The 72,089-nt window shown below is 40.6% G+C and overlaps 2 protein-coding genes and 6 non-coding genes across 8 annotated transcripts; all 8 read left to right on the forward strand.

Annotated features, from left to right (window-relative positions):
* The first annotated feature begins 7,187 nt into the window (after positions 1-7,187).
* LOC134825662 (uncharacterized) lies at positions 7,188-9,040 on the forward strand. The gene is made up of 3 exons (XM_063837869.1): positions 7,188-7,250; positions 8,326-8,766; positions 8,964-9,040. Exons 1-3 carry the CDS (start codon positions 7,196-7,198, stop codon positions 9,038-9,040), a joined length of 573 nt encoding a protein of 190 aa, XP_063693939.1. The 5' UTR covers positions 7,188-7,195.
* Positions 9,041-47,693: 38,653 nt separating this feature from the next.
* LOC134825663 (uncharacterized) lies at positions 47,694-51,266 on the forward strand. Its single transcript, XM_063837870.1, has 2 exons — positions 47,694-47,714; positions 49,638-51,266. The coding sequence occupies exons 1-2, from the start codon at positions 47,694-47,696 to the stop codon at positions 51,264-51,266; spliced, it is 1,650 nt and encodes a 549-aa protein (XP_063693940.1).
* Positions 47,794-47,875, forward strand: Trnas-gcu (transfer RNA serine (anticodon GCU)). Its single transcript has one exon. It is a non-coding gene; the product is annotated as a tRNA-Ser (tRNA).
* Trnas-gcu (transfer RNA serine (anticodon GCU)) lies at positions 47,951-48,037 on the forward strand. Its single transcript has one exon. It is a non-coding gene; the product is annotated as a tRNA-Ser (tRNA).
* Positions 48,113-48,194, forward strand: Trnas-gcu (transfer RNA serine (anticodon GCU)). Its single transcript has one exon. It is a non-coding gene; the product is annotated as a tRNA-Ser (tRNA).
* Trnas-gcu (transfer RNA serine (anticodon GCU)) lies at positions 48,270-48,351 on the forward strand. The gene has a single exon. It is a non-coding gene; the product is annotated as a tRNA-Ser (tRNA).
* On the forward strand, positions 48,427-48,507 carry Trnas-gcu (transfer RNA serine (anticodon GCU)). Its single transcript has one exon. It is a non-coding gene; the product is annotated as a tRNA-Ser (tRNA).
* Positions 48,583-48,664, forward strand: Trnas-gcu (transfer RNA serine (anticodon GCU)). The gene has a single exon. It is a non-coding gene; the product is annotated as a tRNA-Ser (tRNA).
* Positions 51,267-72,089: the final 20,823 nt, after the last annotated feature.

Below are 72,089 nucleotides of genomic sequence, written 5' to 3' on the forward strand. Positions count from 1 at the left end.
TGGGGGCACAACAGTACAAACACAAGGGGCAGATCACTTCTACAGTCAATCAGCTCCAACAACCTTGCTATCTGCAATACAGGTAAAACCCCAACTTTTGTAGGTAAACAAGGCCATTCTGTTATAGATCTCACACTTTGTAATCAACTAGCACTTAACCTTATTAGAGATTGGAAAGTGGACAAAGGTAAATCCCTTTCCGATCACGAGGCGATTTCTTTTAAGCTAGGATTAGGGGACCGTGTTAGCTTTGCCACCAGATCCACATCCAAATGCGACTGGGTACTATACAACCAGCTTGTTGCATCAGAGTTGGACAGACATCCTTTCTGGTTCTCATCAGTCAGCACAGCAACTGACCTCAACTCTCGGCAACATTTTCTCTCGGATATACTGCGAAGAAGCTTCGACTCCGCCTGCCCCATCACACGGGGAACCCTGCGATCTTCAGTACCCTGGTGGACAGCTGAACTCACCACAGCCAAGCAGACTGCTAAAGCACTGAGACGCAAAGCTAACCGAACCAGGAATAATCAAAACTGGGAACTTTCCAGGGAGGCAAACAGGACATATAAAAAACTTCTAACCCAGGCTAAACGTACAAACTGGAAACAATTCTGCGACAACCTAAAAGGGACCTCAACCCTAGCTAGGGTACACAAAATTCTCAGCTTTAACAAATCATCACAGGGCAACCTCAACAGCGTAAGGAAACCGGACGGTACACTAACGGAGACGCCACAGGAAACACTAACAGTACTTAGTGACACACTCATCCCTAGCGACGGAGCAGTGATAGATCAAACTCCGTATCATGGAGGAGATCCACTAACCATTATCCAGATTACAGCTCCCAACAGGGTTGATAGAGCAGTACGCGAACTACAGCTCAAGAAAGCAGCTGGTCCTGACCAAATTAGGAACGAGATGATAATCAATGCCTGGGATCTCATCAAAGATCCGGTCCGCATGATATTTCACAACTCATTGGCACTAGGAATCACGCCAGAACCATGGCACCACACCACAGGTTGTATTATTCCAAAACCTCTCAAGTCAGATTACACTAACCCTAGAGCCTTCAGGATTATTTCTCTAACCTCTAGCTTTCAAAAACTGCTAGAAAGGCTTATACTCTGGCACCTCGAACTGGACCTCAAAATACCAGCTAAACTCACCAAAAACCAACATGGATTCAGGAAAGGTAAATCAACGGAATCAGCGATTCATCTACTAACCCGCAGGATCGAAGATGCGATGGCAACAGGTCATTACGCCCTAGGTGTTTTCCTAGACATCGAACAGGCTTTTGATGCAGTTAGCTTCACAGCAATTAGAGAAGCCTTGCTGGAAGCCAACATCCCCCCTACTATAGCTCAGTGGATTTTCTTTATGATTAGCAACAGGTACATTACTCTAACCTACTGTGATTACAGTATCACAAAACAGGCTACTAAAGGTAGCCCACAAGGAGGAGTACTGTCTCCACTTTTATGGAATCTAACACTTAACACCTTTCTTAGCAGCCTAGGTATCCACAGCAACTTCGTCCAGGCTTTTGCAGACGATCTGGTAATTCTCATTCGAGGAATATGTAAAGTTACAGTCAAAGATATAGCCCAACAACAACTCAGTAACATCAGCAGTTGGTGTACGAGCAAAGGCCTAAAACTCAGTGGTACCAAGAGTACGGCAATCCTGTTTACTACAAAACGGGACAATACCCTAGACTCCCCGCTAGTTGTTGATGGTATTACAGTCCCCACGGTTAATAGTACAGTCTATCTAGGTGTTACCTTTGACCAGAAACTAAACTGGGGTCCTCACATCCTAAAAAAATGTGATAAGGCCATAGGACAACTCCACGCTTGCAAACAAGCGGTAGGAAAAGTATGGGGCATCTCGCCAGCTGGGGTGAGATGGATATTTAACCAAGTCATCATTCCTTCACTAGGGTATGCAGCGGTTGTTTGGCAACACTCAACTGACAGAAGCTACATCACGGTTAGAATGGAGACAGTACAACGACAAGCAGCCCTCATGATCACTAGAGGACTGAAAAGCACTCCAACTCCCAACCTAGAAATTATGGCTAGTCTCCAGCCTATCAGTTTTAAACTTAAATCCTTAGCAATCAAATCTGCCTTGAGGCTTAAATTACAAGGAACCTGGAATAATCAGTACAACTACAACCAGATAGGACTTTGTAAATCTCACGCCTACAACGCGGAGAAAATGCTAGCTAACATTAATTACACAGGGTGCGTATTACTTGACAACATTCCCAAGGTTATCATGCTGGACAGACGCTTCAAGGTAATTATCCAGGACAGGAAAACTGCGATTAGCTACATCGAAGAAATCTCACCTAACATCTGGCAGATCTTCACAGATGGATCGAAAGCAAGCGGTAATACAGGTGCGGGATTCTGTGTCATCAAAGGAACACAGGAATTCCACAGAGTCAGTTATCAACTTGGTAAACTAGCAACAGTTTACCAATGCGAGCTATTTGCTCTCCACATGGCTAGTATTTGGATCAAAGAAAATATAGGTACAACATCAATCATAAATCTCTTCTCAGATTCCCAGGCCTCACTCCTAGCGTTAACCAGCACCAGCATCAGCTCCAGACTAGTGCTGGACATTGCTGACCAACTTAACACATCAGGTACATCCCACAAAGTAGAACTCAGGTGGGTTCCTGGACATGAAGGAGTACACGGTAATGAACTAGCTGACGAACTAGCAAGGGAGGGATCCAGCAGCACCCCCATTGGACCTGAACCCTTCCTCCCACTCTCGGAAGGCATAATCAACACCCACATAAAAGATTACCTCTTCAATCTCCATATCAAGAAGTATAAACAGGTGGCACTCAGTGACAAAGGAAAAACCCCACTAACATTTTTCCTCAACAAAAACAGGTACAAGATAATCAACATCACAGGTACTCACATCAGATGGCTAACATGGCTACTATCAGGACACAGCCCACTAGCATACTTCCAGACGGTAGCAAACAACGCCAAATTCGAAACACAAGACTGTGAACACTGCCCAGGGGAAGCAGAAACATCACAACACTTCCTATGTGAATGCATCCAGCTGATGACAACTAGACTGAGGATATTTGGTAAACCCATCCTAACAATTGAGGAACTCATCAATAGTAAACTCGACCACATTATCAAATTTGTGGAAAAGTCATCAAGGTTTGACAGAGACGATCTATTTGGATAAGCACCTAGGACATACACCAAGGCTCATAAACAATCATACATTAGATCCACACAGGACTATCTCAGATAGTGACACATATCCAGTGGACCATGCTCAGAAGTCCCTCGCCTGCCCGCCGAAGAAGAACATCTGAAGTGGGTTTGCTCTGAGCAAGGTAGTAACAGCTTCGAGACTCCAGAGGTCTGTTGCGTTGATATCTATTATTCTATGCTTTTGTATATACTTAGGGAGTCCTGGAGTGTGGCTAGCAGGAGTCACACTCTGTGGGCACGGCGAGAAGGCCTCCCTCTTCACTAGGAGGCCAGAAACCGTTGACCAAACCAGAGAGAGAGAGAGAGTGTTCGAGCTAAAAAATTATTTAAGACAATTTGTCTTCTAAAAGCACCTATTTGGTACTAAAAGATTCGTCTTACCAAGCTGATTGCGATTATGTAAAAATTATTTCAAAAAAACTGATACTTTTTGAGTTATAGGCATTTTAAGCCTTAAATCTGCCTTTTTTACGATGAATTTTACTAAGTCGTTTGAGGTCACATTGCATAGCTTAAAACTCAAATCTGAGAGAAATCCTACTCCAAAAAGTTTGATATGATCATCAGCTACACTCACAAGAATTTTTAAAGCGATATCTGCTGACCCGGGTGATTGGTGAAATGTACAACTTTAGAAGTGGGAAAAATTTCAATTTTTATTTTTTCGACCTTGTTTGGTCTGTAACTTCGTCATTTATCGTTCAATTATATAATCCTTTCAATGGCTTCTTGTACGGATTGTAAGTAATGTTCAGTAAAAAAAATCAGCCAAAACACTTTTAAAATGGCCGAACTATCGTATTACAGTGACAGACTTCTCCAAATTTTAAAAATTTTCGAAAAAGACAAATATTTTTTTCTCGATGAGGGAATATTTTTAGAAAATTTTGAAGGTGTGCAATCTTATCTTTTTTGTCTATTTAACCATAATATACAATAAAAACGATGTTCGGAGCAAAAACGTTTTTGGTGTATCTCCCCTTAAGGGGGCATACACCAAAACAGTGGTTTGTGCCGTCCAACCCAAATGACCTCATAGGCAGTTCAGTGACCATCTAGCGCACCGTTTCCACATTTAAAAAAATTATTTTTATAATACCCATTTTTGTAATCGAGCATTTCCTGGTTAGAGTGGAATTTTCGGAAAAACACAATTTGTTTCGTGGAGAGGCTATAAGTTAATCATTTCTTGCGGTATCGGGTTGAAATTTTGCTTGCCGTCTATTCACATCTATTTCAAGGTGTGTGTAAAATCTTGATATCGTACCTAAAAAGGCTGGTGTGTTATAAATTTTTAAAGTTTAAAAAAGTCAAAAAGTTGAAATTGTCCTTTTCAGACTTATTTTAACCAATAAGTCAGTCAGGGAAGATCGGATTGATTTGATGGTTGACATGAACTTGTTCTCTGAATTCTGGCGCAGTTTTTGATGCCCTCAAAAATGTTTTCACTCATTTATCTTCAGATCTATTGGACTTCAAAGCCAAACAACAAATTTAGGCACATTTTTCGTTTTTAATACTTTAATATTTACTGATTTTTCTAACATTTTGATAGGAATGTGCTAGTGACTTTTTGAAGGGCGCAAAATAACCGCAACTAGCACATTTATATATGAGTTATGAACAACAAAACACCCTAAAATGCTTCCCTTTGAAGTTATGGGAGAAAATGTGATTTTTTGACTTTGCAGAAAGGTGCTAGTGTGGCGGTGTCCATAGTAGTAGTATATCAGTTCTAACGTTGACCGTTTAGACACTGAGTCCCATGTGGATGAGCATATCGGGACTCAATGACATAGTTCAGGGACATAGTTTATCCTATTTTAATGGGCGCTTACCATTAGTTTAGCATATTAAGATTTGTCCCTCTCCTGCATGCAATGCCGGCCGGACCCTAAACTAACCCCTTTCGGAAAAATCTTCATGTTGGCAGAGTAAATCAGTTCTAAACGGTCAACGTAAAGACACTGAGTCCCATGAGGATGAGCATAGTTTATCCTATTTTAATGGGCGCTTACCATTAGTTTAGCATATTAAGATTTGTCCCTCTCCTGCATGCAATGCCGGCCGGACCCGAAACTAACCCCTTTCGGAAAAATCTTCATGTTGGCAGAGTAAATCAGTTCTAAACGGTCAACGTTAAGACACTGAGTCCCATGTGGATGAGCATAGTTTATCTTATTTTAATGGGCGCTTACCATTAGTTTAGCATATTAAGATTTGTCCCTCTCCTGCATGCAATGCCCTCGCCTATATAATACCCAGACCCAAATCTCTGGCCAGAGTTGTTTTAGAGTTGTGCATCATCTTTGGTTTAAACCCCCGATTTCTGCAAATCTAGATTTACGTTTTTCCCCAGGTAAAATCACTAAAAACTTATGTTTGGTCTTATTGTGCTTTCGAGCCACACTTAAAAGTTTTCTGCTACTCTCAGTAATTACATAATTCTTCATAAATCTTCAAGTTAAACAATAATTGCATCGGGCTACAAGAAAATGATACAAAATGAGTATAACATAATAAATTAATTCGACAAATCTCGTGAGCTTGGCTCTCACATTGCATACCTCCCCTGCAGTTTTTACTACCTGGCTGGTTAGAATCTTAATGTTTAAATTATTTGCTATTAGTTTAAAAGAGAAATTAATATTTTGTGACAAGGCGGAGGTCGGATTTTTGATGATCATGAGCTTTTATGTCAGGCACAAGTTTCTCATTCTCGCACCAAACTTGTATTATTGGCATTTTGTAAATATTTGCAAGTTAATAGTGTATTTCATATTGTCAGTGTCTCTTTTGAGTCTCCATATGAGTTTGGATAACACGGTTGACGTTTCGTAGAACTCATTCTTTAAGCTTCGGCAATAATTTGACCAACACTTTTTGAAAGCGTTTCAGTCAGACCTTATATCTTTATATGTATAAATATGATGCTCTGCCTTCCGATAATACATTGGCCTGGTAAACAGTTGATTTGATCTGACATTTTCACGGCAATGGACAATTTGTTTTTGCAAGTTGCGGAATCTTGGTCGGTGGAGTCGCCTTGTGAGCTTATAGTTATAAATTCGGCAACAGTATTTTATTTTACCGTGTTTATGTTGATGACTTTGTGGAGGTGCTTTAGGATATACTTGTCTGGGATGTTGAAGAACTTCTTCCCAATATTAGAATATTAGTTTCCACATTTGATATATGTATATATAGACGCTTTGACAGTCAATTACTTATTCTGTATGTGAATGTTTGGGACACCTTTTCAGTATGTGATCTATTGTTGAATTCTTGTCGCCAAGCAGACAATTGCTCAAAGCTGAGCTCTTTATTAAACAAATCTCTAGTCCCATGTCAACGCACCTATCCGAAATAAAATTTGCTCGCACAAAACCTGGTTATCATGAATATGGAGCATAGTACTCAGCCTCCTGAGGGCCAATAACGGACATGGAATCAAGTCACGTGATTCAGTGATAAGGTTTTATTGGATATATATTCTTAATACTTCAATTGCGAGATGGGCAACCTCCCCCAGTTAAAATTCACGTCAAAACGTCTTAATACTTTAAATATCCTTGACGGTTTTAATTGCCCAATTCGACCTGGTTAATGAATAAAACATTCAAAATGACATCCTTCTGACTCCCCTGGACCTTGAGTATTGTGTATTTAGGACTTTAGGAAACGTGCAGTATGATGGGTTGTACTGCCCCTTACTCACTTTGACTTACATTACAACTGAAAACAACTGAATTGAATGAAACTAACTGAATTAACAAACAAACTCTATTGAAATTAATGTCTAGATATAGTTGTTATGAGTAGAATGTGAGCTTTGTTTTTAAACGTATAATTTTAAAATTGCTTTGTGAAATTTAAACTTTAAGCTAACTCAAACTGAAAATAATTATTTCTACAGAGAAATGTCGATATTTCTTCTACTAACGCTTCACCTACTCTTCTCTCCTGCTCAATGTGGTAGGTTTCATATAGGTTATTGCTCTTAAATGACCACTTTCTCACTTTCATGGGGGGGGGGGGGGGGGGGGGACTGAAATTTTGAAAACTGATTGAGTTGTTACAATTTTAATGAGATTCCGCGAATATCGCGAACCAAGATACGGGCAATTTAATTAATTTTTTGTGGTTTTTTCGGTTTAGTATCCACATTTAAACAAATATAAAGCTATAACTTACAGAGAATATGTAGTTTAGGCTTACCTTTCATATAAAGTAAGTTTCATTCAAAAATATTGATATTTGCCCAATTTATGGGACGACATCTACCAAATTTGGTGCGTATGACCAAATATGGGCATATGGTTTTTTGCTCATAGCTCAGTCATTTTTCGTCCAATCTTGATGAAATTTCATATACGAGTTCAGAAGACCACTAGCTACAAGTAGAGCACATAAAATATGGGTATGGGGCATGTTCAGGGTATTTGGCTAAATTCGGCCTAATTTGGACCAAATATGGGCGTGGCTACCCCGCGGGAATGTTGGACAGACAATATCTAAAACTTAACTAAAGTACTAGCAAAACTAACCGTCGTATCCTCTAAAATCACCTAATTTGTTTGCAATTTTAGGGAGGGGCACCAAAAGGGGAGATGGCGCCAACAGGGGGGCGCTTTTGCGGCGGGGGGGGGGGGGGGCGCCAACAGGCAACGTCACGCCACTGATAATGTATGAGTAACGCAGATTAGTAATCGTTGTATGAATATTGACGTGTTTCTTCAATAAATCTTGTATTATAAACCTACGCATCAGTAGTCAATAACTACATAAGGTTATTATAATGAAAATGAAATGATGGCGTTTGGACTTGTGACCAGCTCGCAGTACATTACATTAGTGATTAATGCACTCTCTGAATACCATCAGGCTAGCTGAAATTATTCATAATATAATTATTGAAATTATTACTTTATTAAAACTGTTTTGTAACATCAACTTTAGTGCTCGTACGGTAGCCAGTTAAAAATATCGTTAGTTACATATTATAAAGGTACTGTATAAGTAATAGTAATACTAATACGTGTTATTGCAGCTAAGAGAGAAAGACTGGATGGTGAGATAGTCCCAGTCAGTGCTGCACAGTCCCGCACGTTAGGTGATGACGAGGAGGAGTATGGTGCTTACCTTGCTATAGACCTTGACCTGGAGATTAACTCCCACACAACATCTGGTAAAGACGGTAAACGTTGGTTAAAGATAACACTAGACCAGGTTCACTGTGTTGAACAAGTGATGTATTTATTTAGTAGTGGTAATCCTCTCAACACCTGGACCTGCTCTATTAGAGACTGTAGTACCTGTGAGGGTAGCTATAAGTTCTGTAGTAGCTTCACCCTCACAGTGTACACAGAGGGAGCAGCACCTGATAACCTATCACCTGAATCTAACTACGGCTGCAAATACGGAGATACGGTGAAGCTAGAGGCGATTGATAACTTTATTGCGTACGAGATAGTGATAATCGGGAAACAAGGTGAGACTACTCATTATAAAACTTACTATATTCCTATTAGCAGGTAGGATATGTTCACGGTGTAAATTAGAGTGAAATATGTGTGAAAACACACAATGAACCTTTTTAAGTTTCTTCATATCCCCCAACTGATTCAATGGAGTAATCTAAAAATGTTTTTATCAGATGATAGCCCTAACCGAACATCTTTATTTCAGGATGTTTAAAACGTTCGGTTGCAGAGCAAAAAATGTGTACCCATGCACTTCGCGCGCACTGTAATTGTAAACACTGACATGATATGATCTCGGAGTTATAACCAGATATAATAATCATTAACTAAGATATCTTTTGTTTCTTTATATAAAGCCAGTAGGATGAACTCTGAAATTTAAGATCAACTATACACATTTTAGCAGTCAACATTATGAGACGCCGGTTTGAAACTCAGCGAACAAATATACTCGACCGTTAAGTTTTTGCGGGGGATTAGAGGGGATTTCTATCGAGGGTCACAAGTAAGTAAATTTAAAGTGATGACTGCATGCTCATCGCGAAAACCCAATTCCTGATGGCCATAATTGACAAAAATAAGGGATAAATTCATTTAAAAGTTTTATGTTTTCATCTAATAGCTCGAAATAAATGTAACATATCATACTCAAATTTTACATAAAATATGGAAAAAGAATGAGTATTTTATAAGTTTATAGCTTATTTCTAGAGTGAAATTGATATCAATTATCTGTTTTTGTCATATTTCAGGTGAAGTATACCGAAAATGACGATTGTATCAAGACTAAAAGATAAACAGATGGCGATAACTAATGGATCTCAATCAGCTTCCAACCAGGTTTGCTCACAGTTTAATTTGAGAGTTTATATTTGGATAATGAAGCTATATAATTAAACTTTCCCTAAAAATGATTGCATATTTTATCCGTGAAACGTTTTACTAATTTACTGTTTAGTGCAGCACTATTTTTGCATTACACATTGGTAAATCAATTTGGTTAAACTAAGATTACATCTATGCTGATCGATAAACCTTGATAATTTCTATCAATTTCTTTTGTTTAATGTCACCTTTTTATTTCCATAGTTATACCTGCTTAAAACTACCTCTAAGGTTTGGAACTTATTTTAGGCTAATAATTAATGTACTTGATACTTATGTTATTGTTATCTTAGTCAACCAAATATCCTACTTTTGGTTATTTTCGCTTAAAATCTGAAATCTCTCTCTGTCACATAACCCAATAATATGTCGAATTATAGGTTGATTACATCGTTGTAGTCAGATCGTACTTTATTAAGACGGACAGTGAGCCAGACCTCATCAGACGGAACTCAACTGAGCTCATGGTTTGGTATGTTCTTAAAATTATCAACATTAATTTATGAATACTAATCTGCTTACACAAACATGAATAGACGTAAGGACGTATATCATGATCTACTACTATTTTGAGGGCTTTAGTTAAACTTTCAAATATTTAAGTATTTATATTGTATTTATCTATTTCATAGTTACTATTAGTATTAATAATAATTTTAATTTAAAACTTTAATGTATATTTAATTTACGACATACCCCAATTTGCTTGGTATATTTGCAAGTGTCAACAGAAAATAAAGATCGGTGCGTTAACTGATCTTCTTTTCAGGATAAATAATAGACATAACTATGAAGAAATCTACTAACTATTCGACTGCAGAGTAGCACGAGGATCCCTGGAGTAGTACCAGACCACTATAACTGATTTGCACGAAGATATGGAATTAGAGTCTTGCCTGCAGTGACCATAATCCAAAAAGTAAGTTATCGACCTGCAAAATTTGTTTCCTTACTAATACTTAATTCTTGACATCTTCCGGAAATACTTATTTTGACGTAAATCTAAGATTAACATTAACAAAACTTTATTAGTGTAACATAATTCGATTCTCTTCAAAATTCAGTTCACCGAGTTCATTGCAAATGAACCAATATCCTGTAAGACCGCGCAAGTGTAAAAGTCTATAATCCTGGATCGCGAGAAAGTTATGAGCATGAAATCGCGTAAAAAACGGTCTTAAATGTAAGTCAACAAAGTAGTACTAGTAGTACCGAATAAGAAAATCATTAAAAGAATTTATTTTGGTGCAGTATCTTGACCCTTTTTTCAGCCGAGCCCACTGGTAGAATTTTAACGTTACTCCTCGATTTTTAAAAGTTTTCCCGCGTTTTTCTGATACCAGCCGCTTCTCCACATGTTCGAGCAAAATTCACAACAATTTTCTTCAACACAGGTTATGAAGCCACTGCTATAAGTATAAAGGCAGACGAGATTTCCTGGAGCTTATAAGCATTCCTAATAATATTGAAGCGGATCAGGCCCTAATTCTCGACGATTAAGCTTAAACTAAAATGTAAGTTGACAATAAAATACACAAGATAAAGATTTTTATCCCCATCATCTAATATTCTATTGCGTGATTAATATTTGATCATCAAATGGTTGTGCGTATTGTGAAACTGGCAATAAGCCTTGTGTCATTGACGATTTAATATTAATACGGAGACATCTTCAGATTTTCTGAGTTTGTATCACACAAGGTAAGACAGAGTAGCAGGCCAGGTAATGACACCCTAAAACATGAATATTCTAATACTGACCAACGGGGGCATTCTCAAAACGGCTCATAATCCAACATTACTTATATTAGAATCAGACTAGTTCAAATCTATATCATGGTGCATCTGGAAAAGCAAAGTGATTACAGGATAACAATTGGGTCGTTAGAAACAGGGAGGAAATCAGCAGAAATAGTATTTTGGTATTATATAATCAATCAACTTTGTAACTTTTTAACTGCACATTTACCGAAAGGATTCGGAGCTCTAAATTGTATGTTTTAACTGCACATTTACCGAAAGGATTCGGAGCTCTTAATTGTATGTTTTAACTGCACATTTACCGAAAGGATTCGAAGCTCTAAATTGTATGTTTTAACTGCACATTTACCGAAAGGATTCGGAGCTCTAAATTGTATGTTTTAACTGCACATTTACCGAAAGGATTCGGAGCTCTTAATTCTTTAATTGTATGTAGTAACTGCACATTTACCGAAAGGATTCGGAGCTCTTAATTGTATGTAGTAACTGCACATTTACCGAAAGGATTCGGAGCTCTAAATTGTATGTATTCACTGCACATTTACCGAAAGGATTCGGAGCTCTTAATTTTTTAATTGTATGTATTAACTGCACATTTACCGAAAGGATTCGGAGCTCTTAATTGTATGTATTAACTGCACATTTACCGAAAGGATTCGGAGCTCTTAATTGTATGTATTAACTGCACATTTACCGAAAGGATTCGGAGCTCTTAATTGTACGTATTAACTGCACATTTACCGAAAGGATTCAGAGCTCTAAATTGTATGTTTTAACTGCACATTTACCGAAAGGATTCGGAGCTCTAAATTGTATGTAGTAACTGCACATTTACCGAAAATATTCGGAGCTCTAAATTGTAATTTGTATGTATTAACTGCAAATTTACCGAAAGTAAATTTTATTTATTTTCAGTAAAACCGGGTTTGGGGGTTCAAGCGAAACTTACAATTCCTATAATTGCTTTAAATTATGACGAATAGAATGTTAGATAAAATGTATTGATAACAATTGTTTGCAAGATACATTAAATGATGTGAATAGTAACCAATAGTAACCAATAGTAACCAATAGTAACCAATAGTAACCAATAGTAACCAATAGTAACCAATAGTAACCAATAGTAACCAATAGTAACCAATAGTAACCAATAGTAACCAATAGTAACCAATAGTAACCAATAGTAACCAATAGTAACCAATAGTAACCAATAGTAACCAATAGTAACCAATAGTAACCAATAGTAACCAATAGTAACCAATAGTAACCAATTATAACCAATAGTAATCAATAGTAATCAATAGTAACCAATGGTAACCAATAGTAACCAATAGTTACCAATAGTTACCAATAGTTACCAATAGTTACCAATAGTCACCAATAGTTACCAATAGTTACCAATAGTTACCAATAGTTACCAATAGTTACCAATAGTTACCAATAGTTACCAATAGTTACCAATAGTTACCAATAGTTACCAATAGTTACCAATAGTTACCAATAGTTACCAATAATTACCAATAGTTACCAATAGTTACTAATAATACTTTGTATAAAAATTGATGATTCCGTTTAGTTTGAAGGTTTAAGCACATTAATTGGAAATTTGAGGTCTCTAAAATTTTCAAATGCTGAGATGTGGAAAGTGGAAAATCGGTTTTAAGAAAGTTAACTATGGTTACTATGGTAACTGTGGTAACTATGGTAACTATGGTAACTATGGTAACTGTGGATTTACCCCGAGTAAAATTCTTTGGGAACTCTCTGGAATGACTCTTAGGACCTGTGCAATTAATAATTTCCAGTAAATTAATATATTAATATTATATAATTTTGCCGGAAATTTGACTGTCAAATTTGACAAATTTGACAGTTAAATTTGGCAGCACTTTAGTACTTATATTAGTACTGTATTATAATAGTCTACACTTGTTCATTGCACTCAGTAATCCAGTATCGTTTGCTCAAACTTAACACTCTTTATACTGTTACACCTGAATAACGATGATACTCCACTAGCTCAGGTGACGATATTCCACTAGTTCAGGTGACGATATTCCACTAGTTCAGGCGACGATATTCCATTAGTTCAGGTGACGATATTCGACTAGTTCAGGTGACGATATTCCACTAGTTCAGGTGACGATATTCCACTAGTTCAGGTGACGATATTCCACTAGTTCAGGTGACGATATTCCACTAGTTCAGGTGACGATATTCCACTAGTTCAGGTGACGATATTCCATTAGTTCAGGTGACGATATTCGACTAGTTCAGGTGACGATATTCCACTAGTTCAGGTGACGATATTCCACTAGTTCAGGCGACGATATTCCATTAGTTCAGGTGACGATATTCGACTAGTTCAGGTGACGATATTCCACTAGTTCAGGTGACGATATTCCACTAGCTCAGGTGACGATATTCGACTAGTTCAGGTGACGATATTCCACTAGTTCAGGTGACGATATTCCACTAGTTCAGGTGACGATATTCCATTAGTTCAGGTGACGATATTCCATTAGTTCAGGTGACGATATTCCACTAGTTCAGGTGACGATATTCCACTAGCTCAGGTGACGATATTCCACTAGTTCAGGTGACAATATTCCACTAGTTTAGGTGACGATATTCCACTAGTTCAGGTGACGATATTCCACTAGCTCAGGTGACGATATTCCACTAGTTCAGGTGACAATATTCCACTAGTTCAGGTGACGATATTCCACTAGTTCAGGTGACGATACTCCACTAGCTCAGGTGACGATATTCCACTAGTTCAGGTGACGATATTCCACTAGTCCAGGTGACGATATTCCACTAGTTCAGGTGACAATATTCCACTAGTTTAGGTGACGATATTCCATTAGTTCAGATGACGATATTCCACTAGTTTAGGTGACGATATTCCACTAGTTCAGGTGACAATATTCCACTAGTTTAGGTGACGATATTCCATTAGTTCAGATGACGATATTCCACTAGTTTAGGTGACGATATTCCACTAGTTCAGGCGACGATATTCCATTAGTTCAGGTGACGATATTCCACTAGTTCAGGTGACGATATTCCACTAGTTCAGGTGACGATATTCCACTTGTTCAGGTGACGATATTCAATTCTGCTAGTTCAGATGACAATATTCCACTTGCTCACCAATATTGATCCACTCTTTTTGCTTGTATAGAATTAGATGAACGACCTTCAACGTTTGGATTGAGGAACTAGATCTAGAGCTTATAAATAGAATGCCAACTCGAACGGTCTAAGTACCTTAATTTTATTGAATTAGTAATATTATAACACAAAACTGATTTGGAGGCCATTAAAGCATTTGACCCAGCCAAAAAAGTTTCAGTTGTATATCTTTTACGGTTTTTGCGGAACTTCGCGTTAAAGTTGATGCCGTGGTGTCAGTAAAATGGCACGGATATATATCGTCTCGCTTTATATAATATAGTAAGATTATAACACAAAACGCCTCAATCTTAAAGCCCCTCGTGCTACGCACATTTGGGTTACTTTCATAACAATCCCTCGTGTTGCTCACTTTAAGTGGTTGTAAGTTGTAATATAATACCGGCGTTATGTATGAAATTGTTGTAACACACTAGACAATTCCCTTACCGGTCGAGTACCGCATATTTTCATGTTTCTTTCGTACTAATTTATGATGTTTTGTAAATAGACTCAGCAGTGGCGTAAAGTTGCCTGTTGAGTGTTGGCGCCCCCCCCCCCCCCCGCCGAAAATGCGCCCCCCTGTTGGCGCCCCTATTCCTTTTGGCGCAACTTCCTTAAATTCAAAAAATTAAGTGATTTTAGAGGATACGCTGATAAAATCTCTAAAGAAGTGTATTCCTAGAGCAAAACGCACATCTTTGCTAGTACCTCAGTCAAGTTTTCAAAATTGTCCCACATTCAAACGACGATTTTGCGCCCCCCTAAGATGGCGCCCCCGCATAGCGGTGTCAGCGTGGCCTACACCACTGTGGCTAAGTAAAGACAGTTTCTAATGGAAATAAATAGTCGAATAACGTGTGTCTTCACTTTTCAAAACAATATTTCAAATTTGTGTGAAAAAACTTCCCTCTCTGTTCAAGTCTGAGCTAGATGAAGACTGCGTTTGCTTGTGTATTCCTGACATGGAACATGCGGAGAAGTATAAGTTTAAATTGCAAAACAAAAGATTATATTACAGGGTGTAGTGCACATCATGATACAGCACTAATAGCACTGTAGCACTTAGTGTTTCTGCTGCACAATGAGGTTTGTGTTGTTCCAATTTGCATAATATTTGCATAATATTAGCATAATATTAGCATAATATGATGTGACACACGATTAATTTGGTATCTTCACCTGCCTTTCTGTACAATAGTGTTTTTACGTTTTGCCCGTGCTGTTCAAAACCAATTGAGAAATGAAAATGCGTTTCTACTGGTAAGAGATTGCCCCCCCCCCCCCCCCCAACGTTACTATTTGCTTCCCCTAACCCCCCCCCCCCCCAATGTCATTAATTGTATTGCTAAAGGAGTGATTGGGGAGGCAGTATACTCGGCACTAACGCTTTCAATTCAATTAAGAAGTATTAACACACGCATAAATAATAAACATCATAATACTATTCGGAAATTTAGATAAATCTCATCTCTTTACATCTCTAAACAGAACAGTGATACAGGGTCTGAAAGATTGCGCACAGATTATATGTATGTATCACACAGGATTACACAGGATAACACAGGATTACACAGGATTACACAGGATTACACAGGATTACACAGGATTACACAGGATTACACAGGATTACACAGGATTACATAGGATTACACAGGATTACACAGGATTATACAGGATTATACAGGATTACACAGGATTACACAGGATTACATAGGATTACACAGGATTAAACAGGATTACACAGGATTACACAGGATTACACAGGATTAAACAGGATTACACAGGATTACACAGGATTACACAGGATTACACAGGATTACACAGGATTACACAGGATTACACAGGATTACACAGGATTACAAAGGATTACACAGGATTACACAGGATTACACAGGATTACACAGGATTACACAGGATTACAGAGGATTACACAGGATTACACAGGATTAAACAGGATTACACAGGATTACACAGGATTACACAGGATTACACAGGATTACACAGGATTACACAGGATTACACAGGATTACACAGGATTACACAGGATTACACAGGATTACACAGGATTAAACAGGATTACAAAGGATTACAAAGGATTACACAGGATAACACAGGATTAAACAGGATTACAAAGGATTACACGGGATTACACAGGATTACACAGGATTAAACAGGATTACGCAGGATAACACAGGATTACACAGGATTACACAGGATTACACAGGATTACACAGGATTACAAAGGATTACAAAGGATTACACGGGATTACACAGGATTACACAGGATTACACGGGATTACACAGCATTACACAGGATTAAACAGGATTACGCAGGATTACACAGGATTACACAGGATTACACAGGATTACACAGGATTATACAGGATTACACAGGATTACACAGGATTACACAGGATTACACAGGATTACACGGGATTACACAGGATTAAACAGGATTGCACAGGATTACACAGGATTACACAGGATTACACAGGATTACACAGGATTACACAGGATTACACAGGATTACACAGGATTACACAGGATTACACAGGATTAAACAGGATTACACAGGATTACACAGGATTACACAGGATTACACAGGATTACACGGGATTACACAGGATTAAACAGGATTACACAGGATTACACAGGATTGCACAGGATTACACAGGATTACTGTACGTGGTGGTCGTGTAAAGTTAGCGGATGTGTACTAACACTTGTTAGCAACAGTGGTGGTAGCAAAGGGTTTTTAACAGTTTCTACCGGAATGTGTTTTGCCATGATGTCTATATAATATAACCTGTATATTGTATAATATAATCTGTATAATATATAAACCTGTTTTATTATTCTGGGTGGTATTTTATCGGTCATTGATAGATAAGTTTGGCAGGGTTGGATGTGGGCAGAGAGAGGCTCCTTTATATTACTCATTAGTTTGGAATAAGTCAGTCATTAATGGGAATGGGAGGCTATAGTCTGCTAAAGTAACTAGTTAACTAACTGCTTATTACTGCTTATTGATGCAACATTCGCTATTACCTAGAGACTGCATCACGTACTGGTTACATAATATATTACTGCGTTAACAGTGGTTACATGTGACAGAGAGGCCCATATGTTGACTGTGATTAGTGTTAAACCTCATCCTATCAAGGTATCTTGTAAGCTATTACTGTTAGCAACAGTTGCCAAGTGATAAGTTACTAACCAACACGTGGTGTGACGTACAGGTATTAATCTGGCAAATTAACTAACAGTGTTTATAGGAAACTAACAGATCTTAGTCATTTTACCAGACTTTTATCAGTGCCATTTTACCAGACTTTTATCAGGGCCATTTTACCAGACTTTTATCAGGGCCATTTTACCAGACTTTTATCAGGGCCATTTTACCAGACTTTTATCAGTGCCATTTTACCAGACTTTTATCAGGGCCATTTTACCAGACTTTTATCAGTGCCATTTTATCAGACTTTTATCAGGGCCATTTTACCAGACTTTTATCAGGGTCATTTTACCAGACTTTTATCAGTGCCATTTTACCAGACTTTTATCAGGGCCATTTTACCAGACTTTTATCTCACTTTACCAGACTTTTATCAGGGCCATTTTACCAGACTTTTATCAGGGCCATTTTACCAGACTTTTATCTCACTTTTTCAGACTTTTATCAGGGCCATTTTACCAGACTTTTATCAGTGCCATTTTACCAGACTTTTATCAGGGCCATTTTACCAGACTTTTATCAGGGTCATTTTACCAGACTTTTATCAGGGCCATTTTACCAGACTTTTATCAGTGCCATTTTACCAGACTTTTATCAGTGCCATTTTACCAGACTTTTATCAGTGCCATTTTACCAGACTTTTATCAGGGCCATTTTACCAGACTTTTATCTCACTTTTTCAGACTTTTATCAGGGCCATTTTACCAGACTTTTATCAGGGCCATTTTACCAGATGTTTATCTCACTTTACCAGACTTTTATCGGGGCCATTTTATCAGACTTTTATCTCACTTTACCAGACTTTTATCAGGGCCATTTTACCAGACTTTTATCAGGGTCATTTTACCAGACTTTTATCAGGGCCATTTTACCAGATGTTTATCTCACTTTACTTGCTGTTGTTTATCTTCATATATACCTTAGTTCCAACATAGTAGATTAGTAGTAGTAGCAGTAGTTTTTAACCTTCTCAAGTTCTCAGTAATGCTCGGTTTTACCTTCTCAGTGTGATTGTCTAGTAGCAGGGAGTAGTTGAGTGTGCACTTCCATGTATACGATTTCTGACGACACAGGGTTGTTCGTTAGGTCATTCTGGCCCAAAATCGTGTAGGTCCGCAATTTGTATCGCGAGAGACAACCCTACAGGGCACATTTTCTAAATTACCCTCAGTCGCGTATATAGGATTTTTGTATTTTGGCTTTTGAAGGTTATATAGACATCACCTATAGCTTAAAACAAAGGCAAAAGCCACATTTATATACAAGTTATGAAGCAACATAAGGTCTTCAGTACTCCGTTTTATAGATATTGACCAAAAAAATTTTTGGTTCAACGAACAAAAATGGCATTGGATTTTGGTAACTTGAACTAGGAAGGTCGTAGAGACTTGAATTTTAGCTTAAAATGACCGCAAACGTCACATTTATATACAACTTAAAAAGCAATATAATCCCTTAAATGCTTATTTGTAGAGATATTGACAAAAATCAGTTATTTTGCCTACAGAAAAGAAAGATACCAAATTGGGCAACTACTTTGGTCTTTTTTGCTAAGTTTGTGATCAAGTGATCAAAATGTGCTTTGCAGGTGTAGATCGGGTGTTCTCTTCCAACTTTCCAATATGGGTTTTCGGCATAAATCCGGAAGCATCCGGTTCATGGGTCCATGATTTCTACAAGTTCTTAAAGTTAGATCCGGCATGGTGTAAAGTCTATATCATAGAGTCATATTGTTATTTGGTCCTAACAAGTTGCAAGATATTCAACTAGTAGTGTAACTATGGTAACTAGTAGTAACAAGTTGCAAGATATTCAAGTTCACCAAACGAAGATTGTAGGTTATCTATTATAGGTTTATCTCAGCTATATATTGAGTTAAAGTTGTGTACTTCAACATATTTTGTAAGCTGAGAATTAATGTCAAAGTAGTCACTTTCTTGCTACTATAATAGAAGCGATTACACCAGTGACGCTACTAGTTGAGATAAAACAGTTGTAGTAAATTAATAATGAATCGCTTTCTTTGTATTTACAATTATTAATGCAGCTATCGTTTTGTTACTAATTCCGACCTCACTGGATATTCGCATACTGCATATTTGCAATATACTTTCAGAAAAGTGCTCAACTTATAAATAGGAGCTTTCTATAAATTACAATTAAAATGGCAAACATTATACAACACAGCTCAGGGACAACAATCTTCCCTGAAGATTGTTGTTCACACATGAAACTTTTAATTGGACAATAACATCGTTTACAATAACATCGTTTACTTTGACACGCTTATAGTTTTATGGTTATATAGAACAACTGCTGTATTGCTGTATAAAGAGCTATAAAGGTAGCTAGAACGCTTACAACAAAGGAGCGATTTAATGCTCGCATTGCGTTATTAGTTATGGTTTTAAAGTTATTTTGTGATATCTGTTAGTATATCTATTTTTGTAGATATCATATTGTGATATTTTAAGTTAACTGAGAACCCATGTATAGCGTGTAACTATGGTAACTAGTAGTGTAACTATGGTAACTAGTAGTGTAACTATGGTAACTAGTAGTGTAACTATGGTAACTAGTAGTGTAACTATGGTAACTAGTAGTGTAACTATGGTAACTAGTAGTGTAACTATGGTAACTAGTAGTGTAAATATGGTAACTGTAAACCTTCACTTCCCATCAAGATGCACAACCCCGACGAGATCCTGACTAGAGGCATTTCCTCAATAATGATTCTACTGTCTCTTTCGGGAATACTTTGTAATGGTCTCATTATCAGGTAAAGTTATTGAATCAATAACTTTTGAATATTGATGATTGAAGGCCCCTCGTAAGGGGATTGTCTCTAATGGACTAGTTTATTGTTTACATCATAATAAGTTAAAACTAAAGACCCCAATGGGCACTCCTGAAAACATAACTACTAGAAAATATATCAAATCTAAATAAAAAATGAGGTCAAATGAGATAAAATCGCAACAAACTGCAAATCATGGAAAATAACTTTTTTTACCAGTAAAAAACAGAACTGTCATCTGGTACACAACTAACCAATGTACTGCAGTTCACAATAAGCAGCGGCTGTAACTATGGTAACTGAGTAGTGTAACTATGGTAACTAATTCAGGTATAAACCGTGCGAATCTCAATTAGTTTTACTATCTTTCAGTGCGTTTATAAGAGAACCGAAAAAAGTTTTGAAAAGAAGAGCTCAGCTTCTACTTCTCCATCTTACAGGTCTGAGCTTTCAAATAATTAACCTTTTAATTAAAAATACATAATTAATTAATTAATTGATAACTAACCTTTAGTAGAATTAATCACACAAAACCACCGATGAGGATTAAAATACGTTTTAGAAAGCTTTTTATGATAAGCATAATATCTGCTAAATTCTGATAAAATATTCTAAACAAATTTAACTTACTGAGCTGGGGACGAAATAAGAGTCTCCAGTAATTTATCGATATCATGATATCGATATCCTTTATTATATAAAGGGGTATTTGGTCATGATCGACCCACTCAAGAGAGCTAAATACTTAAAAACAAATGTAACTCGAGTTTTAATTTCAGTTGCGGACATGCTGCTTGCTGTAGCTGCGTTAGGGCACAGTTTCCTCACATCTCCAGTGGTACACCACAACTCCACCTGTCAACCTACTGAAGTCCTTGTAATCCTGCTCACCAGGGTTAGTATATCTATAATAATATATATCTATAATAATATATATATATATATATAAATAATGCTTGTGTTTAACTTACAAATATATATCTTAGCTAATGCTTAAAAGCTTTTTTATTGGAGGACTTCAAAATGAGCTAAGGTTTATTTAACCTGTTACACATTACCTTGTTATATTCCATAACCTTTATGTTATGATTATGTTCCATAACCTTTATGTTATGGTTATGTTCCATAACCTTTATGTTATGGTTATGTTTCAGGTATCGTTCCTTCTCCTAGTGTTTATAGGCTTGGACCGTTACCTAGCGATACTGCTCCCACTGCAATACAGTTCCCTGTTAAAGTCAAGACAGAGAGTTCATCTCCTGTGCGCAGTGGCGTGGGTCCTACCTATCTTTATACATACTCCCTTTCTCGTTATACTCAATATTGATAAGGTTGGCTTTTCTGTTCGTGACAATTCATAGCTACATCTCTACAATCTACATGTACTTTGTACATGTAGTTACAACCTCTATAATTTAAATACTGCTTACTTTCATTAGTACTACTACTTTTGTAAAAGTATTTTTACATGGTTACCATTATAACCATTATAACCATGTAAATGTACAGGACTATAGAAAGTTCATGTGCAGCATTTCACCGGATTTCTCTCAACCGTACCCCAAACCCATTTCAGGTAATGATAATATAACAAGTTTGTTAGTTTAATTTTAATATAATGTGCTCATCACTTAACTCATTTGTTTGTAAATATAAAAAAATCTAAATTTTATAATCGCATATTTCAAAGTTACTATAATATCAAAGTGTGATACTATTGTTTCTTCATAATATTTACAGGTTACTATTGCTCCTTCATAATATTTCCAGGTTACTATTGCTCCTTCATAATATTTCTAGGTTACTATTGCTCCTTCATAATATTTACAGGTTACTATTGCTTCTTCATAATATTTACACCTGTTACTATTGCTGCTTCATAATATTTACAAGTTACTATTGCTCCTTCATAATATTTACAGGCTACTATTGCTCCTTCATAATATTTACAGGTTACTATTGGTGCCACGTGCTATGGTTACCGTTCCTCACTATCATCCTATCCTTCTTCTACGTAAATATTCTACTGGAGATACGTAGAATGAAGATAAAGTTCCCACTATTAGCATTGAGCCCCTCAACAGCCAACTATCACAGTAAAGAGAGAATGGAATCATCGTAAGTAATAGTATAATTTATTATTCTATATAAGAGGGTGTAATATGTTTTCAACAGGTTTTTAAATCGAATGTTGGATCAAGACAAGTTAGTCCACAACTCCTTTTTCAGATTTGATCGATCAACTTTCACTCAATCTCCAGTGTCTAGTCGAGGCAGCAGATACTCTTTCACCAATAAAGTAAGTCGCTGCCTACAAAGTGTGATACCACTGCTCCTTCATAATATTACCTAAAAAGTGTGATATCTAGCTAACAATTTCCATCAGTAATCAAAAATCTGGCAAAACACTAATGATTTCTAAAATTTGATTGGCAATTTTCACTGATTCGACATATTTCCACCAACAAATATATGATGATTATATAGATTACACCGTTATGGAAATGTGTATACTTGTATATACCGAGTAAGTAAGTAATGATATATACCTTATAAGGAAGTTGCAATCTAAGATGGCAAGTACGTACGGTACAGGGCTTTAAGTACGTACGGTACAGCTACTTTTAAAGGTACGTACCGTACAGGCACTGTAAGGTACAATTTTTTTTCAAATTTTTAGAATCAACTACAGTGAATTACTTGCAATTTTTGATTAGTATTCTGTATTATCATCATAATTTTTGAGATAGAAGTCGAAAATAAACACAGTGGTTAAAACAATAAAAGATTTAAGAGGAAAATTTGTGTACCGGATCGCTCTTAACCGGTACTACACTACTACTACTTGTAATTATCATTAAACTCAAAGCTTCATCCTTTTGTTGCAGTATACGAACACCAGCTTTTCAGCTAGCTCATATCGCAACCTTAATCTACGCTTGTCCATAATATACCCGTAATCTCTAAAATTGGTCTCACAAATTGACGAAGAACTTAAAACACTGAATACTATTTGGGCCAACTGTTTAAGCAGAAAAAGTTCTCCTCCAAAATATTTCCGGTATATTGACGGATTAATAATCTTTGTACCTTTCAGCCTACTTTATTAAGTACGTACCGTACAGTTAATTTAAAGGTACGTACCGTACGTACTTGCCATCTTAGGTTGCAATATCACAGTCTTACCTTATATGGTAGTGCTACTATGGTGATATTACCTTGTAAGGAAGTTGCAATATGACAGGTGAATGGAAACTGTCAGCAGTGCTCTCTAGACTACTCTCGTGGAGCAACAAAAGAAGATGCTGTAACCATAGCAACACTACCTACTACCATAGCAACACTACCTACTACCATAGCAACACTACCTACTACCATAGCAACACTACCTACTACCATAGCAACACTACCTACTACCATAGCAACACTACCTACTACCATAGCAACACTACCTACTAAAGAAGAGAGAGAAACTGGACAAGTGTCTGACAATGATTTGGTAGGAGTAATATTATATATACTGTAATATACATTTAATATACATACTGTAATACATACAAGCGTGTTTGTTTCTCCTTTCAGCAAAGTGTTCAACTAACTAACTAATCCCGGACGATTGTCGTTTTAACATCCGCATATAACTTTTAGTTGGACAATAACATCGTTTACTTTGTTACGCTTATTGTAATATATGTGTACATATAAGATGAACGTTCATTTATTATATTCGAAAACACATTTGGGTCACAAAATGATCAATTAAACCACTTACCACCAGCCGATCTAAAACTCCTAAAGGGGGGGGGGACAATGGATATTTTTTTGTGAAAGTTGATTTCGAGATAGCAGTTGACCAACAAACTAGGACCAGTAACCAAACTTTTGAGGGGGTCCCGGACCCCAACCGCCAAACGGTGCCCGCGGGGCAGCCACGCCCATATTTGGTCCAAATTAGGCCCAATTTAGCCAAATACCCTGAACATGCCCAAAACCCAGATTTTAGGTGCTCTACTTGTAGCTAGTGAGCTAGTGGTCTCCTGAACTCGTAGATGAAATTTCATCAAGATTAGACAAAAAATGACTGAGTTATGGGCCAAAAACCATATGCCCATATTTGGGCATACGCACCAAATTTGGTAGATTTCGTCCCATAAATTGGGCAAATATCAATATTTTTGAATGAAACTTACTTTATAAGAAAGGTAAGCCTAAACTACATATTCTCTGTAAGTTATAGCTTTGTATTTGTTTAAATGTGGATACTAAGGCGAAAAAACCACAAAAAATGAACTAAATTGCCCGTATCTTGGTTCGCGATATTCGCGGAATTGATCTCATTAAAATTGTAACAACTCAATCAGTTTTCAAAATTTTTGCATGAAATTTTTTTTGTGGTTTTTTCGCCTTAGTATCCACATTTAAACAAATATAAAGCTATAACTTACAGAGAATATGTAGTTTAGGCTTACCTTTCTTATAAAGTAAGTTTCATTCAAAAATATTGATATTTGCTCAATTTATGGGACGAAATCTACCAAATTTGGTGCGTATGCCCAAATATGGGTATATGGTTTTTGGCCCATAACTCAGTCATTTTTTGTCCAATCTTGATGAAATTTCATATACGAGTTCAAGAGACCACTAGCTACAAGAAAAGCACCTAAAATCTGGGTTTTTGGGCATGTTCAGGATATTTGGCTAAATTGGGCCTAATTTGGACCAAATATGGGTGTGGCTGCCCCGCGGGCACCGTTTGGCGGTTGGGGTCCGGGACCCCCTAAAAAGTTTGGTCACTGGTCCTAGTTTGTTGGTCAACTGCTATCTCGAAATCAAGTTTCACAAAAAATATCCATTGTCCCCCCCCCTCCCCCCCCCCCCCCCCCCCCCTTAATCATCTGGCTTCGTCAGAGTTTTGTCGAAACTATACCGAAAAAAACCAGTCCCATAACACTAACCGTTTCCTTGATTAATTTTTTTTTAAATAAATGAATTTAAAAAAAAAAAGAAAGACGCTCGGAAATTACACGCGAACGAACAAACACACATCTTGAGATTATTAGTATAGAATATAAATATTAAATATGTTAGCTACGTAGGACACATAAAACGCACCTTTGGAATGTTAACTCGGTTTAACATTTGTTAACTTTGTGCTTATGATAACGAATAGTATGATTTCAGCCGGTGAATAGGCCAGGAGATGTGAGTACACAAAGATTGCAACACAGCATTGAACAAGTCCTCAATGGAGAGGCAGCTGCAAGTGTAAGTAAAGAAGGAGGGTTAGTAGTGTTACTATGGTAACACAGTTACCATAGTAACACTACCTACTAAAGAAGGAGGGTTAGTAGTGTAACTATGGTACCACAGTTACCATAGTAACACTACCTACTAAAGAAGGAGGGTTAGTAGTGTTACTACGGTAACACGGTTACCATAGTAACACTACCTACTAAAGAAGGAGGGTTAGTAATGTTACTACGGTAACACAGTTACCATAGTAACACTACCTACTAAAGAAGGAGGGTTAGTAGTGTTACTATGGTAACACAGTTACCATACTAACACTACCTACTAAAGAAGGAGGGTTAGTAGTGTTACTACGGTAACACAGTTACCATAGTAACACTACCTACTAAAGAAGGAGGGTTAGTAGTGTTACTACGGTAACACAGTTACCATAGTAACACTACCTACTAAAGAAAGAGGGTTAGTCGTGTTACTATGGTAACACAGTTACCATAGTAACACTACCTACTAAAGAAGGAGGGTTGGTAGTGTTACTATGGTAACACGGTTACCATAGTAACACTACCTACTAAAGAAGGAGGGTTAGTAGAGTTACTATGGTAACACGGTTACCATAGTAACACTACCTACTAAAGAAGGAGGGTTGGTCGTGTTACTATGGTAACACAGTTACCATAGTAACACTACCTACTAAAGAAGGAGGGTTAGTAGTGTTACTATGGTAACAAAGTTACCATAGTAACACTACCTACTAAAGAAGGAGGGTTAGTAGTGTTACTACGGTAACACAGTTACCATAGTAACACTACCCACTAAAGAAGGAGGGTTAGTAGTGTTACTATGGTAACACAGTTACCATAGTAACACTACCCACTAAAGAAGGAGGGTTAGTAGTGTTACTATGGTAACACAGTTACCATAGTAACACTACCTACTAAAGAAGGAGGGTTAGTAGTGTTACTACGGTAACACAGTTACCATAGTAACACTACCTACTAAAGAAGGAGGGTTAGTAGTGTTACTATGGTAACACAGTTACCATAGTAACACTACCTACTAAAGAAGGAGGGTTAGTAGTGTTACTACGGTAACACGGTTACCATAGTAACACTACCTACTAAAGAAGGAGGGTTAGTAGTGTTACTACGGTAACACGGTTACCATAGTAACACTACCTACTAAAGAAGGAGGGTTAGTAGCGTTACTATGGTAACACAGTTACCATAGTAACACTACCTACTAAAGAAGGAGGGTTAGTAGCGTTACTATAGTAACACAGTTACCATAGTAACACTACCTACTAAAAAAGGAGGGTTAGTAGTGTTACTATGGTAACACGGTTACCATAGTAACACTACCTACTAAAGAAGGAGGGTTAGTAGTGGTACTATGGTAACCCGGTTACCATAGTAACACTACCTACTAAAGAAGGAGGGTTAGTAGTGTTACTACGGTAACACAGTTACCATAGTAACACTACCCACTAAAGAAGGAGGGTTAGTAGTGTTACTATGGTAACACAGTTACCATAGTAACACTACCTACTAAAGAAAGAGGGTTAGTCGTGTTACTATGGTAACACAGTTACCATAGTAACACTACCTACTAAAGAAGGAGGGTTAGTAGTGTTACTATGGTAACACAGTTACCATAGTAACACTACCTACTAAAGAAGGAGGGTTAGTAGTGTTACTATGGTAACACGGTTACCATAGTAACACTACCTACTAAAGAAGGAGGGTTAGTAGAGTTACTATGGTAACACAGTTACCATAGTAACACTACCTACTAAAGAAGGAGGGTTGGTAGTGTTACTATGGTAACACGGTTACCATAGTAACACTACCTACTAAAGAAGGAGGGTTAGTAGAGTTACTATGGTAACACAGTTACCATAGTAACACTACCTACTAAAGAAGGAGGGTTAGTAGAGTTACTATGGTAACACAGTTACCATAGTAACACTACCTACTAAAGAAGGAGGGTTAGTAGAGTTACTATGGTAACACGGTTACCATAGTAACACTACCTACTAAAGAAGGAGGGTTAGTAGAGTTACTATGGTAACACGGTTACCATAGTAACACTACCTACTAAAGAAGGAGGGTTAGTAGAGTTACTATGGTAACACGGTTACCATAGTAACACTACCTACTAAAGAAGGAGGGTTAGTAGAGTTACTATGGTAACACGGTTACCATAGTAACACTACCTACTAAAGAAGGAGGGTTAGTAGAGTTACTATGGTAACACGGTTACCATAGTAACACTACCTACTAAAGAAGGAGGGTTAGTAGAGTTACTATGGTAACACGGTTACCATAGTAACACTACCTACTAAAGAAGGAGGGTTAGTAGAGTTACTATGGTAACACGGTTACCATAGTAACACTACCTACTAAAGAAGGAGGGTTAGTAGTGTTACTATGGTAACACAGTTACCATAGTAACACTACCTACTAAAGAAGGAGGGTTAGTAGTGTTACTACGGTAACACAGTTACCATAGTAACACTACCTACTAAAGAAGGAGGGTTAGTAGTGTTACTACGGTAACACGGTTACCATAGTAACACTACCTACTAAAGAAGGAGGGTTAGTAGTGTTACTACGGTAACACGGTTACCATAGTAACACTACCTACTAAAGAAGGAGGGTTAGTAGTGTTACTATGGTACCACAGTTACCATAGTAACACTACCTACTAAAGAAGGAGGGTTAGTAGTGTTACTATGGTAACACAGTTACCATAGTAACACTACCTACTAAAGAAGGAGGGTTAGTAGTGTTACTATGGTAACACAGTTACCATAGTAACACTACCTACTAAAGAAGGAGGGTTAATAGTGTTACTATGGTAACACGGTTACCATAGTAACACTACCTACTAAAGAAGGAGGGTTAATAGTGTTACTATGGTAACACAGTTACCATAGTTACACTACCTACTAAAGAAGGAGGGTTAATAGTGTTACTACGGTAGGTAACCTGGTTACCATAGTAACACTACCTACTAAAGAAGGAGGGTTAGTAGTGTTACTATGGTAACACAGTTACCATAGTAACACTACCTACTAAAGAAGGAGGGTTAGTAGTGTTACTATGGTAACACAGTTACCATAGTAACACTACCTACTAAAGAAGGAGGGTTAGTAGTGTTACTATGGTAACACAGTTACCATAGTAACACTACCTACTAAAGAAGGAGGGTTAGTAGTGTTACTACGGTAACACGGTTACCATAGTAACACTACCTACTAAAGAAGGAGGGTTAGTAGTGTTACTATGGTAACACAGTTACCATAGTAACACTACCTACTAAAGAAGGAGGGTTAGTAGTGTTACTACGGTAACCTGGTTACCATAGTAACACTACCTACTAAAGAAGGAGGGTTAATAGTGTTACTATGGTAACCCGGTTACCATACCCAACTTTTCATCTTAATTCTTTAATTTACATTATGTAGACTAGACGTTACAAATGTAATAATAAAATTGCAACAAACTGCAAATAATGAAAAATACGTCAAGCAAAATGTTTTACACAAATCACGTTTACAAATGGATTTGAGATTGAGTTTCAAAATTTATTTCACTGTACTACAAACAGATTCTCTTTAAAGATTTACAGATTATAAACATAAAATTCATTTGGTTTGGTATAAAAGTGATAGAAAACAAATTTAAACTTAATTCTGGACGTTGGATTTAGCCCCAATTAGCAGCAAAAATAGTTAGGAATTTCTGTTTCTTGTGGACCTACGGAGGCCACTGATTTCGTGGATGAGAAATTTACTCGTAGACCACTCATTCACACAATCATCCCCCCTCTGCAGCTTCAGTATTGTTTTCTTACATTGTGATTTGAACGCCTTCAGCGATTGGCATGACACTGAATTGAATGCTTCGTCTATCGATGCGTCTACAAATAGGAGTGGGCCGTTAAAAGGTTAAAGAATATTGAATTTCTATATGTGGCAGTATTGTAGTCATTGAACCGATCATAGCTATAGCTTCAGTGATAACGTCCGAGTTACGAGTCGGCACATTTTCGTGAATAGTTTTTGCTACGGGAGGAGGGAGCTGATTAGGGAAATAGAAAATTTTATTCATGAAAATTAGTGAATTAGATAAAATTATGCTGTGTATGGTTAGGATCGAGTAGTTGCTGAAAAAGGATTTGGTACCAGTAGGAGGTGTCCCATCTTTATAAAAATAATTCACGAATCCTGGCATAACGGCTCTGATACCTTTCTTTTGTTGACGGAATAAACACTCAGTTTTGGTCTTGGACGTGAAACCCCAGACCAAGGAACAGGAGTTTAGGTGTGATTGAATAAAACTGTGGTAGATTTGAATTCTAACTTCTAAGGGAATGTATGATTTGATTTTGTACAATATGCCAACATATCGGGCCATTTTCCACTTTAGAGCTTTTATGTGAGATGACCAAGTTAATTTTTCATCAAGAATCACACCTTAGAACTTAGGTTCGTTCAAGCGCAAGATATTTACGTTGTTTATGATCACTGGGGAGAGATTAGGTATCTTCTGTCGGGAAAATATCATATAGTTTGTTTTTTTAAGATTAATAAGTAATCCATTGACATCAACCCATTTTACCAAAGATTGGGACAGCAGGTTCAATTGATCTTCAATCTCATATATGTCGTTACCTGATATAATAATGTTGGCATCATCTGCGTATAAGATAAACTTTGCTAGTGTGCTTATAAATCAAGAGGCTTGCATATAATGAACATATTGACATGGGTGCAGACTGCAGAGTTGAGTCTGTACGGAACCTAGTAGTTTCAGTTCCTTGTTTAACTTGCCGTACAGCAAGGACATCCACTACTTTAGCCCGGCGAGGCACATAGCTCACTCTACAACTCCGTGTCAAATGTTTCATATATACTAGCCAAGTTCACAAGATATATCCTTGTGTTTGAGAAGCGCTCGTTAGAACTGCTTCCTTTCCCTTCAGTATCCCACAGTCTCTCGAGTTTCGTAACTGCCAGAGAGCTCTCTTATGCCAGGTAAGTCATTAATGTATAGGACAAAGAGTAGAGGACCTAGGATGCTACCTTGTGGTACTCCATACACATATTGTTTTCTATTCGTAAGGTATGACTTAAACCATTTATTAGCGATGCCTCTTATACCGTAATGATTAAGCTTGTGTAGAAGTATCTTGTGATCTACCATGTCAAAAGCCTTTGAAAAATCTATGAGGAGGAGAAGAGAAATTTGCTTTTTATGTAATGAGCTGATGAGGGTATTTTGCGCATCCAAAAGTGCATGTTCTACCTGCCCTAAATCCATACTGTCGTTCATATAAACTTGAATTTTGATTCAAGAATTCTACAAGTCTGGCATGCATAACTTTTTCGTAAATTTTGGAAAAAGCTGCCAGTAATGAGATGGGGCGATAATTAGAGACTGCTGTTTTTGAGCCGTTTTTGTATATAGGAACAACTCAAGCAACTTTAAGTGCCTGTGGGAACACTCCCTCTTCTAGCGACTGTAAGATTGTTCCAGTAAGTGCATTAACAAATTTAACATCTTCAGATGCTAGTTTGAGTGCACTGATTTTAGTATCTTTGGTACTTTTGTTTTTTAACTTTTTGGCAATATCATAAACTAATTAATGAACAATCTCTACTATAATTCAGAGAATTCTTTCTGTATGTCTGTACGACCGCCCACATGCAAATCAGACGAGAAATAGGAAGTTGCGTAGTTACCATGGTAACGAGGATTGTTACACGCACGTGCACGTGCTATAATTGTTTTAACGTCATTTTGATCGGTTTTGTTGATATTACGCTGTGTTTAGTACGAGCAACATTTAAATCGGCTGTATCTTTGGTTGTGACGGATATTTTTTGACACGATAAAAACTGACTGCCAAAGAAATAGAAAACTACTAGATTCATCCCTGTTACCACGGGCTTTCTAGTTATATATAAAGATATAATATGATATTATATAATGAACAATGTTGCAGGAGGTGGCTAATTGCTTGGAACTACCTTTCAAAGGATCTCAGCTCACTGTGAAGAAGCTAGAGATTGAGAACACAACGTTAAAGGTATCCTACGAGCTACCTTCTTCAGCTGAACAAATGTAAGAGTCAACCTCTTTTTATATTCTGATGATTTTCCGTTTATCAAAGCTTTCTTTGGGAATAGAACTTTGAGTACCTCAATTGAGTCTTGTGCCATCCTCAGTGACCTTGTAAGATGGTCATTCAAAAACATTCAGTCATAATTCAGTGAAATTTGAGTCGCGGAAAGCTGAAATTCAAATATTTCTACCGGTAGGACATATTCAAAATTTTCATTACATCAAAGTTTTCTCCGGATATACTGCGTCCAGTACTTCGATGGCGACTTGTGTCACTCTCACCGACTTCACTGATTACCCTGGTTACCCTAGTTACCCTGGTTGCCCTGGTTACCTCACTGATTTGTCAATGGTAAAACATTGTATTTACTATTTCAGGGTTCCAAGACACGTGACCAAGATTGAAATCAACGTTTTCACGGAGGACAATGTCAAGCAGGCACCGTTTATAGACCTTAACAGCTCCAATGAAGCTCTAGGTATTATACACACCTCTGAATAATAAGCCAGCCAGCGGGATAGATTCTGATAATCCCGGATCCCGCTGTTAGTTTTTCAATGAAGCTCTAGGTGTTATACACGCTATAAGTATAAAGCCCTCATTTTTGTTATGAAATGAAGCTTTAGGTAACACTATTATTTTCTATCTGTTTAAGCTCGTTTCATATTCTGACTAACAAAGAAAATCGAAATGTAAATTTTTTCAACAAATTTACAACATGCGCTTAGTCAATAAAGATACCGTGGTTGTTATAAAAAGGAGATGATGAAGCAAGTATAACATGGGCATAAAACAAAGAAGAATGGTCGGTGGGGATTGGGACCCACTTAATTACCATCTTAATCCTAATCTTATTTCAATATCTTGATAGAGCGCTGCGGAAGGTTACCTGGTTACCTGGTTACCTGGTTACCTGGTTACCTGGTTACCTGGTTACCTGGTTACCTGGTTACCTGGTTACCTGGTTACCTGGTTACCTGGTTACCTGGTTACCTGGTTACCTGGTTACCTGGTTACCTGGTTACCTGGTTACCTGGTTACCTGGTTACCTGGTTACCTGGTTACCTGGTTACCTGGTTACCTGGTTACCTGGTTACCTGGTTACCTGGTTACCTGGTTACCTGGTTACCTGGTTACCTGGTTACCTGGTTACCTGGTTACCTGGTTACCTGGTTACCTGGTTACCTGGTTACCTGGTTACCTGGTTACCTGGTTACCTGGTTACCTGGTTACCTGGTTACCTGGTTACCTGGTTACCTGGTTACCTGGTTACCTGGTTACCTGGTTACCTGGTTACCTGGTTACCTGGTTACCTGGTTACCTGGTTACCTGGTTACCTGGTTACCTGGTTACCTGGTTACCTGGTTACCTGGTTACCTGGTTACCTGGTTACCTGGTTACCTGGTTACCTGGTTACCTGGTTACCTGGTTACCTGGTTACCTGGTTACCTGGTTACCTGGTTACCTGGTTACCTGGTTACCTGGTTACCTGGTTACCTGGTTACCTGGTTACCTGGTTACCTGGTTACCTGGTTACCTGGTTACCTGGTTACCTGGTTACCTGGTTACCTGGTTACCTGGTTACCTGGTTACCTGGTTACCTGGTTACCTGGTTACCTGGTTACCTGGTTACCTGGTTACCTGGTTACCTGGTTACCTGGTTACCTGGTTACCTGGTTACCTGGTTACCTGGTTACCTGGTTACCTGGTTACCTGGTTACCTGGTTACCTGGTTACCTGGTTACCTGGTTACCTGGTTACCTGGTTACCTGGTTACCTACACAGTGCCCCTCAGTAATCATAATCTTATTTCAATATCTTGATAGAGCGCTGCGGAAGAACTGTGATAACTCCAAAGCGACAGCGGCGGATCACAGAGGTAAATCAAAGGAAAGCTAAAAAGAAAGAGAGGAGAAGAATGACGGACCCGGTAAACTATTCTGTCTACAGGGACAGTCTCTCTAACTCTGTCTCATATCAGGTACAGATGACGTAAATAAATATAAATCACTACATTATATAAATACAATACATCACAACATGATACAACGATTAACAACATGTAATGTTTCAGATAAATATTTCTCCAATAAATAGGAGGAGTAGTTGTGTAACTATGGTAACCGGGTTATTTCTTAGTCACACAAAATCAGTCCATATCCCTAAATTGATATCAATATTTTGAATTTTCTTATCTTGAAGTTTTTTTAATTTTTTTGAAGTTATCAATAAGTAATAACCGATTATTATAATTAATTAAGTAATTAATAACTGAAATTCCAGGGATCAGACAGGAGGCCGAGTGTAACAAGTGACGATTCTAGAAAAAGCTCAATCTTTGGATTTGTGGCTTCACTAAACGATTTGAGGAAGGGTGCTTTATCTCGTGAGTATCTTAATCAGTGTTTACTACTACCACTATAACATCCTAGTCAAATCTTACATATCTAAGATTGAACTAAACCCATGGGTTCTTTACTGATAGTTGAAACTCGACATGTAGCGGCATCTAGCGTCATCTGACGCTAAATGACGCTACATGTCGAGTTTCAACAATCGGTAAAGAACCAACCTATGATAGTATAATGTTGCAACAATTTCTTTTGATCAATGTTCTTACAGATATGGTGTGTTTTTATTGGTAACTTGAGTGCCAAAGTTTTCAGGAACGCACAAGTTGCCCGTTTGTTACCTGTCCTTTCAAAATCAAACTAGCATTATACTTTTATGAATTATTGTTTTATTGGACATTTTTTTGTTTAATTGTATATTTACAAATTTATTTTACAACTTCACATCCTCAGATGTATCAAGAGTCAGGAGAGCTCACTAACCTGACAAACGTCACTAACGTCACTAACCTCACTAACCTCATTCACCTCACTAACCTCAATAATTCCACTAACCTGACTAACCTGGCTAACCTAACTAACCTGACTAACCTCGCTAACCTCATCAACCTCACTAACCTCACTAACCTCACTAACCTCACTAACCTCAATAATTTCACTAACCCGAAACACCTCACTAACCTCACTAACCTCACTAACCCGACTAACCTCAATATCCTCACTAACCTCACTAACCTCACTAACCTCACTAACCTCGCTAACCTCGTTAACCTCACTAACCTCATTAACCTCACTAACCTCACTAACCTCGTTAACCTCACTAACCTTGTTAACCTCACTATCATCACTAACCTCACTAACCTCACTAACCTCAGACGTAGCAGGACAGCTCACTTACCTCACTAACCTGACTATCCTCACTAACTTCACTAACCTCACTAACCTCACTAACCTCAATAATTCCACTAACCTGACTAACCTGACTAACCTCACTATCCTCACTAACCTGACTAACCTCACTATCCTCACTAACCTCACTAACCTCACTAACCTCACTAACCTCACTAACCTCACTAACCTCAGACGTAGCAGGACAGCTCACTTACCTCACTAACCTCACTAACCTCACTAACCTCATTAACCTCACTTACCTCACTAACCTCACTAACCTCACTAACCTCACTAACCTGACTATCCTCACTAACTTCACTAACCTCACTAACCTCACTAACCTCACTAACCTCAATAATTCCACTAACCTGACTAACCTCACTATCCTCACTAACCTCACTAACCTCACTAACCTCACTAACCTCACTAACCTCACTAACCTCAGACGTAGCAGGACAGCTCACTTACCTCACTAACCTGACTAACCTGACTAACCTCATTAACCTCACTAACCTCACTAACCTCACTAACCTCACTAACCTCACTAACCTCACTAACCTCAGACGTATCAGGACAGCTCACTAAAATGGCAAAGTTGAAGTGCTCCCTGACAATAGCGCTGATATTCATAGCAGCTGTAGTTGGCTACTCTCCAAGATTCTGCGCCAGCGTGTTAGACCTACTCCAGATAGGTGTACCTGTGCAACTCTCTATAGCTTCTAACATTGCTATTGCTTTCTGGCCAATCTCCAACTCTCTGATTTATTGTTTTAGGAACAAAGAAATTTTTACAGTAGTATTTGGGATCAGTGATGGTATGAAACCCAAACGAACACGTGCCCATACGTGGCCAGGCTCTGAGCGTTATTGAGACTAACTGTTATGACTTATCACAATGCTGGCAAGCATGACCGTCGCCCTTATATTCACAATACTATTTACCCCCTTTATTATTTACCCACCTTTACTATTTACCCCCTCTACTATTTACCCCCTTTACTATTTACCCCCCTTACTGCTTACCCCCATTCTAATTCGATGTTAAAGATGACAGGAATAAGAAATAGTTATTTGGAGATTTTCAAGAAATTTGTGCAAAATACGCGCCAGCATGTTATACGAAATTAGGTAAAAAACCCAAAATCGCCATATTCAGGTGCCTTAAAAACCACGTTAAAAATGAGTAAAAGATCTGAAACTTTGCAGGGTGTCTAGACGTTGACCAAATCGAGTGTAAATGAAATTTCAAGTTTCAGGAGTATCGGGAAGTGGGTTTCCTGGAACCCCTGTTTTACAACAGATTGTCGTGAAGTATAGTATAGTGGTATAGACGCTTTGGCAGTCAATTGTAGCCTACATTTAAGTGTCCGTAGATTCAAAAGTATAAACGATACAGTCATCTCCAACCATAGGTCTTGAAGATATTCGTTTACACTTTAGTTTACATTATATCAAAAAACAATTTAACGTCATCGTCACCACTTGATGACGTCATCAAATTAAGCGTTTTTAAATCTTGATTATTGACAAAATAACAACTTTTCAAATCAATTTAACACCATTAAGGAGTAATTTTATTCAAAATCTGAGCAAATTTTCATCTTAGATAATTGTTCAAGCATTCTAAAAATCTACCGGAAAATGTTTCTACCTTGCTCCTTCATAAAGATATTTGCTATTGAAGTTAGTGCTTTTTTGAAGAATAATTTTATAAAAACACAAAAGTTGTGAATTAGTATTCTCTGGTGTTGGGCCATCTCTTGGGTGGTGGAGCTTAATTTTGCTTCTTAAAGGTCTAAATTGTGTTATAGGCTAGTTTTAAAGTTGAAAATCGAAAAGTTGCACACGTGGGGACACGCCCAAATTGATAGAAAATTGCTAAAATCACTGAAAATTGTTATTTTCACGATTTTTATCAGCTTTGGAGTCCCGTTGTGATGCGAGTTCTTGCTAAAATATTCTGAAACTTTGCACACTTATTAAAATACATAAGAAATACGAAAATTCAAAATTTTACGGTGATTTGATATTGGATGCGCACGCAACGTCCGCTCAAAGTTTGCAAAAAGTGAGAACTTCACTCTCTTTATTTCGATTAGATTTAGTTCCTGCTTTAACAGTAACATGACAGTTAAATGACATTATATTTGAGTTTAGTGCCAACTTGATAGATTATATAGTTGCATATTCAATCAGTGATCGACAGATATGCTTACCTAAACACAAGGAAATGTTTTTAAAGGAAAAATTTCGAAATTGTTGAAACTTCCTCCTTATTAATGAAGATATCAGTTTATATTTCGACTTTATAAAATACTCTGACATTACAATCAAAAAGAGATGATATTTGACCAAAACCCATAATCATGGGTAGAGTGGACCGCTGCCAGTGTCTCTCTTTCCCAAACAAAAGGAAATGATATTAATTTGACTGACCGTTCTCAAATGCAAATTCATACCGAGAATGAAATCGGTCGCTCGCTTTTCCCATTCATTCACAGCTTACGAATTGTAATAAAGCTTATTGAATATAGGAAAAGCGAGCGACCGATTTCATTCTCGGTATGAATTTGCATTTGAGAACGGTCAGTCAAATTAATATCATTTCCTTTTGTTTGGGAAAGAGAGACACTGGCAGCGGTCCACTCTACCCATGATTATGGGTTTTGGTCAAATTTTATATTTACATTAATATATATGTTTGTATTTGTTGTGGCCATTTATGGTTTTTGTGTGCTGTGTAACTTTATCAATATAAGAGCTTGTGTTTTATTATTTATTTTAGAATTTATCCTTATTTATTTTAGAGTTAATCCTCACTAAATTTACTAAATTTTAACCATGACAGAATGAAACTCCCTCTCTACTCAATTACAAACGTTTTATAAAAATATTCTGAAATTACAAATCACTAATCCCATCACTAACCCAACTAAAAGTAAAAAATATTTCTACTTTCAGTTTATAATTGTTTTGCCTAATAATCTAAATTTGTATACTTCCTAATTATACCACCAGATAAACGCTAAACTAAACAAGAAATGCGGCCGCTTTTTTTTGTGCATGGCCGCTCAATTTCCCGATCCGTGATGGCGTATTTTATCATTTTCTATACAACCTGGGGACCCCAGTTTTTACTGTTTATAAGTATGCAGATATGGCGAAGTGACAGGCCGAGCGCCACCAAGTTAATATAATTCCATATTGAATTTGAAAATCGTGTATATTTTAAAAAACCATATGCTTATTGTTTATGCAACCTGACACCCGACACGGATGACGGATGTGTGCAAAATAGTATAAGTAACTCAAAATAATAATAGTATGCTATCAATTAGTGCCTAGTGGGATATGTACATGGTGAAATTAACAATGTACTTGGTCAGTTCAGCGCCGCGCGCCAACAATTAGCTAATTCGGATTATTCCGCAAAATAACTTTGCGCAGGTAGTCACGTGGGCGATTACAGTGTGTGCAGGCAGGTACGGTCGGTCGGTCGCACGCTCACACGGTCGCAAAGCTACCATATACAAAAAAAACCTCGTTCGCTAACCCTTGTCCTTGTTTTTTTTGTGCCTTCGGCACTTTGAGTCATGGATCGGGAAAAAATTTGACGCACGTTTTTAACTAAATATCTATCATCCATGAAAGTCCACCAATTTATAAACAATATTTGTAAAGGAGTAGGGTTAAATATATAACATCACTTCAGCATCGGCTATAAGTCGATACAACCAGCGAACTGGAAACCATTTTATTCGAAATATACAATTCTACACTTTGTCATCGTCGTGTTTACTTTCGACCAGGGACCCGGTGCCACTGGAACTAACGGAAATAGTCTTCTCTGAATCTGGACCCACAATGGTAGGATCTGAGGAAATTAACAATTCAGCTTAATTTGTATTCTAAGTTGATTTAAGATTTATTAACTATATATGGTCGCATTTATTATTTTATAAAATAAGCTGAAGCTTAGTTTTGGTCTTTGTGAAAATTGTCCCCTAAAGATTGGTAAAATAAGTAGGTAATTACTTATGATAATTTCGTCAGAACTTCTCTTTTCGTCGTAGTCCAGGTCCTGATCAATGTTTTCCTTGTTCTTAACCTCGCCAATTATTTCTGCGTACTGTGACTTGTCCGGCTTATCTTCCTGGTTTAGAAATTGTGCTTAAATATGTGCATATATACTTATATGTGCATATATGTGCATATATGTTAAATATGTTTGCAAACTATTTAATATCAGAGTAGATCTCCTCGTAGTCTGATTAAAGTGTTAATAATAGTTAGATCTAGAAATGAAGTCATAAAGTTAACGGTTAACGGGTAACATATATTACCAGGTATTCACCAGATATTTACCAGGTATTTGCCAGGTATTTATCAGGTATTTACCGGGCATTTACCAGGTATTTACCGGGTATTTACCAGGTATTTGTTAATTATTCTATTATTATACCTGTTCTGGTTCAGACCGAGGAAGAGTAAAGGGATTTTTCAGTTTCAGATTACCTTTAAAGTTATACTTCTGTAGAGTAAATACAGACGCATAAGGGTTCTCCTGCATGTAATTTGAAATGAATAGTTTATAAACAATATTTATAAAGGAGTAGGGTGTAATATATAACATTAGTTCAGTATCGGTAGAACTGAATTTAACATTATTATTATCTGATTAGAACTAAATAAGCAATGCATTTAAACATTTCATATATAGAGGTAATTTGATAATCTAGCTAGGCACACTTGGGGCACACCTGGGGCACAAAATTGAATTTCCTGGGGAACACTTGGGGCAAAAAGTTCATCTACAAAATTATAAACAATTAAGAGTGTTGAAACTACAAACCTTATCTGCCGCAGCGTCTTTGTTTCTGAAAGAATTAGCTGTTTGGGATTCTGTTCTGACCAAAATCACTGATTCTCACCAAATCAAAAATGTGTGCAGTTCGTGTTGCAAAATATACATTTTTTGAATGATTAATCAGTATATTTATATATATATATTTATATATTTCTGGTATTACAACGAATTTATGCCCTGCTCACACAATTGCATGGAACCGATTTAACATTTATAGTACTCATGATTTTGATCTTATATATAGGAGTTAATTTCTTGATACCCTTAAAACACAGGCTTTCTTATTTTACTGTATGAAATGGATGCAGCAAATGTCAATCAAAATAAATATCAAAGAAATAAGTAAATAGATTAAATGAATAACAATTTCCATTGTAAAATATATATATATAAGTTTTTCCAAATCGCTGCTGAGCAACAAAATTAGTTTTATCGATTGTCACTTTAAGCAGTCAAAGTGCTGCTTAGTAATTTCCTCCATTGTATGTTGTACGTATCACTCACACAATTTTATTTCCAATAAACTGTGAAAAAATTTTTTCAGTTTCTAAACTCATTGTAGTTTTTGTTCTCTTCACGAGAATGTTTATTTAACGAAACAGTTAAATCTTTTATAAGTTCCATGTTTTTCAAACGGATTTCCCGGTCCTGGTTAAAGTGCGCTCATACTGTTTCGTATCCTCATTAAACGTAACAAAAGTGGGACCATCTTTTCTCAGCTGAAAGAAATTACTAATTCTCATTGCCAGGGGTATATCCTCAGCACTGTTCCTCCTCCTCTTCTCTTCATCTGAAGTGTTCTCACGAGCAGGATTGTGAGACACAGATCGGATCACAGCAGGAGCTTTCAATCGTCCGGGGATATCAACAGCTTCAGAGTCATCGGTCTCAGTCGGGGGAACATTACTTTCCTTTGAATCAGACCTTTTAGTTTCAGCTCCAGCTGACTTTCTGACGGGGCTTGGAGAATCATCAATTTTCTCCCTTTTCGACATCCTGGTAATATCCACCATAGACCAACGCCCAAACGGCCCCTTCTTCTCTTTCCCTCCATCATCTGGTGTACCGTCTACTTTCTTAGACTTGAAGTAGAACCGGGGGAGGGCTGGGAACTTCCATTTTCCTTCCGGCTTGTCATCTTCTAGATCCCCCGCTTCTGAAGATTCTGATCTGAAACAACAAGGACAACACGCTATACACGACACGATACAGTTCCGTTCTAGTTTAGACGGACCATTTCTGAAAGTGGGGAGGCTTGAGTTTCAGGTTATTACGGTAACTAGTAGGAATTAAACAGGAATTAAATAGGAATTAAACAGGGATTAAACAGGAATTAAACATGAATTAAACATGAAACATGATAACTATAGTTACACTTACAGTAGTGTAACTATAGTTATCGAGGATCAGAATATTTATATTCGATGTTTACAGTCAATTTGCCAATTGGATATCTAACTCAGTGGTAACGTCGTCGTATAGCATAAACTCATAAAGACGTTCTTAAATGCTGCTAACGCTTTTTCGAGTTCAGAGATTGTATTTTTATCAGGAAATGATTGATGTTTGATGACGGCAATACTTTTGCTATAACTCTATAATACTCCTAGTGTTTAGTAACCATAGTAACCACAGTTACTGCATCTTACTACATCTAAGATGATTCTTCGCCTGATCCGAACAAATCATTTGATTGTGGAAACTGTTGTCCAGATATATAAATTTATACAAATTCTAGTCTATACTATATACTTACTCAATAACAGTGCTGTCAGCTGATTGATCTGAAATAGTCAAAATGTAAATCTGGAGTGTAACTATGGTAACTAGTAGTGTAACTAGTAGTGTTGCTAGTAGTGTAAATATGGTAACTAGTAGAACAACTTGTATCAAGCCCAAGTTTTAAATTAAACTGTTAATCCTTGTTCGCATTAACTCATTTACTTTTTTTTTTTTACTTTGGGCGATGCTCGATCGAAATCTCCTCCACTCTACGTCTCCAGATGGTTCTGTCGCACATAACTGTTCGGAGATCTTCTACCCGCAACCCTGTGTCCCTGGCTACGGTGTCAAGAAAAGAGAGTGGTCTCCTCCCACGCCTGAACTGTGGCAGCCGCCAAGGAAGGATGGTAGAGATGACCTGGTCTGAAGCTCTCATGCAATGCCCAGCAAATCTGGCACGTCTCTGTGCAACGATGGTGGAGATGGAAGGGAGGTCACCATAGATTTGCTTTAGGGTTGGATGCTTCTTCCATGAAAGATTCCTGGCTTTCATTAGGAGCCTGGTGTAGCACCCGTCGAGACGCTTCTCAAACTGCTTGTTCAAGGTCCAGGTTTCTGAGCCATACAGCAGAACAGGTTCGATGCATGCTCTGAAGAACTTGACTTTCAGCTGGTCAGAAATGCCAGAGGTCCATACCTTCTGCAGTTTGATACAGGCTGACCAAGCCATGCCTTTCCTGGTGTTGAAGTCCTTCCTGCTCTCTGCAATATATGAGCCCAAGTATTTGAAGTCATCAACCTGCTTGATCTGGTAACCGGATATTGAGTTCACGGGGGCAGCATCAGGAATGTTGATGGTCATGTATTCGGTCTTGGAAGCATTCATCGCAAGTCCGACATGTGCTGCTGCAGTCTCTAAATCCGAGAGCAGTTGCTGGACTTGCTCTATGGTATCGGCAGTCAAGGCCAGGTCGTCAGCGAAGTCAAGATCTGTGACTCTGACCGCAGGTACTCTCCGACTTTGCCTGGGGATGATGGTTAGGCCATGGTCAAGAGTCATGCAGTTCCTAAGGACATAATCGAGGACGATGATGAAGAGGAAAGGAGCGAGTGTATCACCCTGAAGGACCCCGATGAGTGTTCTAAAGAAGTCTGTAAGGCCGTCAATGGTTTTGACTCTGGAGTGCGATGAGTCATACAGGAGCCTGATAGCATCAGTTATGGGAGCAGGGACGCCGTAGAGGGAGAGGATGTGAAACAAGGCATCCCTGTTGATACTGTCGAATGCTTTCGAAAAGTCGACGAACACGATAGCTGCTGATCGATTTCCGATTTTACACTCTTCTAGGATGCGTCGTAGGGCAAGTATCTGAGGGAGGGTAGATCTTCCTCTGCGGAAGCCATTTTGGTTTGGCCGCAGTAGGGGATCCAGGTATGGGTAAATCCGGTTGAGGATGAGTTTGTTGAAAACTTTCGCTGCAACCGGAGCCAATGAGATACCTCGATAGTTCCCGGGGTTGGTCAGGTCGCCTTTCTTGGGGATGGGTATAATAGATGCCGTTGTCCAGGCTTCAGGGATTACTCCATCAATTAAGGCCCTGTTGCAGAAACTGAGGAGGTCGTCACGAAGTTGGGGAAGCTTCCAAACTGAGGGAGGGATGCTATCTAGGCCTGGTGACTTGGAGGACTTGATGGACTTGAGGACTGAATCGAGTTCGGACATGGAGAAAGGAAGACAGCTAATGGGAAGGGTGTCCGAGACTCTCTGGTTGTAGAAGGGCAAGGAGAGGTCAGGGGGTGGCTGCTCTGTCCCGAGGAGCGACTTGAAGTGCTCAAACCAAACGTTGAGCCGCTGTTCGGTGGTGCCCCCAGGCACTTTACTATAGGGCACGGTGTTAGGAGACGTTAGCTCTCTGATGATGCGCCAAGAGCTCCGATGCCTGTGCTCAGGGTTAGTCTGCTCCAGACATGCAGTCTGTTGTTGGACATACTGTGCAGTAGCGGTGTTGTATGCTTCGTCCAGCTGCTTCTTGGCGTCTTCGAGCTTTTCTTTAGATGAGAAGGAGGGAGAAGTCCTATGACCCAGAGATGCAGTCTTGAGAATATTGCGATGGTGTGCAATATTAGGGTCGTTATATGGGTTTCCCTTTTTCTTCTTCTTTTTCTTCGGAAGTATTCGAAGAGCTGTGGTCTTGACACTATCAACCATCAGGTCATAGTCAGACTGGAGCTCTGCTTCTTGCAGGAGAGCGCTGTACCTGTTCTTCACTTCCACTGCATACTGATGTTTTAAGCAGGGATCGTGGACAAGAGGGGTCCAGTCGACACTCCGAAGGGGGTCTTTGGCCGGGGTCCTGTTTGCTCTGTAACTGGCTTGGACAAAGCAGGTGACTATACGGTGATCGGAACCGACCGTCTGCATGGTGTTGAAGGCCTGACAGTTCTTCACACTATTGGTCCATTTCTTCCGCCAGAGAATGAAGTCAATTTGATGCTTTGACCTTTTGGGGTCTTCGTAGGTCCAAAGCTTACTGATTGGCTTCTGGAAACGGGAGTTGGCAGCAAATAGCTGGTGCTCGTCCATAAGGTCCAAGAGACGTTCACCGTTGTCATTGGTGGTGTCATGACACGAGAACCCAGTACCCCTGCTGAGCTTTGCGTTGAAGTCTCCGCTAACAGCTAGCATGTTGTGAGGTGGGACTTTAGCGATGGTCCTGGAGAGGGAACTGTAGAAAGAAGACTTGTCGTCCATGTCGCTGCAGTTGGTGGGTGCGTAGCATGATACCACTGATAGTCGTGGATTACCATTAACATGGATGACAATGATCCTGCTGCTCACTTTCTCCACTGAAAGGAGTGACTTCTGGATGCGAGGGGAAAGGAGGAAACCAACACCGCCAACTGAGGCATTAACTGAGTTCTTAGTGGCCGAGGAAGTGATGAGCTGATAGGACAAAATGTTCTCGATTCTAAGAGATTCTGAGTGGTGTTGGCGGTGCTCTTGGAGGGAGATGATGTCGTTGTGGTGTAGAAATGCTGAGTGTGCAAGTTCCTGCTTCCTAGATAGGGGGTTTAAAGTCCTAGTGTTAAACGTGCTGACTTGAAAAGGAACTTTCCTACGTACTAAATGGGTAGTAGCAGCACTGCCACGACTATCAGGACCCACCCCTCCCGGGGGTTTTAAGGTGGACCCGTCATATAAAGAGCAGGCTACTACTGGGTTGTTGGTAGGGGCTTGAACCCTAGTGCTATTAATCTGTGTCATCATAGAATAGAGGTGTGATTTTGTCTAATGGCTAGACAATGCCCAGGCACCTCGCCACGGCAACCTGGGTGTGACACTATTTAACACCCTCATCAGTAGGCACAATCACGAGCACAGGTCTCCACGTGCCCGGCTTTATTTTCGAGGTGTATGCTCCTCTAGATCCGCCGTGTTCAGTTGACGCAGGAAGTCGGGTCTTTAATGACATTCCGGTCTAGCAGGGTCACCTCGGGCAGGGTGTGGCTCTTCACCACGCACGGACGGTCTTGGCTCGGTAAACCGATCCCTGGGCCATATTACTGGCACCTTGAAACGGGCTAGTTCTAACCAAGAAGAACTAGGCCCTCCCCTCATTATATAGGTATATAACTCCACTTTTGACCTATTTGACAGCCACTTATTATTTTCATAATCGCACTGGTTTTGTTTCAAAAAGTGCGATTACAAATCTAATTGCACTGCTTTTTTAGAGCCCTCTCAACAGCTGTTCTACTACTATGAGGAACTTGTTTAAATATTGATTTAAATCAGTAACCTGGGGTTCAACAGTGTACGATCAGATTGACTCTCAAATATTATAAACGCAGTTAGATTAGCGTATATAACTGCATAAGTCTCACCGTGTTTAGTGGCTCTTCTATGTTTGCAGATGCCCACCACCAGGAAGAAGATACACATCAGCAAGATTATACCTCCAATCACACTAGCGGCTATGATAGCTGCCTGTTCTGAATCTTTCTTGCCTTTCACGGCCGCTGAACAGTGTTGGAAATGTAATTATTTGAAACTTTCGATTTGTACTTCAAACCAGCTGTAATATTTTGTTATTTCATCAAAAATAATAAGTCAAATTATAAAATTCAAGATTAGTTTCAGTATCTAAGAAACCATAATAGTATGGTTGCCATGGTTACCATAATAACCATATAGCACATGCTACATAAAGTTAATCACTAACCAGCCATTAGAACCCTCAGGACAGTGTTTGATGTTGTTGTTCCGTTCACGTTTGTTGCTTTACAAAAGATCTTCATGGATGCCTCATACTTTGGTATCCAGTTTATTTTGGAAGTAGTTTTGGTTTTCTCCTAAAAAAATTAATTTTATAAGCAAGTTTTAATAAATTATGTGGTCATTAATTAAATGGTGGCTCTACTAAAGTTGCTATTGCTAAGAAGAAATATTCTTTAAATAGATTTAGTGACATCCACCTTTCCATGTACGAATAGAAAAAGAGCCCTGTTAACTATCAGTTCAACTATCAGTTCAACTATCAGTTCAACTATCAGTTCAACTATCAGTTCAACTATCAGTTCAACTATCAGTTCAACTATCAGTTCAACTATCAGTTCAACTATCAGTTCAACTATCAGTTCAACTATCAGTTCAACTATCAGTTCAACTATCAGTTCAACTATCAGTTCAACTATCATTTCAACTATCAGTTCAACTGCAGTATGACTGGTATGCAAAAATTATCCTAAATAGCTTTTCTTGCAGAGACTTTTATTATTATTGTATAAAATGTGCATAAAATGTACAACTTTGTTGTACCTTCACAACTTCAGTAACATTCCCGACCGTCTGATTAGTGTAAATAATCCACTCAATAGTAGGTGGAGGGTAGCCCTCTGAAACACACATCATATCCATTGGGACCCCAACCTGGCCGTCTGGGACCGTCATCAGGGGGGATGAGGGAGCGAACCCTTCTCCTGGGAGAGATAACGAGATATTAACAATGATAGAGAGTATACTTGAACAACCAGGTGCATTGTACGATGTACAGACCGCTGCCTTGATAGATATATAAAACATCAAGTTTGATCATGGTAAATATGAGAATTAATAAATATGATGCAGCTTAGTTTAACTGCAGCCGTTTCTTGAGATTTTGCCATCCTCTTTCCACTTACCATTTGCTGAAAAATCGAACATTACTACAATTTACTTTCAACAAAATATGTAGTTTTCTGACTGAATTCTGTTTTACTCTGTTTAGTTGGATCCAATACGCTGTCTTTCCTCTTAAGTTATATCAACCAAATGATTAATAAGATAGTCTTTAATTTATTAAACGTCATATAATTACTTAATACCACCTACCAACATAAACATTGACTTCAGCAGACTCCACACCCTCACTGATGCATTTGTATAAGCCTTCAGTTGTTGCTGTTACATCTTTGAATACCGCTACTACTTTACCCTAAAATCCATATTTTTTACAACCTCAGTCAGTTAATTTGGACAATCATTTACTCTTTTAAATTAAAGTTGCATAAATTTCATTTATAAATAGCAACTCACTTGATAAACTCCGAGACCATTCTTTACAGAAAACACAGTGCTATCAGGCACGATACTTTTACCATCCTTATAACGATAAAATAAAGATTTAAAGGAAGAAACATTCTGCACTAAAATTTACATTTTCCATCAAAAATTAAAGAGCTTAAAAATCATTTAATTGAAATAAAGATTTCATTATCCCCGAACCCTTGTTAGACAAAAGAATTGCTACTACTGAACTCTTCTGAGTAAGTCAACATACCTGATACCAAGTGACATCAGTGTGGTCGAAAGAAAGTGGCCTCTCATAATGGGTACAAGTCAGGATCAAGTCAGCGTTATTGAGGGGGAAGAAATCTCCAGATACTTGCACAAAGGTAGACCGGGCTGAAAATGTGGTTCTAAATGAGGACGAGGTGGCCGAGTGGTTAAGGCGATGGACTGCTAATCCATTGGGCAATGCCCGCGTGGGTTCGAATCCCATCCTCGTCGAATTTTGTTGGCTTAATGGGGGCATGGTTACATGATGGCGGCTTAAAATAAATTGAAAATGTGGTTCTAAATGAGGACGAGGTGGCCGAGTGGTTAAGGCGATGGACTGCTAATCCATTGGGCAATGCCCGCGTGGGTTCGAATTTAATCCCATCCTCGTCGAATTTTGTTGGCTTAATGGGGGCATGGTTACATGATGGCGGCTTAAAATAAATTGAAAATGTGGTTCTAAATGAGGACGAGGTGGCCGAGTGGTTAAGGCGATGGACTGCTAATCCATTGGGCAATGCCCGCGTGGGTTCGAATCCCATCCTCGTCGAATTTTGTTGGCTTAATGGGGGCATGGTTACATGATGGCGGCATAAAATAAATTGAAAATGTGGTTCTAAATGAGGACGAGGTGGCCGAGTGGTTAAGGCGATGGACTGCTAATCTATTGGGCAATGCCCGCGTGGGTTCGAATCCCATCCTCGTCGAATTTTGTTGGCTTAATGGGGGCATGGTTACATGATGGCGGCTTAAAATAAATTGAAAATGTGGTTCTAAATGAGGACGAGGTGGCCGAGTAGTTAAGGCGATGGACTGCTAATCCATTGGGCAATGCCCGCGTGGGTTCGAACCCATCCTCGTCGAATTTTGTTGGCTTAATGGGGGCATGGTTACATGATGGCGGCTTAAAATAAATTGAAAATATGGTTCTAAATGAGGACGAGGTGGCCGAGTGGTTAAGGCGATGGACTGCTAATCCATTGGGCAATGCCCGCGTGGGTTCGAATCCCATCCTCGTCGAATTTTGTAGGTTGAGTGGGGGCATGGTTACATGATGGTGGCGTGGATGTTGATTGTTTCCACTATCACACAATAAGATTAAGCTTAGACTTTATCACAAATATTGCAGTCTCATTAAGAAGATCAGACACAGTTACACACCATTTGAAACTATCACCACAATCATCATATCCAATTAACTATTCAGTTTTCAATTGCGGGTAAAGATTTCGACAATTTGGTCAGGTGGTATGATGTCATTACTCACTTTGTACATCAGCGCACTTGTTTTGTGAATTGTGATGTGCACGTGTTGTGCACGTGTTGTGACGCGAGTGCACGTGTTATGACGCGAGTATTTATAAGTAATATAAAGTATTACTTACAGACAGTGGTTGTGAGGCTCTCTGAATCTGAGAATGTAGTCAAGTTACCCGCCACGTTGTAACCTGTACAGCTCAGTTCTCCCTCGTGATTGTAGTTTACGCTCGAAACTTTACCTGAAATAAAACGATTGGCCATTTGATTTAGGAATTAAAACTGTTTACCAAAATTAGCCAAATTTATATATTATAATTTTATTTAAAAACGTTGAATCGTACCATCATGGTTGTCATGGCTGCTTATAACTTTATAAATATAATAAACATAATATTAAACCAGATTTCAAAACCTACCGAAGCAAGTCTTCACGTAATCTCCCACACACTTTCCGTCCCCCTGACTCTGCTCGTTGTCATTGTTGCTGAACACGTATACCAAAGTACTACCAAACTGAAGATATCAGGAGATCACAATATGATAGATATATAAATTCGTATATGAACATATACATGACAGGATTGTTGTGCTGGTTACTGAAGAGCGTTCTCCTTCTGCAGTTTTTTGAGAAAAGGAACCAAGATACAGATCATGTAATAAAACTGACAGTTAAATATATTAACTAACCTTCATCTCAACTTTGTAAGGAGCTCTGCCTCCCCTAACACTACAGGTAAAGGTAGCTTCACTTCCGTACTGTAACTCTCCAGTTGTGGTGGTTAAGGAGTACACATCCACTGGGGACACTAAAGAAGGAGTGGTGGTTAAGGAGTACACATCCACTGGGGACACTAAAGAAGGAGTGGTGGTTAAGGAGTACACATCCACTGGGAACACTAAAGAAGGAGTGGTGGTTAAGGAGTACACATCCACTGGGGACACTAAAGAAGGAGTGGTGGTTAAGGAGTACACATCCACTGGGGACACTAAAGAAGGAGTGGTGGTTAAGGAGTACACATCCACTGGGGACACTAAAGAAGGAGTGGCGGTTAAGGAGTACACATCCACTGGGGACACTAAAGAAGGAGTGGTGGTTAAGGAGTACACATCCACTGGGGACACTAAAGAAGGAGTGGTGGTTAATGAGTACACATCCACTGGGAACACTAAAGAAGGAGTGGTGGTTAAGGAGTACACATCCACTGGGAACACTAAAGAAGGAGTGGTGGTTAATGAGTACACATCCACTGGGAACACTAAAGAAGGAGTGGTGGTTAAGGAGTACACATCCACTGGGAACACTAAAGAAGGAGTGGTGGTTAAGGAGTACACATCCACTGGGGACACTAAAGAAGGAGTGGTGGTTAAGGAGTACACATCCACTGGGGACACTAAAGAAGGAGTGGTGGTTAAGGAGTACACATCCACTGGGGACACTAAAGAAGGATTGGTGGTTAAGGAGTACACATCCACTGGGGACACTAAAGAAGGAGTGGTGGTTAAGGAGTACACATCCACTGGGGACACTAAAGAAGGAGTGGTGCTTAAGGAGTACACATCCACTGGGGACACTAAAGAAGGAGTGGTGGTTAAGGAGTACACATCCACTGGGGACACTAAAGAAGGAGTGGTGGTTAAGGAGTATACATCCACTGGGGACACTAAAGAAGGAGTGGTGGTTAAGGAGTACACATCTACTGGGGACACTAAAGGAGGAGTGGTGGTTAAGGAGTACACATCCACTGGGGACACTAAAGGAGGAGTGGTGGTTAAGGAGTACACATCCACTGGGAACACTAAAGAAGGAGTGGTGGTTAAGGAGTATACATCCACTGGGGACACTAAAGAAGGAGTGGTGGTTAAGGAGTACACATCTACTGGGGACACTAAAGAAGGAGTGGTGGTTAAGGAGTACACATCCACTGGGGACACTAAAGAAGGAGTGGTGGTTAAGGAGTATACATCCACTGGGGACACTAAAGAAGGAGTGGTGGTTAAGGAGTACACATCTACTGGGGACACTAAAGAAGGAGTGGTGGTTAAGGAGTACACATCCACTGGGGACACTAAAGAAGGAGTGGTGGTTAAGGAGTACACATCCACTGGGGACACTAAAGAAGGAGTGGTGGTTAAGGAGTACACATCCACTGGGAACACTAAAGAAGGAGTGGTGGTTAAGGAGTACACATCCACTGGGGACACTAAAGAAGGAGTGGTGGTTAAGGAGTACACATCCACTGGGAACACTAAAGAAGGAGTGGTGGTTAAGGAGTACACATCCACTGGGGACACTAAAGAAGGAGTGGTGGTTAAGGAGTACACATCCACTGGGGACACTAAAGAAGGAGAAGGAGTAAACTAAAGGAGGAAACTTTGCTGAATATGTATTTCAATGCGTACATAATTGGGCATTGAGTATTGCCATATAAGTACACTAATATTTTACCATCCAAATTGTTTCAACATTCTATTGTATTCTTCGAGGTTTCAATAATTGGCATTTATAAGTGCTACCCTATAACAGACTTGAATGATGTTAGTTCAAGTAGCATCTATAAGAGCTCCGTTTTATCAAACCTATAGCAACAGGAGCAGACTTCTCGTCAGCTTTCTCAACAGCTGACCCATCTGATAGCCTGTACTTGTGGTGAACTTTACACGTGTATGTCCCTGGTGTGGTGTAATAATAGAGTTACTGCGAGGAACATAAGAACTATATTATAACCCATTTCATTGCTTTATAACGTCATGTTTTTAATTATCATTTATAAAAGTATTGGAAAGTTCTCAACATACTGTTTTTTTTGTTCTCAGTTGTTACAGAATTGTAATGAGCAAAATATTTATAATTATTTATGATATGTTTGATTTCTTGTTAGTTGTCATCCGGCCAAACATTAAGCAACTTATATTGCAGTACCATTTATCAATTAGTATATCAAAATATGTCATCGTAATTTTGCATGGTTGAAATATAACGCTCGATTTATATATATAATAATTAATTGAATTTTCAAATAAAAAACACTCCCTTACCCGACGACTCAAGATCACTGTGATCAATTTCAACCGAGTAAGAGTTTCCACTGCGTTCAATACAATTTGTTTTATCTGCCTTGTCTACTGCACACGCTACCATGTTCTGGGAGGTTTATAATTAAAGTAAAGTGATATAATTAAACTACATTACAGGAAATCATGGTATTTTGAGTGAAGGCAAATCTATTTTCCAACCTCTTTATGATAACTCTAATCTGATCCATATCATGTCGCAAAGATAGCCATAAAGTAACGTCGCCAACTAAAACGTGCCCCCAAGTACTAGCAAAAACATGCCCCAACTGCTAAAAAACGTGCCCAACTACTAGCAAGAACGTGCCCCAACTACTAGCAAAAACGTGCCCCAACTACTAGCAAAAACGTGCCCCAATTACTAGCATAAACGTGCTCCCAAATACTAGCAAAAACTTGATCCCAAATACTAGCAAAAATCCGTCCCCAACTAATAGCAAAAACGTGCCCCAACTACTAGCATAAACGTGCTCCCAAATACTAGCAAAAACTTGCTCCCAATTACTAGCAAAAACGTGTCCCCAACACTAGCAAAAACGTGTCACCAAGCTTATAATGTACTCACTGTGTCGTCCTTGTTGAGATCTGTTTTGAAGATGGTTACCTCAGGAGCTGGGTAGCCACCCACTGTACAAGAAACAGATCCTTTAGTAGTAGTGTTCAGCTCACTTGGGGCCGTCACTGACACTGACAACTTTTCTGAAATGTATTTATCTTTTAAAGTACTGTTGTGTTATTTGTCACTGACACTGACAATTTTTCTGAGATGTATTTATCTTTTAATGTACTGTTGTGTTTTTTGTCACTGACACTGACAACTTTTCTGAAATGTATTTATCTTTTAATGTACTGTTGTGTTATTTGTCACTGACAACTTTTCTGAAATGTATTTATTTTTTAATGTACTGTTGTGTTATTAGCGCTTGATGTTATCTAGCGCTAAAATTTCTACATTTCACTTCCACTATCATTACACTCAACTAAGTTTCCCTATAAAGCTATAACTGCTAAGTGTCCCTATAACGCACCAGTAACGAGGACTTGAGTAGACTTCATGAGCCAGGAGTCACTGTTTTTCACATAACACTGGTATATTCCAGAATGAGCTGGGTTGGGCTGGTCTATAGGGAATGAGACAGAAACACCGTTCTTGATCCAGTTACCCTGTAACCAAATCTTGGGTTAATGTCTCAATCATAAATAACAATACATTTTCTTTAATTAAAAGGTCGACGAAATTAGAAGGAACCAAAAAAAAGCTAAAGTTACGTCATCTCAAAACTAAAGTTTGATATATCATGTCTCCTTATAAGGGCATCACGTGCAGTGTCTCCCGCCTGTTTTATTTGATGTTTTACTACAAACCTCTCCTAGATTAGTAGTGCAAGTAAGAGATATAGCTCCCTGTGTCACTCCATCCTCGTGAAGGTAGTAGTCTGCTGGAACAGCAGTGAACTTTATCTTAGTAGCAGCTGAGAGGGACATTTCGTTACCATGGTTACCATTTCAGCGTTATTTCATTTTTACATTTGAATGTTTTCTAGTTAATTGCATTTTCACTTCCCCGTATTATATTATTTTAGCCGGTTTGTTATGTAATATCAAATAGTGGTCTATTAAGTAACGGTTTACCTGGTGTAACACTAGCAGTAACGGTTTACCTGGTGTAATACTAGCAGTAACGGTTTGCCTGGTGTAACACTAGCAGTAACGGTTTACCTGGTGTAACACTAGCAGTAACGGTTTGCCTGGTGTAACACTAGCAGTAACGGTTTACCTGGTGTAACACTAGCAGTAACGGTTTACCTGGTGTAACACTAGCAGTAACGGTTTACCTGGTGTAACACTAGCAGTAACGGTTTACCTGGTGTAACACTAGCAGTAACGGTAATTTACCTGGTGTAACACTAGCAGTAACGGTTTACCTGGTGTAACACTAGCAGTAACGGTTTACCTGGTGTCACACTAGCAGTAACGGTTTACCTGGTGTCACACTAGCAGTAACGGTTTACCTGGTGTAACACTAGCAGTAACGGTTTACCTGGTGTAACACTAGCAGTAACGGTTTACCTGGTGTAACACTAGCAGTAACGGTTTACCTGGTGTAACACTAGCAGTAACGGTTTACCTGGTGTCACACTAGCAGTAACGGTTTACCTGGTGTAACACTAGCAGTAACGGTTTACCTGGTGTAACACTAGCAGTAACGGTTTACCTGGTGTAACACTAGCAGTAACAGCGCTGCTCTGACAGGAATCACCCAAGCAAGATCTACAAGAGTAAGATTGAGAGCTTGTCGTGGTGACCGCTAGAGTCCTCCCAAAGTCACTTAACCCTGTTGTTATTTGCACTGATCCTCCTCCTTCACTGAATGTGAACCATGTGTAGGTGGGTACCTCACCTGCAAACATACTTTCTTTTTTTTTCTTTTTTTTCCAACGAAATTCCTTGCGCACCGCGTATTAAAAAATACTTGGATTTTTACCGCTTTGATAAAATGACTATGAGAAGATGGGGAGATAATATAATTGATTTATATAATATAAATTATTTATTCTTTAGTGTAGATTAACTTTTTTTAATATATTTTACTAAGTGTGAAGGATCAACCATAAGTTATTGATATTGTTGAAATATTTAATGATAAATTGATATAATAACAAATTTTTGCAATATTTTTATTGAGGCACATGCCACCCCATCGCGGGTTTACTACTACTATAAGTGATAAGTACTAAGCAGTTTTAATACTTCAACACATATATCAAATAGTTTGAGGAAACAATATAACAGAGTGAATATATTTTAATGTTTCCATGGGGTGGCAAGTCCCCATACATCGTAGTCCGATAGTTTTATTGTCTTGATATATGATTAGTTAGTGAGAAGTAGGTCCTAATAATAATAATATTTCTGTTTTAGTTTTTAGTGTATTATGAAATTGACTTGTTTGAGGTTAAAAAAATTAATCATATCCACAAGTTTTAACTTTAATCTTTTCCTATTTCGCAGATTTAAGATTTTGTTTGTTTTTGGCTGATTTGGAAACAGTGCCCCACTGTACACTTACCGTTAAGATACCCGACAGTACCACAACACAGTGCCCCACTGAACACTTACCGTTAAGATACCCGACAGTACCACAACAAAGTGCTCCACTGTACACTTACCGTTAAGATACCCGACAGTACCACAACACAGTGCCCCACTGAAAACTTACCGTTAAGATACCCGACAGTACCACAACACAGTGCCCGGCCACTGAACACTTACCGTTAAGATACCCGACAGTACCACAACACAGTGCCCCACTATACACTTACCGTTAAGATACCCGACAGTACCACAACAAAGTGCTCCACTGAACACTTACCGTTAAGATACCCGACAGTACCACAACACAGTGCCCCACTGAACACTTACCGTTAAGATACCCGACAGTACCACAACACAGTGCCCGGCCACTGAACACTTACCGTTAAGATACCCGACAGTACCACAACAAAGTGCCCCACTGAACACTTACCGTTAAGATACCCGACAGTACCAGAACACAGTGCCCCACTGAACACTTACCGTTAAGATACCCGACAGTACCACAACACAGTGCCCCACTATACACTTACCGTTAAGATACCCGACAGTACCACAACAAAGTGCTCCACTGAACACTTACCGTTAAGATACCCGACAGTACCACAACACAGTGCCCGGCCACTGAACACTTACCGTTAAGATACCCGACAGTACCACAACACAGTGCCCCACTGAACACTTACCGTTAAGATACCCGACAGTACCACAACACAGTGCCCCACTGAACACTTACCGTTAAGATACCCGACAGTACCACAACACAGTGCCCCACTGTACACTTACCGTTAAGATACCCGACAGTACCACAACACAGTGCCCCACTGTACACTTACCGTTAAGATACCCGACAGTACCACAACACAGTGCCCCACTGAACACTTACCGTTAAGATACCCGACAGTACCACAACAAAGTGCCCCACTGTACACTTACCGTTAAGATACCCGACAGTACCACAACAAAGTGCCCCACTGAACACTTACCGTTAAGATACCCGACAGTAACACAACACAGTGACCCACTGTACACTTACCGTTAAGATACCCGACAGTACTAGAACAAAGTGCCCACTGAACACTTACCGTTAAGATACCCGACAGTACCACAACACAGTGCCCCACTGTACACTTACCGTTAAGATACCCGACAGTACCAGAACACAGTGCCCCACTGTACACTTACCGTTAAGATACCCAACAGTACCAGAACACAGTGCCCACTGTACACTTACCATTAAGATACCCGACAGTACCACAACACAGTGCCCCACTGTACACTTACCGTTAAGATACCCGACAGTACCACAACACAGTGCCCCACTGAACACTTACCGTTAAGATACCCGACAGTACCACAACACAGTGCCCACTGTACACTTACCGTTAAGATACCCGACAGTACCACAACACAGTGCCCCACTGTACACTTACCGTTAAGATACCCGACAGTACCACTACACAGTGCCCCACTGTACACTTACCGTTAAGATACCCGACAGTACCAGAACAAAGTGCCCCACTGTACACTTACCGTTAAGATACCCGACAGTACTACAACACAGTGCCCCACTGTACACTTACCGTTAAGATACCCGACAGTACCACAACACAGTGCCCCACTGTACACTTACCGTTAAGATACCCGACAGTACCACAACACAGTGCCCACTGTACACTTACCGTTAAGATACCCGACAGTACCAGAACAAAGTGCCCCACTGTACACTTACCGTTAAGATACCCGACAGTAACACAACACAGTGCCCCACTGTACACTTACCGTTAAGATACCCGACAGTACTAGAACAAAGTGCCCACTGAACACTTACCGTTAAGATACCCGACAGTACCACAACACAGTGCCCCACTGTACACTTACCGTTAAGATACCCGACAGTACCAGAACACAGTGCCCACTGAACACTTACCGTTAAGATACCCGACAGTACCACAACACAGTGCCCCACTGTACACTTACTGTTAAGATACCCGACAGTACCAGAACAAAGTGCCCACTGTACACTTACCGTTAAGATACCCGACAGTACCACAACACAGTGCCCCACTGAACACTTACCGGTAAGATACCCGACAGTACCACAACACAGTGCCCCACTGTACACTTACCGTTAAGATACCCGACAGTACCAGAACACAGTGCTCCACTGTACACTTACCGTTAAGATACCCGACAGTACCAGAACAAAGTGCCCCACTGTAAACTTACCGTTAAGATACCCGACAGTACCACAACACAGTGCCCCACTGTACACTTACCGTTAAGATACCCGACAGTACCAGAACAAAGTGCCCCACTGTACACTTACCGTTAAGATACCCGACAGTACCACAACACAGTGCCCCACTGTACACTTACCGTTAAGATACCCGACAGTACCACAACACAGTGCCCCACTGTACACTTACAGTTAAGATACCCGACAGTACCAGAACAAAGTGCCCCACTGTACACTTACCGTTAAGATACTCGACAGTACCACAACACAGTGCCCCACTGTACACTTACCGTTAAGATACCCGACAGTACCAGAACAAAGTGCCCCACTGTACACTTACCGTTAAGATACCCGACAGTACCAGAACACAGTGCCCCACTGTACACTTACCGTTAAGATACCCGACAGTACCACAACACAGTGCCCACTGTACACTTACCGTTAAGATACCCGACAGTACCACAACACAGTGCCCCACTGTACACTTACCGTTAAGATACCCGACAGTACCAGAACACAGTGCCCCACTGTACACTTACCGTTAAGATACCCGACAGTACCAGAACACAGTGCCCCACTGTACACTTACCGTTAAGATACCCGACAGTACCACAACACAGTGCCCCACTGTACACTTACCGTTAAGATACCCGACAGTACCAGAACACAGTGCCCCACTGTACACTTACCGTTAAGATACCCGACAGTACCACAACAAAGTGCCCCACTGTACACTTACCGTTAAGATACCCGACAGTACCAGAACAAAGTGCCCCACTGTACACTTACCGTTAAGATACCCGACAGTACCACAACACAGTGCCCCACTGTACACTTACCGTTAAGGTACCCGACAGTACCAGAACAAAGTGCCCCACTGTACACTTACCGTTAAGATACCCGACAGTACCACAACAAAGTGCCCCACTGCACACTTACCGTTAAGATACCCGACAGTACCACAACACAGTGCCCCAGTGTACACTTACCGTTAAGATACCCGACAGTACCAGAACAAAGTGCCCCACTGTACACTTACCGTTAAGATACCCGACAGTACCAGAACAAAGTGCCCCACTGTACACTTACCGTTAAGATACCCGACAGTACCACAACACAGTGCCCCACTGTACACTTACCGTTAAGATACCCGACAGTACCAGAACAAAGTGCCCCACTGTACACTTACCGTTAAGATACCCGACAGTACCACAACAAAGTGCCCCACTGAACACTTACCATTAAGATACCCGACAGTACCACAACACAGTGCCCCACTGTACACTTACCGTTAAGATACCCGACAGTACCAGAACAAAGTGCCCCACTGAACACTTACCGTTAAGATACCCGACAGTACCAGAACAAAGTGCCCCACTGAACACTTACCGTTAAGATACCCGACAGTACCACAACACAGTGCCCCACTGTACACTTACCGTTAAGATACCCGACAGTACCAGAACAAAGTGCCCCACTGTACACTTACCGTTAAGATACCCGACAGTACCACAACACAGTGCCCCACTGTACACTTACCGTTAAGATACCCGACAGTACCAGAACAAAGTGCCCCACTGTACACTTACCGTTAAGATACCCGACAGTACCAGAACAAAGTGCCCCACTGTACACTTACCGTTAAGATACCCGACAGTACCACAACACAGTGCCCCACTGTACACTTACCGTTAAGATACCCGACAGTACCACAACAAAGTGCCCCACTGAACACTTACCATTAAGATACCCGACAGTACCACAACAAAGTGCCCCACTGAACACTTACCGTTAAGATACCCGACAGTACCACAGCACAGTGCCCCACTGTACACTTACCGTTAAGATACCCGACAGTACCACAACACAGTGCCCCACTGTACACTTACCGTTAAGATACCCGACAGTACCAGAACAAAGTGCCCCACTGTACACTTACCGTTAAGATACCCGACAGTACCACAGCACAGTGCCCCACTGTACACTTACCGTTAAGATACCCGAGAGTACCACAACACAGTGCCCCACTGTACACTTACCGTTAAGATACCCGACAGTACCACAGCACAGTGCCCCACTGTACACTTACCGTTAAGATACCCGACAGTACCACAACACAGTGCCCCACTGTACACTTACCGTTAAGATACCCGACAGTACCACAACACAGTGCCCCACTGTACACTTACCGTTAAGATACCCGACAGTACCACAACACAGTGCCCCACTGTACACTTACCGTTAAGATACCCGACAGTACCACAACACAGTGCCCCACTGTACACTTACCGTTAAGATACCCGACAGTACCAGAACAAAGTGCCCCACTGTACACTTACCGTTAAGATACCCGACAGTACCACAACACAGTGCCCCACTGTACACTTACCGTTAAGATACCCGACAGTACCAGAACAAAGTGCCCCACTGTACACTTACCGTTAAGATACCCGACAGTACCAGAACAAAGTGCCCCACTGTACACTTACCGTTAAGATACCCGACAGTACTACAACACAGTGCCCCACTGTACACTTACCGTTAAGATACCCGACAGTACCACAACAAAGTGCCCCACTGTACACTTACCGTTAAGATACCCGACAGTACCACAACAAAGTGCCCCACTGTACACTTACCGTTAAGATACCCGACAGTACCAGAACAAAGTGCCCACTGTACACTTACCGTTAAGATACCCGACAGTACCACAACACAGTGCCCACTGTACACTTACCGTTAAGATACCCGACAGTACCACAACACAGTGCCCCACTGTACACTTACCGTTAAGATACCCGACAGTACCACAACACAGTGCCCACTGTACACTTACCGTTAAGATACCCGACAGTACCAGAACACAGTGCCCCACTGTACACTTACCGTTAAGATACCCGACAGTACCACAACACAGTGCCCCACTGTACACTTACCGTTAAGATACCCGACAGTACCACAACACAGTGCCCCACTGTACACTTACCGTTAAGATACCCGACAGTACCACAACACAGTGCCCCACTGTACACTTACCGTTAAGATACCCGACAGTACCACAACAAAGTGCCCCACTGTACACTTACCGTTAAGATACCCGACAGTACCACAGCACAGTGCCCCACTGTACACTTACCGTTAAGATACCCGACAGTACCACAACACAGTGCCCCACTGTACACTTACCGTTAAGATACCCGACAGTACCAGAACAAAGTGCCCCACTGTACACTTACCGTTAAGATACCCGACAGTACCACAGCACAGTGCCCCACTGTACACTTACCGTTAAGATACCCGAGAGTACCACAACACAGTGCCCCACTGTACACTTACCGTTAAGATACCCGACAGTACCACAGCACAGTGCCCCACTGTACACTTACCGTTAAGATACCCGACAGTACCACAACACAGTGCCCCACTGTACACTTACCGTTAAGATACCCGACAGTACCACAACACAGTGCCCCACTGTACACTTACCGTTAAGATACCCGACAGTACCACAACACAGTGCCCCACTGTACACTTACCGTTAAGATACCCGACAGTACCACAACACAGTGCCCCACTGTACACTTACCGTTAAGATACCCGACAGTACCAGAACAAAGTGCCCCAATGTACACTTACCGTTAAGATACCCGGCAGTACCACAACAAAGTGCCCCACTGTACACTTACCGTTAAGATACCCGACAGTACCAGAACAAAGTGCCCCACTGTACACTTACCGTTAAGATACCCGACAGTACTACAACACAGTGCCCCACTGTACACTTACCGTTAAGATACCCGACAGTACCACAACAAAGTGCCCCACTGTACACTTACCGTTAAGATACCCGACAGTACCAGAACACAGTGCCCCACTGTACACTTACCGTTAAGATACCCGACAGTACCACAACACAGTGCCCCACTGTACACTTACCGTTAAGATACCCGACAGTACCACAACACAGTGCCCCACTGTACACTTACCGTTAAGATACCCGACAGTACCACAACAAAGTGCCCCACTGAACACTTACCGTTAAGATACCCGACAGTACCACAGCACAGTGCTCCACTGTACACTTACCGTTAAGATACCCGACAGTACCACAACACAGTGCCCCACTGTACACTTACCGTTAAGATACCCGACAGTACCAGAACAAAGTGCCCCACTGTACACTTACCGTTAAGATACCCGACAGTACCACAGCACAGTGCCCCACTGTACACTTACCGTTAAGATACCCGAGAGTACCACAACACAGTGCCCCACTGTACACTTACCGTTAAGATACCCGACAGTACCACAGCACAGTGCCCCACTGTACACTTACCGTTAAGATACCCGACAGTACCACAACACAGTGCCCCACTGTACACTTACCGTTAAGATACCCGACAGTACCACAACACAGTGCCCCACTGTACACTTACCGTTAAGATACCCGACAGTACCACAACACAGTGCCCCACTGTACACTTACCGTTAAGATACCCGACAGTACCAGAACAAAGTGCCCCACTGTACACTTACCGTTAAGATACCCGACAGTACTACAACACAGTGCCCCACTGTACACTTACCGTTAAGATACCCGACAGTACCACAACAAAGTGCCCCACTGTACACTTACCGTTAAGATACCCGACAGTACCAGAACAAAGTGCCCACTGTACACTTACCGTTAAGATACCCGACAGTACCACAACACAGTGCCCACTGTACACTTACCGTTAAGATACCCGACAGTACCACAACACAGTGCCCCACTGTACACTTACCGTTAAGATACCCGACAGTACCACAACACAGTGCCCACTGTACACTTACCGTTAAGATACCCGACAGTACCAGAACACAGTGCCCCACTGTACACTTACCGTTAAGATACCCGACAGTACCACAACACAGTGCCCCACTGTACACTTACCGTTGAGATACCCGACAGTACCACAACACAGTGACCCACTGTACACTTACCGTTAAGATACCCGACAGTACCAGAACACAGTGCCCACTGTACACTTACCGTTAAGATACCCGACAGTACCACAACACAGTGCCCACTGTACACTTACCGTTAAGATACCCGACAGTACCACAACACAGTGCCCCACTGTACACTTACCGTTAAGATACCCGACAGTACCACAACACAGTGCCCACTGTACACTTACCGTTAAGATACCCGACAGTACCAGAACACAGTGCCCCACTGTACACTTACCGTTAAGATACCCGACAGTACCACAACACAGTGCCCCACTGTACACTTACCGCTAAGATACCCGACAGTACCACAACACAGTGCCCCACTGTACACTTACCGTTAAGATACCCGACAGTACCACAACAAAGTGCCCCACTGAACACTTACCGTTAAGATACCCGACAGTACCACAGCACAGTGCCCCACTGTACACTTACCGTTAAGATACCCGACAGTACCACAACACAGTGCCCCACTGTACACTTACCGTTAAGATACCCGACAGTACCAGAACAAAGTGCCCCACTGTACACTTACCGTTAAGATACCCGACAGTACCACAGCACAGTGCCCCACTGTACACTTACCGTTAAGATACCCGAGAGTACCACAACACAGTGCCCCACTGTACACTTACCGTTAAGATACCCGACAGTACCACAGCACAGTGCCCCACTGTACACTTACCGTTAAGATACCCGACAGTACCACAACACAGTGCCCCACTGTACACTTACCGTTAAGATACCCGACAGTACCACAACACAGTGCCCCACTGTACACTTACCGTTAAGATACCCGACAGTACCACAACACAGTGCCCCACTGTACACTTACCGTTAAGATACCCGACAGTACCACAACACAGTGCCCCACTGTACACTTACCGTTAAGATACCCGACAGTACCAGAACAAAGTGCCCCACTGTACACTTACCGTTAAGATACCCGGCAGTACCACAACAAAGTGCCCCACTGTACACTTACCGTTAAGATACCCGACAGTACCACAACACAGTGCCCCACTGTACACTTACCGTTAAGATACCCGACAGTACCACAACACAGTGCCCCACTGTACACTTACCGTTAAGATACCCGACAGTACCACAACACAGTGCCCCACTGTACACTTACCGTTAAGATACCCGACAGTACCACAACACAGTGCCCCACTGTACACTTACCGTTAAGATACCCGACAGTACCAGAACAAAGTGCCCCACTGTACACTTACCGTTAAGATACCCGACAGTACTACAACACAGTGCCCCACTGTACACTTACCGTTAAGATACCCGACAGTACCACAACAAAGTGCCCCACTGTACACTTACCGTTAAGATACCCGACAGTACCACAACAAAGTGCCCCACTGTACACTTACCGTTAAGATACCCGACAGTACCAGAACAAAGTGCCCACTGTACACTTACCGTTAAGATACCCGACAGTACCACAACACAGTGCCCACTGTACACTTACCGTTAAGATACCCGACAGTACCACAACACAGTGCCCCACTGTACACTTACCGTTAAGATACCCGACAGTACCACAACACAGTGCCCACTGTACACTTACCGTTAAGATACCCGACAGTACCAGAACACAGTGCCCCACTGTACACTTACCGTTAAGATACCCGACAGTACCACAACACAGTGCCCCACTGTACACTTACCGTTAAGATACCCGACAGTACCACAACACAGTGCCCCACTGTACACTTACCGTTAAGATACCCGACAGTACCAGAACAAAGTGCCCACTGTACACTTACCGTTAAGATACCCGACAGTACCACAACACAGTGCCCACTGTACACTTACCGTTAAGATACCCGACAGTACCACAACACAGTGCCCCACTGTACACTTACCGTTAAGATACCCGACAGTACCACAACACAGTGCCCACTGTACACTTACCGTTAAGATACCCGACAGTACCAGAACACAGTGCCCAACTGTACACTTACCGTTAAGATACCCGACAGTACCACAACACAGTGCCCCACTGTACACTTACCGTTAAGATACCCGACAGTACCACAACACAGTGCCCCACTGTACACTTACCGTTAAGATACCCGACAGTACCACAACAAAGTGCCCCACTGAACACTTACCGTTAAGATACCCGACAGTACCACAGCACAGTGCCCCACTGTACACTTACCGTTAAGATACCCGACAGTACCACAACACAGTGCCCCACTGTACACTTACCGTTAAGATACCCGACAGTACCAGAACAAAGTGCCCCACTGTACACTTACCGTTAAGATACCCGACAGTACCACAGCACAGTGCCCCACTGTACACTTACCGTTAAGATACCCGAGAGTACCACAACACAGTGCCCCACTGTACACTTACCGTTAAGATACCCGACAGTACCACAGCACAGTGCCCCACTGTACACTTACCGTTAAGATACCCGACAGTACCACAACACAGTGCCCCACTGTACACTTACCGTTAAGATACCCGACAGTACCACAACACAGTGCCCCACTGTACACTTACCGTTAAGATACCCGACAGTACCACAACACAGTGCCCCACTGTACACTTACCGTTAAGATACCCGACAGTACCACAACACAGTGCCCCACTGTACACTTACCGTTAAGATACCCGACAGTACCAGAACAAAGTGCCCCAATGTACACTTACCGTTAAGATACCCGGCAGTACCACAACAAAGTGCCCCACTGTACACTTACCGTTAAGATACCCGACAGTACCAGAACAAAGTGCCCCACTGTACACTTACCGTTAAGATACCCGACAGTACTACAACACAGTGCCCCACTGTACACTTACCGTTAAGATACCCGACAGTACCACAACAAAGTGCCCCACTGTACACTTACCGTTAAGATACCCGACAGTACCAGAACACAGTGCCCCACTGTACACTTACCGTTAAGATACCCGACAGTACCACAACACAGTGCCCCACTGTACACTTACCGTTAAGATACCCGACAGTACCACAACACAGTGCCCCACTGTACACTTACCGTTAAGATACCCGACAGTACCACAACAAAGTGCCCCACTGAACACTTACCGTTAAGATACCCGACAGTACCACAGCACAGTGCTCCACTGTACACTTACCGTTAAGATACCCGACAGTACCACAACACAGTGCCCCACTGTACACTTACCGTTAAGATACCCGACAGTACCAGAACAAAGTGCCCCACTGTACACTTACCGTTAAGATACCCGACAGTACCACAGCACAGTGCCCCACTGTACACTTACCGTTAAGATACCCGAGAGTACCACAACACAGTGCCCCACTGTACACTTACCGTTAAGATACCCGACAGTACCACAGCACAGTGCCCCACTGTACACTTACCGTTAAGATACCCGACAGTACCACAACACAGTGCCCCACTGTACACTTACCGTTAAGATACCCGACAGTACCACAACACAGTGCCCCACTGTACACTTACCGTTAAGATACCCGACAGTACCACAACACAGTGCCCCACTGTACACTTACCGTTAAGATACCCGACAGTACCACAACACAGTGCCCCACTGTTCACTTACCGTTAAGATACCCGACAGTACCACAACACAGTGCCCCACTGTACACTTACCGTTAAGATACCCGACAGTACCAGAACAAAGTGCCCCACTGTACACTTACCGTTAAGATACCCGGCAGTACCACAACAAAGTGCCCCACTGTACACTTACCGTTAAGATACCCGACAGTACCAGAACAAAGTGCCCCACTGTACACTTACCGTTAAGATACCCGACAGTACTACAACACAGTGCCCCACTGTACACTTACCGTTAAGATACCCGACAGTACCAGAACAAAGTGCCCACTGTACACTTACCGTTAAGATACCCGACAGTACCACAACACAGTGCCCACTGTACACTTACCGTTAAGATACCCGACAGTACCACAACACAGTGCCCCACTGTACACTTACCGTTAAGATACCCGACAGTACCACAACACAGTGCCCACTGTACACTTACCGTTAAGATACCCGACAGTACCAGAACACAGTGCCCCACTGTACACTTACCGTTAAGATACCCGACAGTACCACAACACAGTGCCCCACTGTACACTTACCGTTAAGATACCCGACAGTACCACAACACAGTGCCCCACTGTACACTTACCGTTAAGATACCTGACAGTACCAGAACAAAGTGCCCACTGTACACTTACCGTTAAGATACCCGACAGTACCACAACAAAGTGCCCCACTGTACACTTACCGTTAAGATACCCGACAGTACCAGAACAAAGTGCCCACTGTACACTTACCGTTAAGATACCCGACAGTACCACAACACAGTGCCCACTGTACACTTACCGTTAAGATACCCGACAGTACCAGAACACAGTGCCCCACTGTACACTTACCGTTAAGATACCCGACAGTACCACAACACAGTGCCCCACTGTACACTTACCGTTAAGATACCCGACAGTACCACAACACAGTGCCCCACTGTACACTTACCGTTAAGATACCCGACAGTACCACAACACAGTGCCCCACTGTACACTTACCGTTAAGATACCCGACAGTACCACAACACAGTGCCCACTGTACACTTACCGTTAAGATACCCGACAGTACCAGAACACAGTGCCCCACTGTACACTTACCGTTAAGATACCCGACAGTACCACAACACAGTGCCCCACTGTACACTTACCGTTAAGATACCCGACAGTACCACAACACAGTGCCCCACTGTACACTTACCGTTAAGATACCCGACAGTACCAGAACAAAGTGCCCACTGTACACTTACCGTTAAGATACCCGACAGTACCACAACACAGTGCCCACTGTACACTTACCGTTAAGATACCCGACAGTACCACAACACAGTGCCCACTGTACACTTACCGTTAAGATACCCGACAGTACCACAACACAGTGCCCCACTGTACACTTACCGTTAAGATACCCGACAGTACCACTACACAGTGCCCACTGTACACTTACCGTTAAGATACCCGACAGTACCACAACACAGTGCCCCACTGTACACTTACCGTTAAGATACCCGACAGTACCACAACACAGTGCCCACTGTACACTTACCGTTAAGATACCCGACAGTACCACTACACAGTGCCCCACTGTACACTTACCGTTAAGATACCCGACAGTACCACAACACAGTGCCCCACTGTACACTTACCGTTAAGATACCCGACAGTACCACAACACAGTGCCCCACTGTACACTTACCGTTAAGATACCCGACAGTACTACAACACAGTGCCCCACTGTACACTTACCGTTAAGATACCCGACAGTACTACAACACAGTGCCCCACTGTACACTTACCGTTAAGATACCCGACAGTACTACAACACAGTGCCCCACTGTACACTTACTGTTAAGATACCCGACAGTACCAGAACACAGTGCCCACTGTACACTTACCGTTAAGATACCCGACAGTACCACAACACAGTGCCCCACTGTACACTTACCGTTCAGATACCCGACAGTACCAGAACACAGTGCCCACTGTACACTTACCGTTAAGATACCCGACAGTACCACTACACAGTGCCCCACTGTACACTTACCGTTCAGATACCCGACAGTACTACAACACAGTGCCCCACTGTACACTTACTGTTAAGATACCCGACAGTACCAGAACACAGTGCCCACTGTACACTTACCGTTAAGATACCCGACAGTACCACAACACAGTGCCCCACTGTACACTTACCGTTAAGATACCCGACAGTACCACAACACAGTGCCCCACTGTACACTTACCGTTAAGATACCCGACAGTACCACAACACAGTGCCCACTGTACACTTACCGTTAAGATACCCGACAGTACCACAGCACAGTGCCCACTGTACACTTACCGTTAAGATACCCGACAGTACCACTACACAGTGCCCCACTGTACACTTACCGTTCAGATACCCGACAGTACCACAACACAGTGCCCCACTGTACACTTACCGTTAAGATACCCGACAGTACCACAACACAGTGCCCCACTGTACACTTACTGTTAAGATACCCGACAGTACCACAACACAGTGCCCCACTGTACACTTACCGTTAAGATACCCGACAGTACCAGAACACAGTGCCCCACTGTACACTTACCGTTAAGATACCCGACAGTACCACAACACAGTGCCCCACTGTACACTTACCGTTAAGATACCCGACAGTACCACAACACAGTGCCCCACTGTACACTTACCGTTAAGATACCCGACAGTACCACAACACAGTGCCCCACTGTACACTTACTGTTAAGATACCCGACAGTACCAGAACAAAGTGCCCCACTGTACACTTACCGTTAAGATACCCGACAGTACCAGAACACAGTGCCCCACTGTACACTTACCGTTAAGATACCCGACAGTACCAGAACACAGTGCCCCACTGTACACTTACCGTTAAGATACCCGACAGTACCACAACACAAGGTAACAGTCTCGCCAGCTGTTACTGAACCTCCGTTAATGAGCAGGGTAGTGGAACTGTAGTTAACATCTCCGAACTCTGAAGAAATACTCAAGTTAGGGATAACGGGGTAAATTAGAATATTCCATACAAGATGTGTAAACAAAATATAATTATTTCACTATTATTTCACTAATATTTCACTATTATTTCACTATTATTTTACTATGATAAACATGTTACCTTTAGAGACAGTGAGATTGTAGGTCATCACAGTTTGTTTTTTCACAGATATGTGATCACTAGTCACCTCAGCCTCACACCTGTACTGTCCGGCCATTTCCTTCTTTATGTTGAACAGGACCTTGTAGAGTGCTTATTAGATATTGCTAAGTACTTAATGGGTCATTTCAAGTTACAATGGGTCATTTTAAGGTACAACTTTACAAGGCTGTTATTAGATATTGCTTATTACTTAATGGGTCATTTTAAGTTACAAGGCTGTTCTCAAACTAAGCATAATATCTAAATATTATGCGAGCTTGCATAATATCTACGTATTATGCAAACTAAGCATAATATCTACATATTGGGGGTCCCCAGGAAAGGTTATATTCACAACTACCATCGATGTTGCTGTAAGATAAGAATATTGCTAGTAGCATTATAAAGTAGATACGTGTGTTGAGGACAAACCAGTGAGTTGTCAGTGATGGAAATGCTGGGAAGAGATTCCACTTTGAGTAAGGTGTTGGCGTGAACAACAAACGCGTTTATCTTCTCCACCAATATGTTGTCTGAAAAATAGTTATAAAATATTAATGCTTTTCATACAAAGTTACAACAAAGTCTTCATGTTATGTATCCTGGGTTTGGACAGGATATTACCCGCTCAAAATATTTCCATCGCGTTATATAATACTCAATAAATGTAATAATTTTGTAGTGTTGTAATTAGTTTAATTAGTATGTTATTATAGTGATTTTTATTGTTATGAAGAAAATGATCGTTAACAACCCTGAAAATCTCAAAGGAAGAATCTTCAAAGAAAGTCTTAAAGAATAGGTAATATAATCCTAAACAATATCCAGTGGAAATGCTAACTATAGACCTACCTTTGTACCAATGTACTTTGGCTGCAGGAGAGCTGACACTAGACGGAACATTACAGTGGAAATGTTAACTATAGAGTATAGACCTACCTTTGTACCAATGTACTTTGGCTGCAGGAGAACTGACACTAGACGGAATATTACAGGGTAGTGTGGTCCTGACAGCTCCTGCTGCTGTGCTTACTGATACTGCTTTCACTTGAGCTGTTATCGTTGAGAAATCTACGGGAATATTCATAATTATTTATATTAATAAATATACAATTAATTACATAATTATTAATATAATTACTAAATAAATAAATGTAATATGGGAAATAGAAGAAGGTTAAACACAGTGACTTAAAGAAGTAAACACTATGCAACTAACAGTGAAGAGAGACAGTGGCTACATCACTGTAAATTATGTTATCTCCGGACGTAACTCTGCACTGATAAAAACCCCCGTCAGCTTGTTCAGCTGCTGGAATTGAGAGAACAGCTGATAAACCGTTACCAGCTCCAGTGTAGGGGGTAGCCATCACCCTGTGTTAGAGACGTGTTAGAGACGTGTTAGAGAAGTGTTAGAAACGTGTTAGAGACGTGTCAGAGACGTGTTAGAGACGTGTAAGAGACGTGTTAGAGACGTGTTAGAGACGTGTTAGAGACGTGTTAGAGACGTGTTAGAAACGTGTCAGAGACGTGTTAGAGACGTGTTAGAGACGTGTCAGAAACGTGTTAGAGACGTGTTAGAGACGTGTTAGAGAAGCGTTAGAGACGTGTTAGAGAAGTGTTAGAGACGTGTTAGAGACGTGTTAGAGACGTGTCAGAAACGTGTTAGAGACGTGTTAGAGACGTGTTAGAGAAGCGTTAGAGACGTGTTAGAGAAGTGTTAGAGACGTGTTAGAGACGTGTTAGAGACGTGTTAGAGAAGCGTTAGAGACGTGTTGGAGACGTGTTAGAGACGTGTTAGAGAAGTGTTAGAAACGTGTTAGAGACGTGTCAGAGACGTGTTAGAAACGTGTTAGAGACGTGTTAGAGACGTGTTAGAAACGTGTTAGAGACGTGTTAGAGACGTGTTAGAGAAGTGTTAGAGACGTGTTAGAGACGTGTTAGAGACGTGTTAGAGAAGCGTTAGAGACGTGTTGGAGACGTGTTAGAGACGTGTTAGAGAAGTGTTAGAAACGTGTTAGAGACGTGTCAGAGACGTGTTAGAAACGTGTTAGAGACGTGTTAGAGACGTGTTAGAAACGTGTTAGAGACGTGTTAGAGACGTGTTAGAGACGTGTTAGAAACGTGTTAGAGACGTGTTAGAGACGTGTTAGAGACGTGTTAGAAACGTGTTAGAGACGTGTTAGAGACGTGTTAGAGACGTGTAAGAGACGTGTTAGAGACGTGTTAGAGACGTGTAAGAGACGTGTTAGAGACGTGTTAGAGACGTGTTAGAGACGTGTTAGAGACGTGTTAGAGACGTGTTAGAAAAGTGTTAGAGACGTATTAGAGACGTGTTAGAGACGTGTTAGAGACGTGTTAGAGACATGTTAGAGACGTGTTAGAGACGTGTTAGAGAAGCGTTAGAGAAGCGTTAGAGACGTGTTAGAGACGTGTTAGAGAAGCGTTAGAGACATGTTGGAGACGTGTTAGAGACGTGTTAGAGAAGTGTTAGAAACGTGTTAGAGACGTGTCAGAGACGTGTTAGAGACGTGTTAGAGACGTGTTAGAGACGTGTTAGAGACGTGTAAGAGACGTGTTAGAGACGTGTTAGAGACGTGTAAGAGACGTGTTAGAGACGTGTTAGAGACGTGTTAGAGACGTGTTAGAGACGTGTTAGAGACGTGTTAGAAAAGTGTTAGAGACGTATTAGAGACGTGTTAGAGACGTGTTAGAGACGTGTTAGAGACATGTTAGAGACGTGTTAGAGACGTGTTAGAGACGTGTTAGAAAAGTGTTAGAGACGTATTAGAGACGTGTTAGAGACGTGTTAGAGACGTTTTAGAGACTTATTAGAGATGTGCAGTAGCACAGCAGGGTCGGCGGGGCACTTAGTTACGCCACTAAGTAGAAGTACTAGTAAAGCTTATAGTAAGTTAACAGGGACCAACCTTTTTTTAGCCCATCCGCCATTGTCAAATTTGCCCTAATTAAGGTTTGTAACATTTGATCCAGTATAATTCAACCATTTGATCTAGGTATTATGAAAGTATGAAGATGTACGCAAAAAAA

Source organism: Bolinopsis microptera, unplaced genomic scaffold (genome assembly GCF_026151205.1).
Source record: "Bolinopsis microptera isolate Bmic1 unplaced genomic scaffold, MBARI_Bmic_1.0 sca4, whole genome shotgun sequence".
Lineage (NCBI taxonomy): Eukaryota > Metazoa > Ctenophora > Tentaculata > Lobata > Bolinopsidae > Bolinopsis > Bolinopsis microptera.

Bases quoted from the DNA above. Each gene is read 5' to 3' on its own strand.
- LOC134825662 (XM_063837869.1), top strand. From the start codon at position 7,196: ATGTCGATATTTCTTCTACTAACGCTTCACCTACTCTTCTCTCCTGCT. The intron at 7,251-8,325 runs GTAGGTTTCATA...GTGTTATTGCAG, and splicing joins CTTCTCTCCTGCTCAATGTG to CTAAGAGAGAAAGACTGGAT. The intron at 8,767-8,963 runs GTGAGACTACTC...TCTTTATTTCAG, and splicing joins AGTGATAATCGGGAAACAAG to GATGTTTAAAACGTTCGGTT.
- LOC134825663 (XM_063837870.1), top strand. From the start codon at position 47,694: ATGGGTACAAGTCAGGATCAA. The intron at 47,715-49,637 runs GTCAGCGTTATT...CTAACACTACAG, and splicing joins TGGGTACAAGTCAGGATCAA to GTAAAGGTAGCTTCACTTCC.